Genomic DNA, 72089 nt, shown 5'->3' with positions numbered 1-72089 from the left:
GCAACAATTCTTTTGGCTTCCTAGTACATACTGCATATAAAACTATAGCAAGGTAAGTGATGTTAGATTGCACACAAGCAGTCATCTTCCGTTACTTCACATATGAATTTAATATGGCAGGGACTGGCTGTATGGGAAGAACCATCCGTGATGCGCTCTGTAGCTGCACTGTGTAACTGCTTACGGAGTAAGAGTGTTACAGATGGTATATTGGGAAATCATTCGTCAGAATTTTTTGGATTTACTTCGACTGCAGTAAGGGTCTTGAGTGCAGACAACAGGTCATCATTAGAGTTTTATGGCCGTGTAGCGACTAGCTGTTGGCCAGGCTGTGTAATAGCGTGGACGCTGCCAGCTCTACGGGACTCAGTTATGAGGCAGTTGTCGGCGCGGCAGTTCCGGTTTAGTACCAGCAATAGCCGTGAGCGGCGCTGTTACAGCCTCGGGACACTTACAGCGCCCTAAAGACGTCCAGAAAGGCCCGCTGGATCCCTCACGAAGTTGCCTCTCCTGCTTTCTCGGAGCTCCTTCTTCCCACGGACGCGCCAGCTGTTCTTGACAAGGAAAGCGTAAATGTACTCCCATTGCAATGAACTTCCCCACTGTCAGCTGACTGCTTTTTATCACTATTTATGGCCAGCTGAAGCGAACCAATATGTGATTATTGCAACTAAATACACACGCAAAGTTGATATTTGTGGTCCTGTTGAAATAGGCAACGAATATTATAACAACACACATATTTGACATACATTATCTGCCGTCAACTAAATCGATCAGTCATAACAAGTAACACTTTACATGGAGGTATAGTAAAAACAGCAGAAATAGTTACTCACGTAGCGCCGGGAACAATGTTCTGTTGTGATTTGCAGTCTTCACAGTCTTTCTAGCAACAGGCGAATAAGAATAGCATTAAATAACGCAGGTAACTGAAGATAACGGGAAGTAATGGCACTAAGAGTAATTATGTGTGTCTAAATTATACAGGCCATTAAGTCATAGAAAATTTTAATTGTTTCATTGCAGGCTGATTGGTTCACTATGTAACATTAGAAGCTAAGAAAACGCCTAAATCGCTTCAGGCAAATGCCGGGATGGTTCCTTTGAAAGGGCACGGCCGATTTCCTTCCCCATCCTTCCCTCACCCGAGCTTGCGTTCCGTCTCTAATGACCTCGTTGTCGACGGGACGTTAAACACGAATCTCCTCCTCCTCCTTCTAGGAATAATATTCTGTAGCCTTTGAAACATGAACAGAAATACAAGCAATATTAAGAACAGATGACATGCCGATTATGTGCAGACTATTTATGGCTTTCAACTCGCCAGTGTAAACATTGTCAGAGAAATTGTCACCAACGTTTGGAATGACTACACGACTCCATATGGAGTTGTTCAAATGTTCAAATGTGTGTGAAATCTTATGGGACTTAACTGCTAAGGTCATCAGTCCCTAAGCTTACACACTACTTAACCTAAATTATCGTAAGGACAAACACACACACCCATGCCCGAGGGAGGACTCGAACCTCCGCCGGGATCAGCCGCACACCCAAATGGAGAATCAAGACGTACGTAAAACTTGAAATATCACTCACGGTTTAGGCCTTAACTCTGTTCCGAGTGGGCGACTGCTGCCTGCAACGCAGTGCGGAAGTGATTCTGATAATGGGACTTTTGATCAGAATGTCGCCAATATCTCGAGCCGATATTGCCAGTAGATGAACCCCGATCATTCCGCTGTTTCTTTACTCAAGCAGGTCTTCATTTGGCCTCACAAGGGCTTAGTGGACCTCATAAAAGGCCTTCCTTCCTCAGACAAAACCCTGTGGAGGTACTGGGAATCGTAACAGAGTATTTCGCATCGTAGGTAGCGACGCTAACCTGTTTTTAAAGAAATCATTATACGATGTGCTTGTGAGACACGTAAGTGCGTGGATTATTTCGAGTGTACTTCAAATGAAACAGCGGGACCGATGACCTAACAGTTTGGTCCCTCCCCCCCTCTTTTAAACCAACCAACCAAATGAAACAGCACTTTCTCTACAGTTAATTTTTATCTATTGACTAGAAATTGTGGGATACAGGCAGCTAAGGAAACAATTTCGTGTGTGTTTCTTTTTTTCTTAAGCTATACAGTATAAAAAGAATAACGTAAATCTCCTTCTTTTAACATACGAGAAAGGAAAAAATAACTTCAAGGTGCTCCTGATGTGCCAAAAGAAATCGTCGACCTCTCGTTTTGAAGACGCCGGTTGGGGACACGCCTTCAGAAAAGTAACACCGAGCCTTCGATGAGCATGAGAATAGAGCTTGGATTTGATTATAAAACACGTACCCAACTCATAAAATTATAGTTGGTGATGACTTTAAATTACCGTCGGTATGTTGGCGAAAATACATATTTAATTCCGGTGGTAGGCATAAAACATAATCCAAAGTTGTCCTAAACGCATTTTCTGAAAGTTATTTCGAGCAGTTAGTTCATGAGCCCTCAAGAATAGTAAGACACTTGACCTCTTAGCAATAAATAATCCTGAGTTAATAACGAGCATCAAAACGGATACAGCGGTTAGTGAACTCAGGGTTGTCGTAGCGAGACTGAATACTGTAATTCCTAAACCCTCCAAAAATGAACGAAAAATATACCTATTTAAAAAAGCAGATAAAAATTCACTTGTCGCCTTCCTGAGAGACACTCTCCACTCCTTCCAAATTAACAATGTAAGTGTAAACCAGATGTGGCTTGGATTTATACCAAATAAATTAACAAATAACGAAGCTTGTCCTCCTCGGTACGCAAAACTGATTAGAACACTGTTTCAGAAACAACGAAAAAAAGATGCCAAATTTAAGCAGAGGCAAAAACTCCAAGATTGGCGGTCTTTTACAGAAGCTCGAAATTTAGCGCGGTCTTCAATGCGAGATGCTTAAAATAGTTTCCACAACAAAACTTTGCCTCGGAACCTGGCAGAAAATCCAAAGAGATTCTGGTCGTATGTGAAGTATGCCAGCGGCAAGACACAATCATGTGTCTGTCCGATGGCAATGGAGATACTATCGAAGACAGTGCTGCCAAAGCAGAGTTACTAAGCACAGCCTTCCGAAATGCTTTCACAAAAGAAGACAAACTAAATATCCCAGAATTCGAATCGAGAACAGCCGCCAACATGAGTAACGTAGAAGTAGATATCCTCGGATTAGTGAAGCAACTTAAATCACATAATAAAAGCAAGTCTTCTGTTCCATACTTTATACCAATTAGGTTGCTTTCAGATTATCCTGATGCAATAGCTCCATACTTAAAAATCATATACAACCGTTCGCTCCACAGAAGATCCGTACCCAAAGACTGGACACTTGCACAGGTCACACCAATATTCAAGAAAGATAGTGGGAGTAATCGACTAAATTACAGGCCCATATCATTAACGTCGAAATTCAGGATTTTGGAATATATATCGTGTTCGAACATTATGAATTACCTCGAAGAAAACGATCTATTGACACACAGGCAACATGGATTTAGGAAACATCATTCTTGTGAAACACAACTAGATGTTAACACGGGATTTCAAATTGATTCGGTATTTCAGGATTTCAGGAAGGCTTTTGACACCGTACCAAACAAGCGGCTTGTAGAGAGATTGCGTGCTTATGGATTATCATCTTAGCTATGTGACTGGATTCGTGGTTTCCTGTCACAGAGTTCACAGTTCGTAGTAACTGGCGGAAAGTCATCGAGTAAAATAGAAGTGATTTCTGGCGTTCCACAAAGTAATCTTACAGGCCCTTTGCTGAACCTTATCTATATAAATGATTTGGGAGACAATCTGAGCAGCCGTCTTAGGTTGTTTGCAAAAGACGCTGTCGTTTATCGACTAGGAAGAAGATCAGAAGATCAAAACAAATTGCAAAAGGATTTAGAAAAGATATCTGTATGGTGCGAAAATAGGAAATGGACCCTAAATAACTAAAAGTATGAGGTCATCCACATGAGTGCTAAAAAGAATCCGTTAAACTTCAGTTACTCGATAAATCAGTCAAATCTAGAGGCTGTAAATTCAACCAAATACCTAAGAGCTACAATTACGAACAACTTAAATTGGAAGGAACACATAGAAAATGTTACAGGGAAGGTGAACTAAAGACTGCATTTTATTGGCAGGAAAAATGTAGCAGATCTACTTAGGAGACTGCCTGCACTACGCTTGTCCGCACTCTTTTAGAATACTGCTACGCGTCGTGGGATCCTTACCAGATACGATTGACGTAGTACATCGAAAAAGTTCAGAAAAGGGCAGCACGTCTTGTATTATCGCGTAATAGAGGAGAGAGTGTCACTGAAGTGATACACGATTTGGGATGGACAATACTAAAACAAAGGCGTTTGTCGTTGCGGAAGACTCTTCTCGCGAAATTCCAAGCGCCAAATTTCTCCTCTGAATGCGAAAATATTTTGTTGACGCCGACCTACATAGGGAGAAACGATGACCATGATAAAATAAGGGAAGTCAGAGCTCGCATGTAAAGGTATAGGTGTTCGTTCCCTCCACGCGCTGTACAAGATTGGAATAATAAAGAATCGTGAAAGTGTTCCAATGAACCCTCTGCCAAACACTTAAATGTGATTTGAAGGGTATCCATGTAGATTTAGACGTAGATATAGATGCAGAGCTGCACCTGTCAATCCCGCTTACCGGGAAGATTCCAACTACGGGGTAGTTTGGAAAAAATGCTCCCTAAGTACTTAGCATAAGCGGACTGGTATTTGACTTTCGCCTCACCATGTGGTGACGTGTTATCAGAAACGCCCAAAAAATTGATCACATTCTTGGTTCCATTCCTGAAACAATGAAGAGCGGCCATACCGTTTATCCAGGTGACCGCATGCGTCTGTGATGGCGGATTATACGTCTCGTCCGGATAGACGAGTATGTTTGGGACCATCATGTGCATTGGTATCCGAAGATAAACGGCCAGTATCTCCTGGAGACAAAGTCATAAGTCCGCCTCCGCGAAGCAGATGAAACGGTGTTCGTCCATATCGTCCACATTACACCTTAGATAGATGGAGAGAGGGGTGGGGGAAGTGTCTGCCAGAGTGATGGCATGGAGTTTGTGTCGCATCGGGTATTTACCGGGAACCACTGTGTACCAGGTGGCGTTCGTTCTCGTGCTGTGTGTTGATATGTTGATGAACCGCGCGCAACACCGGCCGCCAACTAACCTCTGGGTGTCGTTCGTAGACAAAGTTCCAAGGGTGATTCCGAATTAACAAGTGATAGTTATTTCGCATAGTGGGTACCCTAGTGCGAGGAAAGTTTTCATGGACATAGCCGTATTCAAGAAGAAAAAAACTTGATGTGTAATAGCGCTGGTGCAATTTACGCTTGAGCAGTCAGCGGTTGTCATGAGTTGGTCGACCGAAAGTGCACAGATACTGTTAAGCTCGTGGTTCCATGACTTCAAAACTGTATGTAAGTGAAGAGTTGTAGAGCGCTCATGGACACTGACCAGCGCGCCCCTTCGGCTACAGAGCGGGTCGAATATCCTTGACGCTGGCACTGTCGGTGTGGAAACGTATACGGGAACAGAGCAGAAAATGCGAGACAGCCTGGCGGTGGGCGGGCAGAGCTACTCCCTTGAATCCTTCCTGGGAGGGGACGTGACTCGTCTGTCGACGCCTGCGGAGTTGGCGACGGAGCCGACGCCGCAGCGAGCGAGACTACCCCCGCCCACCGTGGCCGTGAAAGGCCGCCCTTCCGTCGCGGCACGGAATTGCGCAGCCTCGAAGCAGTTGAGCTAGACGCCGAGACGATCGCGTTTATTAAAGTTGGCCGTCCTCGCGCAACGCCGGCAATCCAGATGCGGGGGCCGATCACTTCGGGGAGATAAGAAGAGCACAGCAACTGACTGCAATCTGCGGCGCTCCAAGCTGAAGTAATTGCTGCCGCCCACCAGAATTAACTTGCTCCTCAGTAGGGAAAAGCTCGTCTTTATGATATAGAGAATGCTGACAATGTATCAGTCATTAAAAATTCAGGCTTTTAAGAATCATTAGTGAGAACCTGGTTCACTGAAACAAGAAAACGTTAATCATTATTTTGCTTAAAGTTTGTGTATGGCTGCTGGTCATTTTATCACAGTGCCGTGATGTAATAACACTGTGGGGTGGCATTGTTGACTGGAAGACCTCGAGAGATAGCTTGGCTACATAACAGTTTTCTTCTTCCAGTAAAAATTGTCCCTTTCCTCGCATTGCGTTAGAGTTGTGTCTCCCTCATCCTTATTTGATTTCCGGCATAGGCTTTACAACTGAGGGAATCCTTCCGAGAACCTTGGTCGGAACCGGGGAATGGAAACGATATTGATTTATTTCTGGGATATCATCCTAAGTGTACCTTATGAGTGTAAGCAGCTGTGATAGATGTGCGTACTTTGAGTAGTTATATTTGTGTTGTATGGTGAGAGAAGGCAGGCGGTGGAAACTGCTGACGACACGTAGTCTGCTCCTCTAGAATGATGCTGTCGGGCATAACTCTGCTGTTATCTTCTGGTCAATAAGGTCCTAAAGGGAGTTTTCTCTTCCATGACGTTTTTATGTTTAAACGCTAGAATTTATTATAGATTAATTTGTTACACTTGAGTCCCTCGAAATTCAAAACATGTACAAATACCGGCCGAAAAATTTTACATCTATGTATGAGATGAATACAATGCACTTTTTATGACTGAAACCCAGATAACAGATTCAGGATTGGAAATGATCCGAAATCAACGCATGGAAGGGAGACCTACCAGATCGTTTTCACCAAATTAACATTTATTTAAGAAAAACGTACTCACCAATTAAATTTCTGATTAATAACATGAGAAACATCAGAATTATAGTGACACATAAAGTGACAAACTACTGACATTTACCAATATAAACAAAAGAAAACAGTATTCAATAAACACAAAGCATCTGTGTTTATAACAGTAAGAACGAAGCTTAAATCTTAATTTACAAAAGTCAGCTCAGGTACAGCAACAAGGAACAAAAAACTACTCAACTTTTGCTAGGTATGACAGACGGCGCGCCGGCCGGGGTGGCCGAGCGGTTCTAGGCGCTACAGTCTGGAACCGCGCCACCGCTACGGTCGCAGGTTCGAATCCTGCCTTGGGCATGGATGTGTGTGATGTCCTTAGGTTAGTTAGGTTTAAGTAATCCTAAGTTCTAGGGGACTGATGACCTCAGATGTTAAGTCCCATAGTGCTCAGAGCCATTTGAACAATTTGCACAGACGACGCAGCAAAGCGATCCCGTGGCAGTAACTTAGACCTCGGACGTTGGGCAGGATGCCGCCAAGGTAGCGGCCCAGAATTCACGGCTGCAAACACCAAGGTAGACTCGCGTGTTTTACAATCAACTGTGAAAGTAAATCACACGTGAGGCAGCACCCTCAAACTATAACAAAATATACACTCACAAATGATGAGACACGCTTTAGCAAACATAAATACAACAACTTCGCAACATAAATACGACTCGTAACCATAGATAAAACAAATAGAGCCAAATATATATATATATATATATATATATATATATATATATATATATATATATATACCTAGACAGAGGCGTATATACACTCCTGGAAATGGAAAAAAGAACACATTGACACCGGTGTGTCAGACCCACCATACTTGCTCCTGACACTGCGAGAGGGCTGTACAAGCAATGATCACACGCACGGCACAGCGGACACACCAGGAACCGCGGTGTTGGCCGTCGAATGGCGCTAGCTGCGCAGCATTTGTGCACCACCGCCGTCAGTGTCAGCCAGCTTGCCGTGGCATACGGAGCTCCATCGCAGTCTTTAACACTGGTAGCATGCCGCGACAGCGTGGACGTGAACCGTATGTGCAGTTGACGGACTTTGAGCGAGGGCGTATAGTGGGCATGCGGGAGGCTGGGTGGACGTACCGCCGAATTGCTCAACACGTGGGGCTTGAGGTCTCCACAGTACATCGATGTTGTCGCCAGTGGTCGGCGGAAGGTGCACGTGCCTGTCGACCTGGGACCGGACCGCAGCGACGCACGGATGCACGCCAAGACCGTAGGATCCTACGCAGTGCCGTAGGGGACCGCACCGCCACTTCCCAGCAAATTAGGGACACTGTTGCTCCTGGGATATCGGCGAGGACCATTCGCAACCGTCTCCATGAAGCTGGGCTACGGTCCCGCACACCGTTAGGCCGTCTTCCGCTCACGCCCCAACATCGTGCAGCCCGCCTCCAGTGGTGTCGCGACAGGCGTGAATGGAGGGACGAATGGAGACGTGTCGTCTTCAGCGATGAGAGTCGCTTCTGCCTTGGTGCCAATGATGGTCGTATGCGTGTTTGGCGCCGTGCAGGTGAGCGCCACAATCAGGACTGCATACGACCGAGGCACACAGGGCCAACACCCGGCATCATGGTGTGGGGAGCGATCTCCTACACTGGCCGTACACCACTGGTGATCGTCGAGGGGACACTGAATAGTGCACGGTACATCCAAACCGTCATCTAACCCATCGTTCTCCCATTCCTAGACCGGCAAGGGAACTTGCTGTTCCAACAGGACAATGCACGTCCGCATGTATCCCGTGCCACCCAACGTGCTCTAGATGGTGTAAGTCAACTACCCTGGCCAGCAAGATCTCCGGATCTGTCCCCCATTGAGCATGTTTGGGACTGGATGAAGCGTCATCTCACGCGGTCTGCACGTCCAGCACGAACGCTGGTCCAACTGAGGCGCCAGGTGGAAATGGCATGGCAAGCCGTTCCACAGGACTACATCCAGCATGTCTACGATCGTCTCCATGGGAGAATAGCAGCCTGCATTGCTGCGAAAGGTGGATATACACTGTACTAGTGCCGACATTGTGCATGCTCTGTTGCCTGTGTCTATGTGCCTGTGGTTCTGTCAGTGTGATCATGTGATGTATCTGACCCCAGGAATGTGTCAATAAAGTTTCCCCTTCCTGGGACAATGAATTCACGGTGTTCTTATTTCAATTTCCAGGAGTGTATATATATATATATATATATATATATATATATATATATATATATACCTAGACAGAGGCGTATATATATATATATATATATATATATATATATATATATATATATATATATACGCCTCTGTCTAGGTAAGATGATAACCAGGTGCATATAACTGACAAGGTGCAGGTACAAACAGAGCAGCTGCAGTTAAACCCTTAAGCAAGGCAGAAAATTTCATTCAGCAGTAGCCCTACGTAACTCAATTACGACTAAAAAACATCAACGTACGTCAGAATAAATACACTTTAGTAAATCACAATTAGATTTCAAATTCATACCCAGTGCTTGATACAGTACCATGACATTGCCACTGGGTACAGAGCCACTCACCGGTGTTAGCACTTCACTTCATAACATCGCATCCCAAGAGGGTGCACACAGGCGGTTTACCACTTAGCAGAATCATGTGGCTTCAAAGAACACGCACTAACAATCATTGGACACTCTCAAGTCAGGGCAAACTGCAGAACAAACAAATACATATTATTCACTGAACGCGACACAATAATATTGCGCCAATTTTCCTTTAAACAATAAAACCACAGGACCAGCATGTCCATAGGCAGTATGGTACGGTGCAGTCTCCCCACCGCGAATTATTCAATTAACTCCTCTTCAAATAACAGAAGCAGGCCCCCGTCACCATAGCTCCAGAGCACGACCTTCGTCACCTTCTTTAGCGGCTGTCCAACATTCGACAAGTCGCTCGGCGATCTGGCTGTGTACATGCGTTGTCCATCCCAAATCCCGCCGCCAGGCACTGCTACTGCAGTCCTCCTTCCTTCCGTCACTTGGCGTTCACAGCTGACTCCGCCGCGCCGAACCTCCATGCTTCAACCAGGAAAACCAAAGATAACTCACAAGTGAGGTGACTATCGATACCGGTGCCAGATGTGGTTAGGCCAGCAAACCGAGCCCCCACGGCTCAATGACAATGCAGGTCTTTCCTTGCTTATTGTTGAAAAGTGTGGGGTCACACAACAAGACATCTGTATGGCACAAAAATTGGAAATTGACCCTAAATAATGAAAAGTGTGATGTCATCCACATGAGTGCTAAAAGGAATCCGTTAAACTTCTGTTACGCAACAAATCAGTCAAATCTATATTCAACTAAATATCTAGGAATTACAATTGCGAACAACCTAAATCGGAAAGAACACACAGAAAATGTTGTGGGGAAGGAAAACCAAGGACTGCGTTTTATTGGCAGGACACTTAGAGAATGGAACAAGTCCATTAGACTGTCTATACTACGGTTGTCCGTCCTCTTTTGGAGTACTGGTGCGCGGTCTGGGATCCTTTCCAGATAGAGTTAACGGAGTACAGCGAGAATCGAGAAAGTTCAAAGAGCAGCACGTTTTGTATTACCGCGAAATAGGGGAGAGAGTGTCAGGGACATGATACAGGATTTGGGGTGAACGCCACTAAAGCAAAGGCGTTTTCCGTTGCGACAGAATCTTCTCACGAAATTTCAGTCACAAACTTGTTCCTCCAAGACCGAAAATATTTTGTTGATGCCGACCTACATAGGGAGGAACGAACTTCATAATAAAATAAGAAAAATCAGAGCTCGCACGGAAAGATATAAGTGTTCGATTTTCCCTCGCGCTGTTAGAGAGTGGAATAACATATAATTAGAGTATCCATGTAGATGCAGATGTAGGTGAATGCAGGTCCTTATGAAATTCAAGTAATCAAAGCATTATTTTTCAGCAACTGTTTGGTGCGGACATAGTTCACGTATCTAAGGTAGTAATTCTTCAGTGGCTATCATGACGAAAAGATTTCCTTCTCACGACCACTTGGAAGCATTAGGAAATTCAACTGGCAGTGAAGGTATTTCCCTCGGAGGAAATCACACCAATGACTGCAGCATTCATCCTACCTCACGCCTTGTTATCTCACCTGGCAATGTGCAAGCGACGCAACTGAGTCATTCAAAAAGCAAAAATATCTTGTGGAAGTTAGTACCATCCACCACTAACTGGAAGAGCATCCAGTGCAAACGTTATAAAACCGATTCCTTGTAAAATAATATACTCGCATACTGTGTCCAGAGTAATTGATACAAAATCCTCTTTTCAGTCTCTTATGAATGATAATATTCAGAGTGTTGTGGTGGTCAAAAGTCGTTTGACGACCGCTATGAAAAACTGGATCAAATTACATTTGATTCATTTATTGGTTTGTTATTGTTGGCTAGAGTGCAGAAAATGTATGGTGACCCAAAAAAGGTTCTGGGATCCAGAAACAGGTACAACTGTCTTTCTTGCCGTAATGTCACAGAAACGATTGTTGTATCTCACGTATGTTATGCCTCGATGACAAGACTGATCCAAGAGCACAAAGAGAAAATGACAATTTGGCGTGTATCAGAGTTCGATTGAAAAGGTGGGTGGAAACACTTGAGGAACTATATGATCACAGCACAAAAGTAAACGTGGATGAGCAAATAGAATCTGAATTTAAAATTACAGCAACTTTTAATTATTTATGAATATTTTGTCCTTAACCGCAAACTGGGTCGTTGTTACCGGAAAGAGCACCTGAGTGTAGCTTTTTCTTAAGGAAAGGACGAGGGTTAAAGTACTCATCTCACGGACGTTTCATCAACACCATTATCACAACCCCCGGCTTAGTGATACACTGTGGAAAAGCATAGAATTTAATCCGGGATATCGAGTAAAAGTCACGAACTTCACGCCACCTCCTGTAGTCCACCTGTCGTCGCTTAATATTGGCTGTGCAGATGTTTGCCTTCAAAATGGTTCAAATGGCTCTGACCACTATGCGACTTAACTTCTGAGGTCATCAGTCGCCTAGAACTTAGAACTAATTAAACCTAACTATCCTAAGGACATCACACACATCCATGCCCGAGGCAGGATTCGAACCTGCGACCGTAGCGGTCACGCGGTTCCAGACTGAAGCGCCTTTAACTGTACGGCCACACCGGCCGGCTGTCTGCCTTCGCGTCGAGCGACCTTGGCTACGAAAGTGGGTAACATAATATGCAAAGTTTACCGTCGCCGGAGCCCGTCAAATTATCAACGTATGTGGACGAGCCTCTCGAGTCAGTAACACCAGGAGTTGGGAGAACAAGTAAAACTACCTCTCTGGAGTCAACAACACAAGAGGCAGTAATATATATTGAAGATAGGGAAGCTGTCAGAATCTTCCTTCTCACACTCAGTGACATAGTGACGAAGAAAACGTTTTTGCGAATTCGGAACTACATACGTTATACGTGAAGTGGTTGTGTCATAAAAAAAAACTGCTTGTGTGATTTTTACAGTTGGCAAATACTACACATCACTTTGAGAACTTTTAAAGATGTTTTTAGGAAACCAATTGTTATAAAACTTCGCAGAGACTTTTTTAATAGAATAGTTAACCACAGCATGAGTTTAAGTTTAATATCGAATGTAAATTTTGAAATACACAATATCCAACTTTTTTAACTTTATGTGATAAACAACTTCCCGATAGGCTAATTTGTTTTGTGTAAAAGTCACTGAAATACGTCAAATTAACGCTTTGTTAGTAAATAATTAATGAAACAAAAATTTGATTAAATACCTAAAATTTACGCAATATTTGCGTTTTCCACTCTTTCCGTCGTTGGACGCGCTATATTGATTTGTTATGTTCTCTTAGTGAATGAGTTGGGCGAATGTGGTATCTATGTGCATCATGATTCGTTGAAATAATTGACAATGAAATGACAGTAAGCCTGGGAATGAGATTGTGCAGTTTTGTTTTGGGTCACAACATGCAAGGGTGGTTTTTGTGGTTCAGTAACCTGATGTTTACTTCCGAACTTGAAATAGGTACTGATGGCATGATTTTTTAATTTTTTATTTGAAGGAATTATCATTGATTACCAGTTGTCGAGAATAAAATTTATTATTATTGACCTTGGTAAATAATGGTTCAAATGGCTCTGAGCACTATCGGACGTAACAGCTGAGGTCATCAGTCCCCTAGAACTTAGAACTCCTTAAACCTAACTAACCTAAGGACATCACACACATCTATGCCCGAGGCAGGATTCGAACCTGCGACCATAGCAGTCGCGCGGTTTCGGACTGAAACTCCTAGAACCGGTCGGCCACCGCGGCCGGTTTTGGCAAAGAAGTTTTCTCTAATGTATTATCACAGATGGCCCCTTGACGGTTCAACGGGTGTAAACTGAAGAAGAAAAAGTGCATACCTAGAAGATATCTTACGGTCGCCCAATATCTAGATTTACAGATGATAACAGAAAGGAATATCGAGGGTGAGAGAAGAAAAGGGCGAAGAAGCAAACCTTGGTTAGATAACATAAAACAGCGGACAGCATTTCACAGTGCAGATGTATACTGCAGTTAATAGAATAAAGATCGTGTAGTCGCCAACATCCGTTAATGAACAGATAGAAGAAGAACAAGAAGTACTTGCACACTGATTTTTAGCTGATAAAAATTGTGGTTCTTTGAATAAAAGTTCATACGTCAGCTACTGGAGAGAGAGCAACAGCCGTAATTGTGAAAGAATCAGGACAAACTGTGATAATTTTTGTATTTTCATTCCTGAAACTGTGTGCTAGGCCGGAACTGGTAGGAAAATTTCAATACTGGAAGTGATAATACAGCACAGATACAGCTTATGTATTTTATTTAAGAACTTCTTTAATTTCGATAGGAAGGAATTTCGGGAAGGTTGAAAAAAATGTGCCGAGCCGTGTTTCGAACTCGGTCTCCTACTTATACGCAGATGCTCTGACCACTTTTATTTTTTTTACTAGGACTGGACCGGTGGGGGCTCAGGGGGCAGAGGGGGAAGGGGTCGAAACTCGAGGCCTAGCCACAGTGTTCCCCTCCCGGCCACCAAACCTGCGGAGCACAGGACAGTGGGCAACACAGCAATTAACAGAAGTGGAAGGCTTTGATGTTGTTTGTTTATTTTCATTTTTTGGTGTCATTCACGCTATTATTATGAAATTATGTGTAACACACATCATCCACATAGAAAAAATAAAGACTGGGTAAAGGAAAAGAAAAAGAAAACGAAAAAGAAAATGAAAATCCACGCATTTACGGCGTGTTCTCCCATCTGGCGAGGTCGGAAGTAGAACTGATCATAGGCGGCTTACACTTAGACATCACCTGCGGAAGGTGATGTCAGCTCCGGGTTCCCTCAGCTTAGTGGAGGTGTAACAAAGACCCGTCGAAGATAATGGGCAAATAGTGTTCGTTAACGTGGCGTGTGTTCGAGCGCTGCATGGGCTGTTCGTAAATAGGTCCAGAAGTCGAAGCCGGATTTGGTCCCCCACTGAATGGTAACCGACTTCCCATCCCTTGACCCACGTAATGGCATGATATTTGGCGGCGGGAAATGTGGGTGCTACGGGTACAGGAACATTTGCGGTTCTATCGTGTGTGGTGGCACTCGGAGATAGAAGGCAATGGTTTGCTGCACGAGTCGCCAAACGTCGTGCCAAGAGGTGTAGGTCAGACGGTGGTCATCAGTGTCGAATTGCTAGTAAAGAAGACAAAGAGGGTAATCCGACAAACTAATGCTGTGCAGCCGCTGATTCGTGGCAAATTTTCTGTTGACTATATGATACCACATGGCCCAGACCTCTGTAGGCAGGAATGGCTGGTGGAAGGTATTACACACTATGGGCCACTGGATGGAGAAACATTTGATCTCCATCATATTACGAGGAAAACGGCGCAATAGTAGGCTGTAAAAATTCATGGTTCTGGGCGAACGCGTATGTGGGAGACTGGTATGTGTGTAACTGCAGTCAAAAAGGTCGAAATGTGAGAGAAATGAGGCACGATGTGCCTGTCTAGACAGCCTGCGGAATAACTGGTAAGAAGGATATTGTCAGAATGGTCGCCGTCTTGAACTTCCCTGGTATTATTCAGCAGGAGGTCCTGGATCACTGTACAGAGTTTCTGGCATGGAAGAAGAAGGCCTCTGCAATCGTGGCCGGAACGTTGGTTTTCTCCGGCAGTAGTGGTGTCATACCCAGAAAACTTTTGTGTCGACTGACTCTGGCCGCGGAAGCCTACGCAATTATATTACGGTTCATTCTGTTAGGTCTATGTTAGCTCTATCTGTAACTAGCCTTGCAGGGTATCTTACACTACATTAGTAGCGTCTGGATAAGTTGAGAACTCGGATCTGATGCAGCTGCAATGACCACTGTGTCCGGATGGCTCAGTGGTAGACTGCCTTTGGCAGGGCAACAGAGCGGACGCGCCAGTGTTTCCGTGTGCGGCGCGCGAGCTCGCTTGTTTACATTTTGACGGCCGTTGCTTATGTGCCGTTTTACCGTCTACGGTACGCGATGAACCGTTGCCTCAAATCCACACTCCGGTTTACTTTCTGCAACCATTATGCCCTACGCAAAAAACTCGAGGTGGTGCGTTTTTTGCGAGAGCCAATGAAGATGTAGGCAATCGATATTATCGGAATACATCGTGAGCAGCACGGTCTATGTTAAAATAATTAGCGACGCGACGTGCGAACGCATCCTACGCGAGACCATACAGGGGCTCCGCTTCCATCATGCTGATGGCAATGTTAGTGAGGTAACAGTCGACCACGCGGGCTTATGTATACGATACGCATTTTCGAACTGCCATTTGAACTTCCTGCAAAGGAAGGCACTCTGACCATATGGCACAGTCCACGGCATACTGCGGAGAAGTGGATACAGTTTCAGACATATCCTGTCCTAAACGGCGTCTGACAGGTCACCAACGCTCTCCGAAGCCATGTCCCGTCCTACTTGCTGATCGGCGGATGCCGTGCAATAGTTTTCTATGACGGTCAGCCTCGGATCTTTTCCTGGTACGGCCAAGAACGCCACCTTTGATCTGAATGCCTACAACGGCGTATTACGCAACTTCCGCCGCCGAAGGACCACCCGCGTAGCAATCTACAGTGACCTACTCCGCTGCTCTTACTTCTCCTACCGTCTCGCAACGCCGCCCAAACGCTACAAATGAACCCGACCACATCCTGATGGAGAGCGCCTCGGACGGCCTGGCCAACGATCCCACTCCGACAGTGCCGACGCGACACCGGTCGCTGATGACCCAACCCTAGGCAGCACGACCCATATCGACTCTCTCCTACGGCTGCCTTTTTGCCAGAGCCACGCGACTCCGTTCCGTCGTCAGACATGGAAGGACGAGTAAGGAAACAACGTTCTCCAAAATGTCGCAACAGAAGGCGCTGTACCGTTTTCGGACAAGGGGATACGTTCCAGGTCGAGGACGAGACCTCTGTCGACCCGAACGACGCCACCGAATCCGCAATTGCCGAAGGAGACGATGTGAGTCCGTCGACATCCACCAGTTTGCCTGTGTCCCCCACCCCCACCACCTCCCTAGGCACCATGAAGACGCTGAATTATTTAATGGGCATAGCACAGTCGAAACTATACCACGAATCACTACTCCACCTTCTGAAGACAAAATGGACGATACACTGATGGCTGCCTCCATGGCATGTTCGAGGTCGAGGAGCAGGACTCGTTACGGCATTCTGCGCCGTCGGCGTCGCTCCAGTAATCATACCCTCCCCAGAACTCCCTAGGTGCGAGCGGGATGACATTCCACTGCGTCACCTACGCTCCTCCCTGACCCTAGAATAGGCCACCCTCCAGCAGTCCTCCACAAGGCCTATCGCATAGCAACCATCAACACCAACAACATCTGTTCCAGGGTGAAAATCTGTATTATGCATGAGATGTTCTGGGCCTCTGACATTGATTTCGTCTTCCTGAGGGAAGTTCACACGGCCACTCTCCTGGATATCAATGGCAATACCGCCTCGGCGAGTGATCCCATGGACCATGGAGTGGCCATCTACGCCATGTCCGCGACGGGATTTCTGTCACCGATGTCGCCTTCCTTCCATCAGCTCAGGGCGTGGCACTCACTGCAGTGGGGACATGTTTCATTGCTATCTATGCCCCTTCAGGTACTGACCAACGACATCAACGGGCCCAGTTTTATTCTGAGGACATCTCCCCCCTGTATTTAGGGCGACAGTACCACTGCCTATTAGGAGGTGATTTTAACTGTATTCTTCACCCAAAAGATCTCGTTTCACACTACACTTCATGCTAGGAACTGCGTGCAGTGATCCAGGATCTCCTGCTCCATAGTACCTGGGAAGTTCAAGATGGTGACCGTTCTGACAATATCCTTCTTACCAGTCATTCCGAAAGCTGTCTAGACAGGATATATGCTCATAGAATCTTAGATCTGCGATACTGGGCGCCGAATGCTGGCCACTGGCCTTTTCCGACCATTGCGCTCACATCCGCTTGGTCCTCCTTCTGCCCAATCTGTATGGCGCAGCCATACACTATGGAAACTAAATACTTGTCAGCTGCATGACCTGACTTGTCGCCAGCTAGTCACCGAGACATGGACAGCCCGCGAACGACGCCTTCGCAGCTACCGCATGACACTAATGTGGTGGATGAACTGCGCCAAACCAGCGATCTGGAGGATGTGATATGGGAAGCACTTGGCCAACTGGCATCGCAACATCTTCGACTTCTACTATGCGATTCTCTGTGATTTTGATACTTAGTCACCAACCCCAGACAACCAGCTGAAATGACAAAGAACTAAGGCGAAGATAATTGCGCTGGCACGCCGCAGATTGCGGGGAGTGGTGGTACGGACGTCGCACCACGATCATGGGCTTTGGATATTCCATCAAAGCATCATATAGTGTCAGACGAACGACGGCGTCGTCGGCAGCTTATCGACACTATGGTCACACCTCATGGCCCGCAGATGACCAATCAAAGTGAAGAAGAAGGCCGCAACCGTGTACTTTTATACAATATGACGCGGTACCATATCCAGAATGAACCCTCTTAACAGTAATGGTGATGTGAACTCGATGGACCCTGTTGAGACGTATAGTGCAGCTAGCTTTTCCTCAGCTTTCCTTAGCCGAGGAACATTACACATCGTTTCAGGGCAAGCCGTCCTCCTGAAGAACTCATAATGGCGAGTAACTTTGATGACAGCAGAACGGCTGACGAGACCACACCACCACATATGGTGCATCGTGTGCCCAAAGAATAAAAGTAAACCAGATTAAGAACTGAAAAAAAAACTTTTGTAGCACAGAACCGCAATAGAATGAAGGTCACATTGATAGGAGACAATGCACCGTAGTGAGCACGCAAGAATAGGAGAAGATGTGATCTGTGTGGTGAAAATAGCTCGCTACCGCCTCCTGCTGCTGACAGGCATCGATCACGCGACGAGAGCTGCAGCTTAACGGTACTCTAACACAGGAGCTGACCAGCTAGTGGCATAACGGCTGGAATAGAGGCTTGGGATCACATTCTGATATAGCTGAGGGTGCTATATAGTCCCACGGGGAATACACATCACGTCTGCCACAAACTTCAAAAGACAAGTCATATGTGTTTCATTTAGTGCTCGCTGGTCTGAAAAATAATCAAAATGTAAGTGAGCGATATTCACTGGTAAGCAACGAAGGTGATATGCCACATTTCAGTAAGGATGTAAGACAAAATAGCACTTCAGAACAGAGACTGGAAGACGAAATCGAGTGCAATGGTGTTCCGCTGGAAATTTATAGCAATTATATTCTAATTTGGGGATAGAACTGGAATAGAATTCATCGGTTTCAATGCATCATCGATTCGATGACTTTCCTTATTCTGATATGGCTTTCGCTAATTAGCGTAAACCAAATGAATAGGAAAATATAGAAGCAGATGACAAAATATGTTTGTCGCCTGTTAAATACGTAAAGAGGAAACAGTGCGAGAGGAAATCAAGAGGCACGACAATGTTCACTATACATTGGCTGAACTAATTAATGATAATGGTAAGTCTACTAGTAACCTCAATCAAAAAATTTATTAACAGTTAGGTAACATAAGTGGTAATTTGGTACTTTCTCCTTTCTCTCTCTCTCTCTCTCTCTCTCTCTCTCTCTCTCTCTCTTTTCTCTCTCTCTCTCTCGCTCTCTCTTTCCTTTTTTTAATCATCAATATTGTAATTGGTCGTTGCTCACCACGAATTCTTCCACTGTGCAAACCTCTTCATCTCAGAGTACCATTTGTACCCCTATATCATGTAGGATGTTTTCCATTCGTTCCTTTCTTCGCAGAATAGGTGGAGGAATTCTTCATCCTTTTCTTATGATTCCACGTAATTTTCTACGTTCTTCTGTAGCACCACATCTCAAATGCTTCCATTCTGTTCTCCTTCGGTTTCCCACCCTCCATGATTCGTTGTCATACAATACCTGTACGCCACACCTACATTCGTAGATTAAGTCCAAAGTCTATTGCTAGCAGTTTTCTCTTGGTCAGGAATGCCCTCTTTGTCCGTGCTAACTTACTTTTCCCTCCTTCCTTCGCCATTCGAGTAAGCAGAGTCCCTTTTTGTCGTTTACTTCGTCGTCACCAATTTTGATGTTAAATCTACTGTTAATCTCAGTTTTTGGTACTCTTCGTTACTTCCATTTTGCTTCGGCTTATTCTCAGTCCACGTTCTGTAGTCATTAGAATTTTCAAACCATTGAACAGGTCTTAAGATTCTTCTTCCCTTTCACTGACGATAGCAAAGTCATCAACTAACCTTATCACTGATGTCCTTTCACCTTGAATTTCATTTCCACACTTCAAACTGAAACCTGGTAGTCAAGGAAGGCACGATTCGGTTACGATTCTGGACGGGGCCGTAATCAATTACTGTTAGTTCCCTTTTGCAACGACACACATTTATTTTTAAAACGGTAATTCCAGACACAGCAATAAATAAAGATATCACACTTTTTAATGAAGAAATAAACAACTATGTAATTAATAGTGCTTTCAGTACGTTACAATTTACCAAATGTAAAATACAAGCACAGCAAATATTTTTTTTTAAAATAAGCCAATGTGATCCCAATCGGAATTTTAAGGCAAGTAACCACAGTCATGGATGATGGCCTTTATGCCAAGAACGGCAATTATAAAAAATTTAACAAATATATTGTAAAACGGCAATGCACTATCAAGGTTAATTTAAAAACCAGGCAACTGATCACCAAGCCGGTGAGACAAAAGGATGGTAAACTTGTTAGCACAATCATTTAAACCTGCTGTAACGCCAAAAATGTAAATTATATAAAAAATAGGAACATACAATAAAACAGCAAATACAGTAATAAAACTCAATGGCCAGTCACAGATGGTGCACCAGGAATCGACCTCTGAAGAGGTGTGGCAACAAACACTTTCGCGAGCGATGAGATAGGCAGCCAAGAGTTGCACTCACTTCACAAGATGGTAACTCAGACTAGTGGTAGTCTAACAAATGACTAATGATAATCTTGCTGAGGCTACCTGACGTCCAATAAACCAAATGCAAAGATGTAAAAATACGCCAAAGCCGGAACCGGAGGTCTGGACTTCCCCCGCAGAATACTGTGCTTAGAGCGCCCAGAACGAGAAAGAAATCACTACCCCCAGAGTAGAAGAATCGCCAACCAACCTACAATCAAGAAAGCTGTCAAAACTACACGCCACGCCAGACAGCAGTGGCAAGGCGAGGAAACGTACACTGCCATTACATACACTAACCCCCAGGGCAAGTAACTGGGGTGTTAGCAGCCACGAGGCAGGAAAAATACCTCTGGTTCAACTTAACAAATATTAATAAACTGAATGCAATAAATAGTAATTGGAAGTCCAGGAAAGCTAGTCAGATCGGCCTTCCCCAAGCACTCCACTCGCTGCTCTTTGCCTCGGCAACACTACGAGCAGCAACACGAACCAAAGTCACTGGAGAATCGCAAGATTTCGCAATGGTGGAGGTTTCTCTACTTGAATCCAAATGCACTCAACTTAAAGTCTGCAGGATCCGGTTTACGACGAGGTCGTGCACCCTCGTGACTACAGGCCTTCTATCCGTCAGCCGATGTGCGCCGCCAGCAGTCCCAGCATGTTCACGCACTGCGCAGACCTGGCTGCTCCTCAGTCCCCCAAACCGAATTGCACACTCACACGACCCAGAAGAACAACAACGTTGCCCCAAAGATAGGGCCACAGTTACTACATATCGATAACCGCCGCTGCTGCCACTAGCGGACAGGCAACACTTGCGAAACCAAGTGGCGCCAGTCAACACTAGAATAAGACAAACGCACGCAACCATGTCAACTAAACGATACGGTCTGGCCTCCAACAGGGGCGGCAACCTACACACAGCACCAACGCGAGCTGCTGCATGGCTCACAAACTTTCTTTTATTTCCATTGCATCTGACTATGCCTGTGGGGAGGGACACCCAAACACATACTTTTGCACTGTGACACTTGGTAGCAGGACGAACGACGAGCGCACTCATATGATGGCATAACACCATCAGTTAGCGATCAGACCTTGTCTCAGAATATTCAGAGCGTTGCATAAAGAGTACCTCCAATGGCGAGAATAGAGGCACTGACGAGCGCAGGCAGCAAAGGACTCCAAATACGATACTAGCGAGACAGATGACAGTAACAGCGGTGGCGGACCAGACAACAGCGGCACAAGCGAAAACAGACATAGAATAAGGACTTTCTGTGTAGTCACCGAAATTCCACGGAAACAAATGTTCCTAACACATTATTATTAATTTGTAAGAGAAATGTAGAAATAGAGGAGAGCACTCTCTGCATCTGAAGTAACCTAACGTAGATGTACAAACACGCCACCTGAGGACGAGAGGTTCAATGTTTTGCAGACGCAGTCGCCTTCCGATGGCGAGTACCAGTAGAGTGGGTGGAATCTGGTGGGCATACGCGGTTCAACGTCTTTCTGAGGCACTCCCTCCTGGACAGCATCGGTGGCGGCGTTCTATAAACATAAATTTTTTCTACATTCCTAATTTTCTATCTCCTTAATACATGAATTATTAATTTAAAGTATTTCTGTTTCCTTCTTAGTTTCAAGTTTGCAAGAATTTAGAGCTGCAACGTTGTTGAATTTTATTAAAATAATAAGAAATCAAATACGCTTAATAACCCGTATATGTAAAATTTTATATTGCGCTAAAAAGACCTACCTTAATAACTAGAAGCCAGGTCACTTGTAAGATAAGATTTAAAACTTTCCCGTCGTACTGATTGTTCCTTAAAATTTTTGCCACCGGGGGGGGGGGAGGGCGAACGGTTCTAGGCGCTAAGACTGGAACTTCGCGACCGCTACGGTCGCAGGTTCGAATCCTGCCTCGGGCATGGTTGTGTGTGACGTCCTTCGTTTGGTCAGGTTGAAGTAGTTCTAAGTTCTAGAGGACTGATGACCTCAGAAGTTAAGTCCCGTAGTGCTCAGAGCCATTTGACCCATAAAATTTTTGGCGAACTGCCGGATGTCTGCAACTTTCTGCCACGATATTTCAGGCGCAGAGTCTTCTAGCCATCTTCAGATGAATACAGACAGGAAAGGCACTGCTCACGTATTTAAGATATGTATTATTTGCATTTAGAAGTGGCAGCAAGACTGTCAAAATAAGAAAAAAAAGTTTCAAATGGGCTCTGAGCACTATGGGACTTAACTTATGAGGTCATAAGTCCCCTAGAACTTAGAACTACTTAAATCTAACTAACCTAAGGACATCACACATATCCATGCCCGTGGCAGGATTCGAACCCGTGACCGTAGCGGCCGCGCGGTTCCAGACTGTAGTGCCTAGAACCACTCGACCACCCCGGCCGGCAGCAAGACTGTCGTCATTGTCTTGGGCATGGATGGATATCTTAATCGAAGAATTAGTGAACATCGTTGACTAGAAGTATCAAGTACCAAGGAAAGAAGATGAACGAAGGATTTAAAATTATGCATCTGGAATGCAAATGGAGTTCGAAACAACAAAGCAAAACTACAGGACTTTGTTTCCACCAAAAACACTGAGGGTCTGTTATTAATATAAGGATATCTTTGAGTGTCTGAAAATTTCCGACTACGGAATATGACGGGTTGAGGAACGAACAAAGTAGGGGAGGAGTTAGGACGGTAGTTTTCCTACGCAACAACATCGCTCGCCGGGAAGAAAGGGAGCGACCATTACAACAACTTGAGGCAAGGACAGAACCATCTGGACAACAACGGGACAAGTAAAAATGATAGCGACATACTTACGACCAATGACCAGCTAATACACTCCTGGAAATGGAAAAAAGAACACATTGACACCGGTGTGTCAGACCCACCATACTTGCTCCGGACACTGCGAGAGGGCTGTACAAGCAATGATCACACGCACGGCACAGCGGACACACCAGGAACCGCGGTGTTGGCCGTCGAATGGCGCTAGCTGCGCAGCATTTGTGCACCGCTGCCGTCAGTGTCAGCCAGTTTGCCGTGGCATACGGAGCTCCATCGCAGTCTTTAACACTGGTAGCATGCCGCGACAGCGTCGACGTGAACCGTATGTGCAGTTGACGGACTTTGAGCGAGGACGTATAGTGGGCATGCGGGAGGCCGGGTGGACGTACCGCCGAATTGCTCAACACGTGGGGTGTGAGGTCTCCACAGTACATCGATGTTGTCGCCAGTGGTCGGCGGAAGGTGCACGTGCCCGTCGACCTGGGACCGGACCGCAGCGACGCACGGATGCACGCCAAGACCGTAGGATCCTACGCAGTGCCGTAGGGGACCGCACCGCCACTTCCCAGCAAATTAGGGACACTGTTGCTCCTGGAGCATCGGCGAGGACCATTCGCAACCGTCTCCATGAAGCTGGGCTACGGTCCCGCACATCGTTAGGCCGTCTTCCGCTCACGCCCCAACATCGTGCAGCCCGCCTCCAGTGGTGTCGCGACAGGCGTGAATGGAGGGACGAATGGAGACGTGTCGTCTTCAGCGATGAGAGTCGCTTCTGCCTTGGTGCCAATGATGGTCGTATGCGTGTTTGGCGCCGTACAGGTGAGCGCCACAATCAGGACTGCATACGACCGAGGCACACAGGGCCAACACCCGGTACATCCAAACCGTCATCGAACCCATCGTTCTACCATTCCTAGACCGGCAAGGGAACTTGCTGTTCCAACAGGACAATGCACGTCCGCATGTATCCCGTGCCACCCAACGTGCTCTAGAAGGTGTAAGTCAACTACCCTGGCCAGCAAGATCTCCGGATCTGTCCCCCATTGAGCATGTTTGGGACTGGATGAAGCGTCGTCTCACGCGGTCTGCACGTCCAGCACGAACGCTGGTCCAACTGAGGCGCCAGGTGGAAATGGCATGGCAAGCCGTTCCACAGGACTACATCCAGCATCTCTACGATCGTCTCCATGGGAGAATAGCAGCCTGCATTGCTGCGAAAGGTGGATATACACTGTACTAGTGCCGACATTGTGCATGCTCTGTTGCCTGTGTCCATGTGCCTGTGGTTCTGTCAGTGTGATCATGTGATGTATGTGACCCCAGGAATGTGTCAATAAAGTTTCCCCTTCCTGGGACAATGAATTCACGGTGTTCTTATTTCAATTTCCAGGAGTGTAGCTCAAGACATTTAGAAGAAACTTCACGGTTTCAACATGAACCAAAGCGACATAGATCTACGACAAGGCTGCGACGAGGCAGAGTGCAAAGTTTGACCGACTTCCGACACGGGTGCCGCAGTAAGTTACTACTCGATGATCCGTTATTAACTTGACGGGGAAATCTGTAGATGAGGCGACTGTGTGCGTGTTTGGAAGAGGTCTTAATTTTTCCCTACATCTGTTTCACCGCCACTAGTGGTCTTTGTCAGTTTCATCGAAGAAGCTTTGCGCCGTCTTCCAGCACACGCAGGAGAGCAAATTCCTCGAGGGTCTTGGCGCGTGTTGACGAAAGCCGCACCACCGAAGACTAACATCTCGTTTATGGAGAGAGCAGCCACCCGTACAGTAATACTCAAGTCGGATAAAGGTAGTGTTACTGTTCTCATGCCACGGGAGAACTGTATCAATAAGATCAATATTTTGTTGAGTGACTGAGCATATTGCAAAATCGATAAGGATCCTACTAATCGAATGATGAGGAAAACAGTAGAAATTCTATCTAACAGTTCCCTACAAAAGGGAGGTCTTCAAGATCTCGGGTGCCGATAATCTGAAAACTGAACTGGACCACCTGCAGACTGTGTTCCAGAACATGGGATATTCGTCCCAGCAAGTACACAGACCGCTACAGACGTACAAATGACAAAACAAACAAGAGGAAGAGCCCTTCAAAACGATTGCTTATTTACCATATACGAGAAATATTTCAGCCAAAATAGGCAGAATATTTAGAAGAGATAAAGTTAAAGCAGTTTTTCGTCGTCCTTCTAAAATCTCGGCGCTATTGAAATCTGTTAAAGATAACATAGAGTTGCACAAGGCAGGTGTTTACAAAATTCCGTGCGAATACGGCAAATCTTACACAGGACAAGCGACGCGCACAATGCAGAAACGCGTCGTAGAACATCAGCGGCAAACTCACCGCCTCCAAGCCAGTAAGTCCGCTATCACCGTACATTGTATTTCCACTGGTCACTTGATGAAATACGACCAAACAAAAATTGTTGACTATACGTGAACGTTTTGGAGCTCTAACATCAGTGAACCTGAGGATATGCGACTGCCTGAGTCACTATTTCAGTTGAGATGGCGGTTTCCAGTTAAATTTCCCATGTAATCCAGTCATAGAAAAATTTCGTACTTTACCTAGCCAACGTCGTTTGCCATGCGAGGACAATCGATCTGATGTCGATGAAACCAGCTTTCACTACGGAGGGCGAGCGACGCAGCGGACAGATTTGCAGACAAACAGCGCATGCGAAATGCCAACTGGACACACCACGCATGTGCCGGTGGAGTCTTAAATACGTGAGCTCGGTGTCTTTTCTGTCAGTATTCACCTGAAGATGTGCAGAAGACTCTGTGCCGAAATAGCCTGACAGCATCTTGCAGACACCCGGCTTTCGCCTGAAATATGGCCATATGAAAAGGGCAGCAAATAAAATTATGAAATTAGTATCTTACTAAATCTAATATTTTTGCTACAGCGAAAACTTTTATGAAGTCTGTTTTCTGACTAAAAATTCGACGTGAGAAGTGAAGATAAGATCGCTGTCCTTATTACGTTGCATGTTTTATCTTTGTTTACTGCTTCCAGCACGCAGCCTATTGTCATTTAGGCCGGAACGTGCTAACGACCTTCCAAATGGCAGATTTTTACGGCCGGCGGCGAATCGAGTGACGTTGGCCGGCCGCACGTATCGCCAGTATTAAAATATTAATTACGTGGCCGCGGGTGGCGGTCGCACAGCAATTAATTTTTGCAGTGGGCGCGTCCTGATTGCCTTCATTACGAGGACGCAGGACGCAGGCTTTGCGCTGACCGCTGCCATTGCACCTGCCACACCTCTCCGCTCCTCTCCTCGTAAAATTTTCCGCTGGAAAAATTTCAGGTCACACTTACCAAAATGTACACACAGTCTTGGTATTTGTTACCCTACATCCGCATCCACCGCAGTGAAAGGTCCCGCCTTTCCTATTAAAGTAATTCCAAACATGCCGTAGGTGAAGCCTGAATCACCCTTCAAGAAAGATCGATATTTCGGAAGGTGACAGAAAGTGTCTTTTGAAGCAAGGAGGGTCTCTTAGAGAAATGACCCATAACGGTAGGGTTTCGTGACAGACGCTTGTAAATGATCATCACCATAGGAAAATGATTTTTTATTCTGGTACTGATGTGTGTGCGTATACAAGCAGTTGTGTCCTGGGATTTGTTTCTTAACACTGGCCATACTGTACCACGTGTAGATAAACTTAGACATCTGTATAATCCTCTTTATAATATCATCTATATTCCGATGACTGGTCTCCAGTTATAATGCCACTGAATTACCACGGACTTAGGTCCGTCTATTTTAATGCTGAAACGTGTATTCAGTTTCATGTGCCGCAATTGCGATTATTTTCATACGTATAATACTCGCGGCGGGTGCAGTTAATCTTATTCAATCCTATAAACAACTAGTGGCGAACTGTATGCTAATTCTCAAGTTTGGGATAGCTATAATAACAGAGCCATAGCGATTGATTGTAGCTGAATAATGTTATGATACTGAGTTTCAATTGCACTATATTTTCATCAGTAGATGCAGCTAAACTGATTACGGCACGTATGTACCTTCTCCTCGAAATCTACACTGTACAAAAACAAAATTGCCCTAGTTCGAAGAATGTACTTCACGTGCACAACTTATCTCTCTCTCACACGCACACACACACACACACACACACACACACACACACACACACACACACACACTTACACACACACGAATCCCCCCGGTTCCGACGGAGACCTACGTGAAGCCTCCGTCTGACACCATCGAATGTCAGGAATGGAACCCCCCTTCCGAACTGGGAACCCATCTGGCTCACTCCTAGCTGCTGTGTATTTGTTCTTTATCAATCCGCCCTACTCCCAGCAGTTGGGAATGAAGGATGATAAAGAAAATGGAGTGCCACAACGCTGACGACACATCTAGGTATGTAAGTATGTACGCGTTCCTTTATGCGTCTAAATATGTAACACTAGTTATCAAAATATTTTTAGGTACGTAAAACGTCCATTTGCTACTTTCGTGTTAAGAAATGTACCAGTAGGTCTTTTTTATGTGCACATCCATCAACGCGTAGATTTACTGGTGTTAGACGCATACTAACCTACTAACGTTCTCGACTTTTGGCGCTGTATAACGATTTGCTGGCCTGCAGAAAAACTACGACACCCCGAAAACGGTATAGCTGTGTGTATTAACTACAATTTAGTGCAAAGCTGTAGATACAGCGATAATGAAGACTACAGTGAGCATTTCAGAGGAAGAGAAATGGAAGTCTCTAAAAAGGACAATCATATTATCGGACGGGCAAATGTAAGTGCAGCACAAGGAAGATAGCTGCAAAGTAATCTTGGGCAACACAAGAAATACTTCAGTTGATCGAAAAAAGCCGGCAGGGGTGGCCGATCGGTTCTATGCGCTACAGTCTGGAACCGCGCGACCGCTACGGTTGCAGGTTCGAATCCTGCCTTGGGCATGGATGTGTGTGATGTCCTTAGGTTAGTTAGGTTTAAGTAGCTCTAAGTTCTAGGGGACTGATAACCTCAGCAGTTAAGTCCCATAGCGCTCAGAGCCATTTGAATCATTTTTTTTTTTTTGATCGAAAAAGAAGATAGTATGACAATCTTTAGGTAAGTGCAGAAATACAGCAAAACAAATCACATGAGAACCATACAAATATGAAATTTAGGAAACCCAAGGTGAAATGGCTGCAGCAGAAAGGGGAAGCCTGATATAGTGTACAAAAAATTCGAAACAACCTGCGGTAAAATTAATAGCGAATGTGTCAACGATGAGACCAAGGGAAATTTCACTGTTAAACATAGAGAGCAGATAGGCAGAAAGAGTAAATAGAAGTGTTCAGCCTGGGAAAAATATTGTTAGATGACGTGGTAGAAGGAGAAATGGGAGTCGACGAGCAAGACATAAGATATCCAGCATTAGAGTTTAACAGGGATTTGAAAGACTTGTGATCAGATAAGGCAAAAGGGATGGATAACGTATCTCCGGAATTTCTAAAAATAGATGGGGTAAGTGGCAATCGAACGACTGTTTGAGATGGTGCGTAATATCTATAAGCCTGGGGACCACCATCATACTTTCGGAGAAACATCATCTATGCAATTCTTAAGCCAGAAAGGGCAGGTAAGTGCAAGAATTATCGGGCAGTTAGCTTCATAGATCATTCAGTAAAGTTGTTTACAACTTTCATTCGTGAAAATAACAACAGAATTACCCCTGTTGGTACCAATCCACCAGTCAACAGACGGCAACTGGGTCTTAGGATTCTGGGGGACCTGGGCTACCACGATCGCAGAGAAAGTCGGAGTTCTCTGGAAAACTACCATCAAAGAGACCCACTGACATCGGGACTTTCAACATCAACACCTTACGAAAACCAGATAAACTACACATCTTAACATCAGAATCAGATCGACAAAAGGTAGAGATACTGGCTCTTCAGGAAACACGCTTTACAGATGAAAACTCACTACACTATGTTAATTACAGTATCTTCAAAAGTAAAACAGACAAACGAATAGGAAGAGGTGGCACCCCACTTCTTGGTATGGCATTTGTCGTTCACAAGAGCATAGTTGATTCGATTAAACAAGTCACCCCCATAAGTAATATACTAACGACAATGCGCGTACAATGTGCAAACAAAAAATACACACTAATTAATGTACATGCATCCACGAGCATTGAAAATAAGAGAGATCTGCAGGAGGTAGAGCAGTTATGATCTAAACTCGAGAAGATTATTGCATTAGTCCCCAAAGAAGACACAAAGATATTACTAGGCGACTTCAGCGCCAAGACTGGCAGACAAAAGGAATACCAAAAGAACGTAGGCAAATTCCCGGCCCATAAATTCACCAACAAGAATGGCATGAGATTCACTGAACTGTGCCAACAGAACACTCTGAAAATAATCTCCACCTCCCTGAGGAAACAACCCCGAAAACAGAAGACTTGGAGATCTCCTACACGGTGTCTCGGAGAATATGAGATCGACCATGTGGCCATCGCACACCCTTCACAGAAGGAAATTCGTGACGCGCAAGTCCGGAGAGGAGCCAACATTGATTCTGACCACTATCTAATGCGGATCAAAGTGAAATTTACTCCGCAAAGACCCTATCACATGAAAACTCATCTTCAAAAATTCGACATCAAAAAGATCAAAGAAAGCAACATAAAAGAAGAATGGGAAAACGAAAAGGCAGGCACCTTGCATCAATTCCGTAACAAGATAATCAAGAGAGCCAAAGAGGCAGTACCACTGAAGAAGAATACGAAACACCCATGGTGGGACTCCGTATGTGAAGAAGCACTGGAAGAACGAAAGAGTGCTTTCGAGAAATATAACTCTAAGAAGTCACTGGAAACGCAACAACATTATCTTCAGACCAGAAAGGAAGCCTCAAAAACTTATCAGACAAACAAAGAGGAGGCACATGAAGGAGCAGTTGGACTCGATAGAAAAAGACTTCCAAGATCACAATACTCGAGACTTATACAGGACGTTCGCAGGGAGGATTCGAGTATACAGCCCTCAGAACTAATGTTTCCGAAACCAGACGGAAACTCGATCTGACCAACCAAGACAACTGTAGAGAATTGGCTCGATATTTCTCAGAGATACTCAACTGCCAGGTACTCACATCAAGATGGCTCAAAGAGACTCCCGCACAAGTAAACCCAGAATCTCCACCACCTCCCAAAGAAGAAATCCCACAGACCCTTTCCAGACTCATGAATAACAGGGCATCTGGAGAAGATGGTACAGTTCAGGAACTATTGGAGAACATAGGCCAAATACACTTTAGGACCTCACACAAATCATCATAGACATCTGGAAAACGGAGAAGGTACCGGAAGAATGGAAGTGTGCACTCATAAATCCGTTACACAAGAAAGGTGACAGAACAGATGTCAATAACTACCGAGGGATTTTTCTCTCTGAAGTCACCTACAAAATTGTATCCGCGTGCCTTCTTCATAGAACACAAGAGCAGCTTGAAAACCAAATTTGTGACTATCAAGCCGGTTTCCGACCGGGGCGTTCTTGTGTTGAATAAATTTGCGATTTGAAGATGCTGTTGAAACATAGAGCAACCCGAAGCTCTCCAATTATCTGTATGTTCATCGACTTCAAGAAGGCATATGATTCGGTCGGTCGACAATCCCTCTTTAACATCTTAGAACAAGGACTTGATCGAAAGACATTAAGACTCATCAAGGTAACACTCACGGGCACGAAGACAAAATGGAAATTCAGGAGCGATTTGTCAGAGCCCTTTGAGATAAAGAACGGTGTGCGACAAAGTGATGGATTGTCACCACTGCTCATCAGCCTTGTTCTGCATAAAGTCATCCGAGAATGGGAGAAAGAATTGAAAACCCAGGACCACTGGAAACTCATTCTACTCGGACGAAAGAATGATGACATCACGGTCAGTTGTTTAGTTTTCGCAGACGACCTAGCGATACTAGCAGCCTACGAAAATACAGCGATCAAACTCATTGAAGTCCTCAAGAAATGCGCTGAAAAAACTGGACTAAAAATTTCATTCGTGAAGATCAAGTTCATCTGCACTAATTTCGATATTCAGGAACTGAACACATAATACGGGCAGATCAAACGATTTCCTCACTTCAAATATCTCGGTGAGATATAGAACCAACAGGGTTGTAAAAGGAAGCACAGAAAGTTCGGCTACAAAAGCTCAAACGAGCATATGGGAGAAAGCGTGAAATCTACAACAAGAGATTTACGTCCACTCATAAAAAGATCAAACATTATAATACAGTGATTAAACATGAATAGCTGTACGCGAGCGAAACAATGGTACTTAATAGAAAAAGCGATCTGGAGAACATCTTGAAGGAGGAAAGAAACATCATGAAAATGCTCAGACCAGACAAAACAGAAGAGGGTTATAGACTCAAATCGCGCAAAGCAACAGAAGAACTGTCCAACCTTGCCGCAGATATCATGAAACGAAGGCCGCAATTCTATGGGGACATTCATAGACTCCCATCTTAAAGGCTAACTCATAAGATTTTGACATACACTGCAAAACTGAAGATCATTCCATGGATAGAAGAAGTCAAATATGACATGGAAAAGTCACAGATAGGAACATCGGAATACTAGACAAGAAACTTTACCGTCAGAAGATAAATAGATGGGTAGTAAAGCCAGAGAATGAAGTCCCTAAAAGATCAGGGATCAAGTGGTCAGAAGAAGGGAAGAAAGCACACAGCGAAAGAATTAAAGCTGTATGGGGAATTAGAAAGGCGAATCATAAACGTAATGCGTGATCCAACATGGTCAATACGCACATAATAGTAATAATAATAATAATATTTAGTAGGACGGAAAGGAAAACTGAGAATATGTTGGAAGACCAGTTGGTTTCAAGACAGTAAAGTCACAAGAGAGCCAGTTGCGACGCGCTTGATAAAGGTACCAAGATTTAAGAAAAATCAACTCACTTTCATAGGATTTGTCGGTCCAGTGAAAAAGTTTGATACTGTAGAATGGTGCAATATTTTCGAACTTCTGAAAAAATATCATTAAATTATACGTAAAAGAACCAAGAAGGAACAATCAGAATGAAAGATCAAGAACGAAGAGTTCGTTTTAGAAAGGGAGTAAACTAGGCATGTAGTCTTTCAACCATTACTGTTCACTCTACACAGCGAAGAAGCAATGATGGAAATAAACAACAGTTGCACGAATGGGGTAAAAATGCAGGTCAAAAGGATATCAAGATCTTCTAATAGCACTGCCAGTGAGGACGTGTTGAATGGAATGAACAGTCTAGCTGCACACAAGCTACGGACGGAGAGCAAATAAAAAAAATGTGGAATAGTACAAATGTCATTAGCGATAAACTTAACATAAAAATTGCGACCACAAAAGTAGACGAACTGAAGGGCTTCTGCTACCTTTGAAACAAATTAACACATAGAGAACGAATGAAGAGTTACTTGAAAAGCAGAGTAGAACAGGTAAACAGGGCGTTCATGGCCAAAGGAAGTATACTAATATCAAACGTCAGCTTTAGCCTGAGGAAGAAATTTCTGAGAAAGTACGCTGCATTGTATGAAAGTGAATCACAGACTGTGGGAAACCTGGAAGAGAAGAGAATCGATGCGTTCTGGATGTCGTGCTCTCGAATAATGATGAAAAACCATCGGACTAGTAAGACAAGAAGGGGAAGAATTGAGGTTCTTCACAGATTCGACGAGGGTTGGATCATGACTGAAATATTGACGACGAAAAAGGACAAGATGATAGGACATGTGTTAAGGCGTCAAGGAAGAATTTTCAAGAAACTTGAGGGAGCTGTATAGGATAAAAACTGTAGTGGAAGACAAATAATTGAAGATCCTAGAGGTAAGTACTACTCTGAAATAAAGAAGCCGACACAGGAGAGGAACTCGTGGCCGGTCGCATTAAACCAGTCTGATGATCCATGACTCAATTATTCACTCTTAAACATCCCAGGATTATATTGAGGTCATAAGTGTATCATGGTCTTCACCAGTAAAGCCTTTCATTGTTATTCCTTTAGTGATCTGTCTCAGGCTGGTTCGATGCAGCTCGCCTCTCTTGTGCCAACCTCTTCATCTCGAGTTGCACTTGAACAGCAATTCCCGTTCAATGTTGCGTTCTCCTACATTTTTTACCTGTATTCTCCCTCGAGGACTTTTCAAGTTACGTATTCCCTTTGTGCGGAGTGTCTCCTCATTCCTTACCTCATCAATCCATCTATTTTACACCGCATGTCAAACACTCTGTTTCTCTTCTGTTTTGGCCTACAACAGCCCACGATGCAATACTGGCCACCCAACGTTCGTTCTCACAAATTTCTTTCTTCAATTACGGCCGATGTTTTATAATAGCAGCCGCTACGGTCGCAGGTTCGAATCCTGCCTCGGGCATGGATGTGTGTGATGTCCTTAGGTTAGTTAGGTTTAAGTAGTTCTAAGTTCTAGGGGACTGATGACCTCAGAAGTTCCATAGTGCTTAGATCCATTTAAACCACTTTTTTTTTTATAATAGCAGACTTCTCTTGCCCAGGAACGCCTCCTCTGAAAGGGCTAATCTGCTTTTTATGTCGTCATTGCTTTGCCCGACATGTGTGTCTTTTTTTTTTTTCCAATTTTGATGTTCAATTTATCGCTAATTCAATTTCTGGTACTCCCCGTTACCTTCATCATTCTATAGTTCAGTCTCAATCTATATTTTACACTCATTAGACCACTGATTTTAAAACTTTCTTCTTCACTTTCGCTGGGGATGGCAATGTCACCGGAGAATCTGATCACTGATATCATTTCACCTGATTTTTAATCCCACTTCTGTACTTTTTTTAAATTTTCATTGCTTCTTCGTATAGTATATTGAACAATGGGTGAAAAAGACTACATCCGTGCCGTATACTACTTTTAATCTTAGTACCGGTACTTCATTGATGTTTTCCGTTCTAATTGTTCTCTGTTGGTTCTTGTACGTATAGTATATTACCCGTCTTTCCCTTTATCCTACTCCAGTTTTTCTCAGACCCTTGAAATTCCTGCACCATTTTACATTGTCCGACACTTTTTCCAAATCGACAGATGCTATGAACGTGTCTTGATTTTTATCAAGTTACGCTTCGATTACCAATCACAACGGCAGAACTTGCTCTCTGGTGCTCCTACCTATGCGAAAGTCAAACTGATCGTCATCTAACATATCTTCAGTTTTCTTTCCCAGTCCTCTGGACTTCGTTCTTGCCAGTATCTTGGAGGTATGGGCCGTGAAGCTGACAGTGCAGTAGTTATCCCAGTTAACAGTCCTTGCTATCTTGAGATTCTGTGGTTGACATTGTAGCAAATTTTTGATGGTATGTCTCCAGCCAGGCTCAAAAATGCTACGCACCAACTTAAATAGTCGCTTGACTGCCACTTCCCCATTTATTTCAGAAATGCGATGCCTTATTTGATCGCAAGTCTTCCAATGATCTATTGAACGCGTGGCTCTGATACAAGACCCCCTGTGTCTTCCACATCGACTCCCATTTTTCTTTAGTCACGTCAGACAAGGCATCCCCATTGTCGAGGCCTTCAGTATATTGTTTTCACTTAACCGTTGTCTTCTCTGCGCTTATCAGTGGAATTCCCATTGCATCCTTAATGTTGTCTCTATTGCTTTTAATTGCACTGAAGATTGTTTTCAGTTTTCTATATGATTAATCTGTCCTTCCGACAATAATTCCTTTCTCGTCTTGTTCACATTTTTTCTGCTGTCATTTCACTTCGGCGTCCTTGTACTTCCTATTTACGTCGTTCCTAAGTGACTTATATTTCTGTATACCTGAATTTTCGTAAATATTTTTGCTATTTCCTTCTTTCGTAGATCATCTGAAGTATTTATTCTGTTGACCAAGGTTTCTTTGCATTCATCTTCCTCGTTTGTCCAACTCCTGTGATTGTTCTTCAACTTTATCTTCACTATCGTAGTATCCATAGCCTCAGAGAATTCGTACACAACTCATCATTCGTCATGTCTTCAGTACCCATTTCACTGCATTGATTCTCCCGGCCTAGTTTTTTAAACATCAATCTAATTTTCATCATTACTAAATGTTGATCACAGTCTGTATCTGCTCCTAGGTATGCCTTATAATCTAGTAGCTGGTTTCAAAAACTATGTCTGACCATAACGCAAACTAGCTGGAATCTTCAACGCCTTTTGCAAGTATGCTCTTAGTAACACGATTCTACTGTGACTACCATCGGACTTATGCCTTCTGTCTGATAATAATAGGCACGTGTACAGTGAGTCGTGTGCCAGCTGTCGTCTTATGTAGATGGACGGCGACTTCAGGATCAGTCCTGCATGCAGATGAGAGGGACAGGGGTATCAGTACGTCTACATCTACACGAATACGTTGAAATTCACAATTAAGTGCCCGGCTCAGGGTTCATCGAACCACCTTCAATCTATTATTTCTGTACTGTTCCAATCTCCAACAGCGCGCTGGAAAAAAGATCACTTAAAGTCTTTCCGTGCGAGCTCTGATTCCTTTTATTTTGTTATGAATGTCATTCCCCTCTATGTAGGTTGGTGCCAACAAAACATTTTCACTCTCCGAGGACAAAGGTGGTGATTGAAGTTCCTTGAGAAGATCCCGCCGCAGCGAAAATCACCTTTGCTTCAATGATTATCACCCCAATTTATGTATCATATCCGTGTCACTCTCACCCCTATTTTGATATACTACAAAATAAGATTCTTTGAACTTTCTCGGTGTCCTCTGTCAATCCTATCTGATGCGGGTCCCACACCGCACAACAGTACACCAGAAGAGGGCGGACAAGCGTAGCGTTAACGGTCTCCTTAATAGATCTGTCGCTTACTCTAAGTTTTCAGCTGATAAATCACAGGCTTTGAATTGCTTTCCCTACAACATGACCGTCCCAATTTAAGTTATTCGTTGAATTTATAGCCTTCAGGTTTGTGAGATTTATCCTGTAACCGAAATTTAGCGGATTCCTTTTAGTACTGATCTAAATGACTTCACACTTTTCATTATTTAGAATCGATTGCCAGTTATTGCACCACACAAATATCTTGTCTAAATCGTTCTCCAGTCTATTTTGATCATCTGAGACTTTATAAGACATTGAATGACATCGGTTTCCCGCGGTTACACCTCATATGGATGTGTCTTTATCAGTAAACACTACTAAGAAATCAAATCACATTTAATATTTATTGCAAAAAGAAGTCCAAGCAGTGCAACAGCGTGGGCCGGATACAAGGATTTTATATTTCATTTTCAATGCGCGAGTGTTGGTAGGTTAAGTAGAAGTGGAGAAAGTCATTGTTTGTCATAAGACTACACTGAACGATGTTATTAACGTGTCGCTCTTCTTGATTTCACTTTTTATTCTTCGTCCAGTTTAAACATGTGCACTGGGGAATTGAGGGCTATTACGCAAGTGAAAATAAAGTTAGCAAATAAGTGACTATTCGACATTCGACGTCTATGTAAGCATCGACAGCGTTCAATATCATTAGGGACACCAAAATAACAGAAACAGGTAATTTTGTGTCATGTCTGAAAACTTGTATTTCTACTGCCCATTGCGAGAACTTGTTTTCAGAACCTTCATTCTGACGGACGCTTCGCGACTGACCACAGAGAAGGGCAGACGTATGTTGTCTGCTTCTCCTATTTTACTCGTATTTGTAGAAAAACGTTAAATTTTGCTCAGTGTTGTTCCTTCGAGAGTCTGTCCGGGCTGTTGATTCCATTTTATGTACAATATTTTGCTGACTGACCCAGCAGTCTTCTTCAATTGCTGCGAACTGTGTCGTTATGCTATGCATACTCACTAGTTGGACTCTCAACACATTCGGTTTGGAGTCCATGCAGTCAGTACGCATAACAACGCAGTTCGGTTGGAGCCCAGAAGCTAGTATGCATAACGACATTGCTTGGTAGAGTCCACACAGCCAGGATGCGTTACAACACAGCTCCCAGCGCCTGTGAAAGACGACTGAATCAGTCATCGAAATATTGTGCATAGAATGGAATCAAAAACTCCGCTCAGCATCCGAATGCACGTCGTTAGTCAATAACGCTGAGAAAACCTGAGAGAGCACTTCAATTTCGCCGAAGCACGTAGTGATAATTTAGTAACAGATCAATGATTCGAGTACTGTCAATATTTCTGAAGACGTGGATGGACAGTAAACACAAAGCTGAGCTCGTGACTTATAATATCATTCAGCAGCTTCCGAGAGAAATTCTGTGGTTCAAAGAAAAAAGCCGAGAGAAAATTATCTGAATTCAATAAAAAAGTTGCAGAACAAAAGGATCATATTAAAGGTGTTACTGTGAAATTAGAAACCCAAGCAAAAGGGCCCAGTATCAATAACGCTCACGTCAATGCGATCTGAAAAAGACATTTTAATTAAAATGATCTGAATCGTGCCCAAAATATAAGTGAATCTGACTCAAAAGCAGCACAAGATAGATTTAAGATTCGGAAATTGATAAGATCAAATTACGTGAATACATTTGCTAAGGAACCGAATTTGTTGTCACCAAGTCGAGAGTCGCGGACGACAGTTATATAAGAGAACATCAATTTCAATCGTTTCAGACGTCTGATAACGTCCATCTAGTTTCCACTACCGATCAACTTAAAGACTTACTCCACAAAATTGGGACTAACGCAACAGAATGAACTTCTACTCGTACATACGTCAAGAAGAAGCACTTGCATTACGCAGTCGTGTAGCTGAACAACACACTAATTATGAACATTCTGAGTCAGTATGCTTAATCAAGAAATAAATAAAGGTTAACCAGCTCGTAATAACAACGCCGGTTAAATACTCACGCAAGCACGGAACGATGAAACAACATAAAGCAAAGGTATTTAGACGGTGTTGTTCACGAAGAAGAAATAACTCAGACTCTTATTAAGGGATTTCTCACACAGTATTTGAAACATTTTCGATACTACCTCATCCGGACGTTGAAGAACTTTTCCGCAGCTAGATCGTACTTCCACAGTCGCGAAAGAGTAAAGTGGAAGACAACGCTGAGAAGACGGCGAAACAAGAGCCTGAAACTTTGGATCACGGCGTCAAGAACAAAGAAATCACAGACACTGTGGGTCGAATCAAAATTATGAAAATTGGAACAATAGAACAATGTGCTCTTGTGGTCAGCGATCGCTACTTGCACCTCCTTACTGCGATGAATGAATTGCAAGGCATGTAAACGCCAAGAACTATAAGGAAGATGATCGGCTTCGAGATTACGAGCAGAACATTCGAAGTAATTACCAACACATCACTGGCACGAGAATATTTGGAAGAACACAATGCACGGACAGAGTCGGGAAACTAATTAGTTATCAATGAGACCCAACTGGAACCCTCCTTGAAGACGGATTAACAGCTATTTTCACAATTTGCTGTGATGATAAAAGAGAATTTCAGAGGAACTCATGAGCGAAAATGAAGTAATTGTCAAAGAAGCCTTAATGTTCAAAGTAGAAAATGGAATATGTGGTTTTATAAGAAATATGCTTGGAAGCCAACCCAGTGCTATAGTGGCCACGGTTTTCGAAAACAATTTCCGATACTAAAGCAATGCTAACACTTCCAGTTAAAGTACTAAAGTTTACGGAAGTCAGTCAATAAGAGGACAAAGTTTGATAAGATTTTTTATCGGAAAAGAATCAATAGAATCATTTTTGTTCATTGGAGGTTTATGTGTTGGATGATTGCTAGGAGTTAATCTTTCGCTGGAGGGAAGTGCTAACATACACTATGAAGAAGTAAAATTAATTGTTAAACATGGACAATAAGGAAGGGGCTGTACGTTGACAGGATTTGTTGATGCTGGTTTTGAGAATTTGAAGTCATTATTTCTGAGAAGAAATGTAATACTGAAATTTTAGGAAAGACAGAATGTATGAGACGGACATATGAGAGCAAACTCATGTTATAGTGAATAAGCGTGTGGAATTAACAGAGGCACAGAAGCAAAGATTCACTGATATTTTACGATGTAATCAGTGTTCTGAAGAAACTAGGTAGAATGCGAGATTGCTGAAATAAATTTTACGTGCCAGGTCGGATCCGCTTTTGGGTAAAATCGAAGCCAATAATTTCATCTAAACGTACGTGAATGTCAGGAGAAACAAAAATAATGTAAGATAACGATACAACAGACAGATCATAAAGTAGGATACATGAGATGTAAAGTCCTACTATGATCTGAAGCAGCCATCAACTAAGAAGTCTACATCTACATCTACATCCATACTCCGCAAGCCACCTGACGGTGTGTGGCGGAGGGTACCTTGAGTACCTCTATCGGTTCTCCTTTCTATTCCCGTCTCGTCTTGTTCGTGGGAAGAAGGATTGTCGGTGTGAGTCTGTGTGGGCTCTAATCTCTCTGATTATATCCTCATGGTCTCTTCGCGAGATATACGTAGGAGGGAGCAATATACTCCTTGACTCCTCGGTGAAGTATGTTCTCGAAACTTCAACAAAAGTCCGTACCGAGCTATTGAGCGTCTCTCCTGCAGAGTCTTCCACTGGAGTTTATCTATCATCTCCGTAACCCTTCGCGATTACTAAATGATCCTGTAACGAAGCGCGCTGCTCTCCGTTGGATCTTATCTATCTCTTCTATCAATCCTATCCGGTACGGATCCCACACTGCTGAGCAGTATTCAAGCAGTGGGTGAACAAGCGTGCTGTAACCTACTTCCTTTGTTTTCGGATTGCATTTCCTTAGGATTCTTCCGATGAATCTCAGTCTGGCATCTGCTTTACCGACAATCAACTTTATATGACCATTTCGTTTTAAATCACTCCTAATGCGTACTCCCAGATAATGTATGGAATTAACTGCTTCCAGTTGCTGACCTGCTATATTGTAGCTAAATGACATGGGATCTTTCTTTCTATGTATTCGCAGCACATTACACTTGTCTACATTGAGATTCAATTGCCATTCCCTGCACCATGCGTCAATTCGCTGCAGATCCTCCTGCATTTCAGTACAATATTCCATTGTTACAACCTCTCGATGTACCATAGCATCATCCGCAAAAAGCCCCAGTGAACTTCCGATGTCATCCACAAGATCATTTATGTATATTGTGAATAGCAACGGTCCTACGACACTCCCCTGCGGCACACCTGAAATCATGCTTACTTCGGAAGACTTCTCTCCATTGAGAATGACATGAGTAATACAAGCTATTGAGATTGAATCAGTTTAGCCAATAAATAGGTCAAAACTTTCTGATAAACGATGTAGTCCGATAAGAACACGGCGGGAAAAATATCGCAGCACCAAAAATAATGAATGTAGATTAAGAAAATTTCGGAAATACATTTCTCTATGTAATATATGTTGCTATTGTTGTGGTCTTCAGTCCAAAGACTTGTTTGATGCAGATCTCCACGCCACTGTACCCTCTACAAGCCTCTATATCTCCGAGTAACTACTGCAGTCTACAGCCATCTGAATCTGATTACTGTATTACTGGTCTCCGTCTACGATTTTTCGATTCTTACTCCCTTACTCCGTCCCCGTCCCCGTCCCCGACCCCCCCATCCCCCCCACCCATGACTAGACTGGTCATCCCTCGATGCCTCAGAACATGTCCTACCAACCGATTCCTTCTTTTAGTCAGGTTGTACCACAAATTTCTCTTATCCCCAATTCTATTCAGTATCTCCTCATTCGTTACGTGATCTGCCCATCTAATCTACAGCATTGTTTCGTAACACCACATTCAAAAAGCTTCTATTCTCTTCTTGTCTAAATTTTTTATCGTCCATGTTTCACTTCCAGACATGGCTACACTCCATACAAATACTTCCAGAAAGGACTTCCTGACGATTAATTCTATACTCGATAGTAATAAATATCTCTTCTTCAGAAACGCTTTTGTTGCCATTGCCAGTCTAAATTTTATACCCTTCCTACATCGTCCGTCATCCGTTATTTTGCTTCCCAAATTGCAAAAACTCATTTACTACTTTAAGTGTCTAATTTCCTAATGTAATTCCCTCAGCATCATTCGACACCTTTCTATTATCCCCGTTTTGCTTTTGTTGATGTTCATCTTATTTCCTCCATTCATGAAACTTTCGATTCCGTTCAATTGCTCTTCCAAGTCCTTTGCTGTCTCTGACAGACAATGTAATCGCAAACCTCAAAGTTTTAATTTCTTCTAGGTGGACTTCGATTTCAACTCCAAATTTTTCTTTTGCTTCCTATATTGCTTGCTCAGTATACAGATTCAGTAACATCGGGATTAGGCTACAACCCTGTCTCATTCCCTTCTCAATCACTGCTTCCCTTTCATGCCCCTCAAGTCTTATAACTGCCTTCTGGTTTCTGTACAAGTTGTGTATCAATTTGTACAGAAACCAGATGGCATTTTCGCTCCCTGTATTTTACCCTTGGCATCTTTAGAGTTTGAAAGAAAGTGTTCTAATCATCATAGTCGAAAGCTTTCTCTGAGTCTACAAATGCTAGAAACGAAGGTTTGCCTTTCCTTAACCTATCATCTATTAGAAGTCGTAGAGTCAGTAGCACATCGCATGTTCCTATTTTTCTCCGGAATCCAAAGTGATCTTCCTTAAGGTCGGCTTCTAACAGTTTTTCCATTCTTCCATAAGGGATTCGTGTTAGTATTTTGCAGCAGTGACTTATTAAACTGATACTTCGATAATTTTCACACCTGTCATCACCTTCCTTTGGAATCGGGAATTGCTCACTAAATGGAAGAGACTTGTCATGACTGGCTCTTCCAAGGCTATCAGTAGCTCTAACGGAATGTTATCTACTCCTGTGGTCTTGTTTCGACTTAAGTCTTTCAGAGCTTCGTCAAATTCGTGACGCCGTATCATATCTCCCTTCTCATTGTCCTCTACGTCCTCTTCCATTTCCATAATATTGCCCTCAAGTACATCTCCATTGCATTGACCCTCTGTGTACTCTGTACTCCTTCCACTTTCCTACTTTTCCTTCTTTACTTGGGACTCTCTTTCCACCTGAGCTCTTGAGATTCATACAGGTAGTACTCTTTTCTGCAAAGGTCTCTTTAATTTTCCGTTTGGCATTATCCAACTTACCCCTCGTGATATATATGCTTCTACATACTTACATTTCTCTTCTAGCCATTCCCGCTTAGCCATTTTGCACTTCATGTCGATCTAATTTTTTAGACTTTTATTCCCTTTCGTCCGTTTCATTCTTTGCGTTTTTGTATTTTTTCCTTTCAGCGATTAAATTCAGTATCTCTTGTGTTACCCAAGAATTTCTACTAGCCCTCGTCTTTCTACCTACTTGATCCTCTTCTGCCTTCACTATTTCGTCTCTCAAAGCAACCCATTCTTCTTTTACTGTATTCTTTTCCCCTGTTATTGTCAATAGTATCCCAATGCTCCCTCTGAAACCCTGTACAACCTCTGGTTCTTTCAGTTTAGAAGCACGGGGTACATCCGTGGTCTCGGTCGTCCTGTCACGGTTCGTGCGGCTCCCCCCCCCCCCCCCCCACCCCGTCGGGGGTTGGAGTTCTCCCTCGGGCATGGGGTGTGTGTTGTCCTTAGTGAAAGTTAGTTTAAGTTAGACTAAGCAGTTTTTAAGCTTAGAGACCGATGACCTCAGCAGTTTGGTCCCATAAGTTCTTACCACAAATTTACAATTTTTTTTTCAGTTTATCCAGGTCCCATCTCCTTAAATTCCTGCCTTTTTGCAGTTTCTTCAGTTTTAACCTGCAGTTCATACCCAATAAATTTGGTCAGAGTCCACATCTGCCCCTGGAAATATCTTACAATTTAAAATATGTTTCCTAAATCTCTGTCTAACGATTATATAATCAATCTGAAAGCTTATGTGTCTCCAGGTCCATTCCACGTATACAACCTTCTCTCAACACTCTTAAACCAAGTGTCATCTATGATTAAAATATTCTCGGCGCAAAATTCACCCAGGCGGCTTCGTCTTTCATTCCTTCCCCCCAGTCAATATTCACCTAAGCTTTTGCTTCTCTTTCTTTTACTACTATCAAATTCCAGTCCTACATGACTATTAAATTTTCGGCTCCCTTAACTATCTGAATAAATTCTTTTATCTAAATGTAACATATATATACTGAGCTGTTATCTTGAAGTGTGAGCCTCTTACATAACATACACTACTGGCCATTAAAATTGCTACACCAATAAGAAATGCAGATGATAAACGGGTATTCATTGGACAAATATATTATACTAGAACTGACATGTGATTACATTTTAACGCAATTTGGGTGCATAGATCCTGAGAAATCAGTACCCAGAACAACGACCTCAGGCCGTAATAACGGCCTTGATATGCCTGGGTATTGAGTCAAACAGAGCTTGTATGGCGTGTACAGGTACAGCTGCCCATTCAGCTTCAACACGATACCACAGTTCATCAAGAGTAGTGACTGGCGTATTGTGACGAGCCAGTTGCTCGGCCACCATTGACCAGACGTTTTGAATTGGAGAGAGATGTGGAGAATTTGCTGGCCAGAGCAGCAGTCGAACATTTTCTGTATCCAGAAAGGTCCGTACAGGACCTGCAACATGCGGTCGTGCATTATCCTGATGAAATGTAGGGTTTCGCATGGATCGAATCAAGGGTAGGCCACGGGTCGTAACACATCTGAAATGTAACGTCCACTGTTCAAAGTTCCGTCAATGCGAACAAAAAATGACCGAGACGTGTAACCAATGGCACCCCATACCATCACGCCGGGTGATACGCCAGTATGGCGATGACGAATACACGCTTCCAATGTCACCGCGATGTCGCCAATCACGGATGCGACCATCGTGATGCTGTAAACAGAACATTGATTCATCCGAAAAAATGACGTTTTGCAATTCGTGCACCCAGGTTCGTCGTTGAATAGGCCTACACCATCGCAGGCGCTCCTGTCTCTGATGCAGTGTCAAGGGTAACCGCAGCCATGGTCTCCGAGCTGATAGTCCATGCTGCTACAAACGTCGTCGAACTGTTCGTGCAGATGGTTGTTGTCTTGCAAATGTCCCCATCTGTTGACCCAGGAATCGAGACGTGGCTGCACGATCCGTTACAGCCATGCGGATAAGATGCCTATCATCTCGACTGTTAGTGATACGAGACCGTTGGGATCCAGCATTGCCTTCCGTATTACCGTCCTGAACCCACCGATTCCATATTCTGCTAACAGTCATTGGATCTCGATCAACGTGAGCAGCAATGTCGCGATGCGATAAACCGTAATCGCGATAGGCTACAATCCGACCTTTATCAAAGTCGGAAACGTAATGGTACGCATTTCTCCTCCTTACACGAGCCATCACAACAACGTTTCATCAGGAAACGCCGGTCAACTGCTGTTTGTGTATGAGAAATCGGTTGGAAACTTTCCTCGTGTCAGCACGTTGTAGGTGTCGTCACCGGCGCCAACCTTGTGTGAATGCTCTGAAAAGCCGATCATTTGCATATCACAGCATCTTCTTCCTGTCGGTTAAATTACGCGTCTGTAGCACGTCATCTTCGTGGTCTAGCAATTTTAATGGCCAATAATGTATATGATTAACATTGCAAGATCATAGGTCAGTATAAGTGCGATATAGGCCATTGTAAGTGTGAAATGCTGGTACGTTAACAATTGGTGGAACCGCCAACATCTTGAATGCAAGCAGGCAAACGTGTATCCATCGTCTTGTACTGATGCCGGATGTCAGTTTTTGGGATAGAGTTCCATGCCTATTGCACTGTCAATACAGGAATAGTTAATGCAGGTCGCGGTTGAGACTGGCATTGTCTTCCGGTTATGTCGCATACGTGCTCCGATGGAAACAGATGTGGTGATCGAGCAGGTCAAGGCAACATGTCGACATTCTGTAGAGCATACTGGAATAAAGCAGCGGTATGTGGGCGAGCGTTATGCTGTTGGAAAACACTCCCTGGATGCTTGCATGAATGGCAGCACAACAGGTTGGTTGGTTTGGGGGAGGAGATCAAACAGAGAGCTCATTGGTCACATCAGATTAGGGAAGGATGGAGAAGGAAGTCAGCCGTGCGCTTTCAGAGGAACCATCCAGGCATTTGCCTGAAGTGCTGAAGTGATTTAAGGGTATCACGGAAAACCCAAATCAGGATGACCGGACACGGGTCTGAACCATCATCTTCCCGAATACGAGTCCAGTATGATAACCACTGCGCCACATCGCTCGGTGGCACAACAGGTCGAATCGCCAGAGTGACGTACAAATTTGCAGCCAGAGTGCGTGAGATTGCTCCTGCTGTCATACGAAATCGCACACCAGACCATAGCCCCAGGTGTAAGCCCAGTGCAGACAGGTTGGTTGTATGTTCTCAGCTACCCTCATCCTAACCAACAAACGGCCATCACTGGCACCGAGACAGAACCAGCTTTTATCAGAAAGCATAACAGACCTATACTCAGCTGTAGCCTGACACCTCCAAAAATACAGATGGCGGTGGTTTGGGGTCAGTGGAATGCACGCTACAGTGGCTCTGGCTCGGAGCTGTCATTGAAGTAGCGGCTTTGTAACAGTTCATTGTGTTACTGCGGTGTCAACTGCAGCTTAAATTGTTCCTGCAGATGCAGTATGACGAGCCAGAACCATATACCGAATACAATAGTCTTCCCTCTCGGTAGTGCCATGTCGCCGTCCAGAGTCCGATCTTCTTGCTACCGTACACTCTAGTGACCACCGCTGCCAGCAATCATGTACAGTGGTTACGTTCCTACCGAGTTTTTCTGCAGTATCGCAGAAGGAACACCCTCTTTTTTGTAGCTCTATTACAAGACCTCATTGGAACACAGTGAAGTGTTGATAATGGCGTTTTGCCGCCTTAAACGAATTCTTCACTAACACCTGTTCATCACTTCCAGTGTCAAAGGTAACTAAACCTCACGACCGTTACTGCGTGTACTTAAAACAAACTTGATTTGCATCCTCATACTGGCACTACGAGCGACACTCTTGCAAATGGTGTGATATTTGAACAGACATGACCTTTCAGATGTAGAAACAGGCCTACAACTTTCGTTAATGTAGCACAACTACTTCTTGGTGTTGCTTATTTTTTTTAAGCGCGTTTACTCTAATCTGGCCTGCTGGAGTGGCCGAGCGGTTCAAGGCGCTACAGTCTGGAACCACCAGGCCGCTACGGTCGCAGGTTCGAATCCTGCCTCGGGCATGGATGTGTGTGATGTCCTTAGGTTAGTTAGGTTGAAGTAGTTCTAAGTTCCAGGGGACTGATGACCACGGAAGTTAAGTCCCATAGTGCTCAGAGCCATTTGAACCATTTGAACTCTAATCTGCTACATGTCGAGAGCAAAATGGATGTAGTTTGAGAGCTGTCAATTGTCATCGATGCAGATGCAACTAACAGAAATAGTATACTGTAGCTTGATAAACCAGAGAATCTAGAATAATTACTGCAAATATTCAGAGGTGTACATTATCTAATGAGTCTGAATTTTATTGTCAGTTAATAGCAGTTTGTATTAGAAGAAACTAGGGTCAAGTGTTCAGATCAGAATCCAAGTTGCAGCTTTCTTTCAAGTATTAGATTGGGTACTGGGTGATAAACTGTGGACAGGATCAAAATTTATATTGAACCCATTGTAATCGCTACTGCTACGGGGAAGAGACATCCTGAGATAATGAATGAGGTTCTTGCAGATTTTTAGAATTCGAAAATCACTACCAATTTCGATAAACCGAAATTTGCGAGGAAACTGTTTGTTGTCTTATATAATTTCACTGTATGATACAGAACCACATCCAGCTTCATTATAAACTGTGAGAGAATATTCATCTCCATCTTGTGATGCACTACTAATACTTTCGTGAGATGGTGGAGAAGAGTATGTTCCTAACACAGAAATACTGAGTCTACTGAAGAAAGATAGTAGGTGAATGTGGACTTAGCAAAGACAAGTTGCCTTTTACAAGGTGATAAGCACTTTATGCTCAGCACGAACACTGAATGAAACTAAAAGTTTTCTCTTTGGACACTCAGCAGGGTGTGGTACAGGAAGAAAACACTCAACTTGCTGAAGTGCAGATATGAAAAGAACATCTTATGACAGCATTTGCAAGACAAGCTTTAAGTGTATGGAAAAGAAACCATATAGTTCTGATCGGGGATCACATACCATTGTAAGATTATTTGAAAAATTCAGGTATTGTCTCCCTGATAGATATACAAGAGCTACAACCTGTCATTGCGTATTGTGTTACCAGATGCATCGTCAAAAAATGCATAATCAAATAACTTGGGTGAAACTACTTGAAAACCATTCATTGAAAAACGATATGTGTCAGTAAGAAAGCAGACAGCACGCGAAAGTGAAACTGATTATGCATAATATAAACAACTATGTATTAATAAAGAGACATTCATCTCTTCAAAGCTAAACTAACAGTCCAGGAATTGCCATCAGTATTACAAATGTCCTTTTAATATTAAGAGACTTGCAGTATCTCATGCTGCACAAGTCAAATGCGTAAACTTGCAAATATTATGGACTAAAACACATAGGGGATTTGAAATTACTACATACTATGAAAAGAACAAACAATTTGGAGCAGTGAGTACTTACAAAAGTGATCATAATATACTAATCACCTTTTGTAACCCATAGTTTACCCACCATGTAACTTCATTGATCTGGTACCTGATGAACTCTAACAATTATCAAGCACCACGCCATAGACCACCATGTTAAATCCAATTACAATACTGGAGTACGTACAACACACAGTAGGCAGTGTGACAAAGCACATAGGAACACTGAAGTGACATCTAACCTTCACTCATAAAAAAATTGACAAAGATCGTAGAATCTTAATAAAGAACAATCTTATAAACTATATTATATTGCGTTACCACCTTGACATGTGGTAATCATCTTATTATCAATGCAGTTACAAAATTAAAAGGCGGAAGTGGACAAAGAAGAATTTATAATACAACAGAATGATTGAACACACATTTTTGTCAGCCCACACAAAATTTTTACATGGATTATGGTCGTGTTACACTGTATCATTAGAGAAAATAAAATTTTCACACCACACAACTTTTGCAAACAGTTTCAACATGTTACTTTTTTATATTTTGTGATATACCAGGTACGTAGTTGTGAGAGAACCGAATAAAATGTTTATTCATGGATGTGATACTAGCTTAACAACATTAATAACCACTTTAAACTAGCTGAAGATTAGAAATTACAATTTAAGTAACATAACAATTATGACCATAAAATGTTAAAGGAGGTTGGAACACTTATTAATGAGATTAAATAATTCTAATACTGATGTCAGTCTGTGCACAAGATGTTATGACACTTTATTTCTGAAGTAGCTGGCAGTGTTAAAGTGCTTCCCTCACTGTAATAACCATTACTTCACAATTAGAATAAAGTGGATATACGATGTAGAGAATATAATAGAGGCTGTAGAGTATAAATCATGTAATCTCTGTAATGGTCTTGTTAATCTACAGACAGGGCTTTAAGTGCTTGATGTTCTTGATATGCCATGATGACAGAGTAGCAGGCAGTGTTACAGCACCCCCTTTCTGTGATAACAAATAATTTCCAGTCAAATGAAATAGTTGTGCAATATATTACTAGTGGATATACAACAAGGTGGAATTTTTGTAGGATTTTTGTTATGTAATATTTGCTGATGTAACATTGTACAAGTTTTTTGGAAGTTGTAATAATAATTCAACTTTTGCAATAATGACGGAACTCACATTACATACATATATATTTCAAACAGTAAGATTGTATCTGGCCATTTTAAATGTGTATGTAACAAATACATTTATATAAAGTTCACATTGACAGTGAAATCCATAGTTTTGTTTTGTAAAACTTAATGTATTTGTGATCGCAAATATATTTATAACATAAGAAATTGATGGTTGTGGTTGATGTACTTACAGCATCATTGTTGCATATACACTCTTTAAAATTTTTATATTATTAATATTTTATGTTACTTGTTTGCATTCTAAACTTCAGACAAGTTAAATCACCTATGAACATATGATACCCATGAAGAGACATTGTCTTCAATAGACAATGTCTTCATTTCAAATAATAAATGATAAATAAACAAATAAATAATAATGTACTATTTTTAAGTTGCTTACCAATATTTGTGACTTTTGACAGGATAAGTTCAGTTTTTCTGAAACTTTTGTATTATGTAATGATTTAATGTAAAGTGGCCATATATTGTATGCAGATATTTGTTTGGGTTGACGAACTTATGTGTCAATCATTTTGTTGGTATAATAATTTCTTCTTTGTTTCCCTTAGGCCTTGTAATTTCGTGACTGATGTAACTATAGGGAGATTACCACATGTCAATTTGGGAATACGGTATAACGGCATTTATAAGAGTGTTCATTGGCCCTTGGTAGTATTTTTGGTTACGACTCTACCAACTTCGACGATTTTTTTAGTGACTGAAGATCACATGCCGCTTCAGACTTGTTACGTGCTTCGCGCCTCTTACCTACCCTGTGCTGTATGTACTCCAGTATCGAAGTTGCATTTAACATGTTGACTTGTGGCATGATGCTTGATAACTGTTAGGATTCGTCAGGCATCTGATTAATGATAACACATTAAACGTATACAATAAGTCGAGAATGGTGATTAGTGTATTACGACCATTTTTGTAATTATTTACACTGCCTAATTTTTTGGCTTTTTCGTAGTAAGTAGATGCTTAAGGATGGTCCGTTTCTGATCGAAACTAGTTTAATAAAGTTTTGGTACATCTGTGTGTAAACCTTGAACCTCCTAAACCTCCTTGCCGCTGTAAATCAGCGTCTCCTCAAAATAATATTATTTTATGTCTGTGGATGTTACGAGCTCTTTTATGTGCAGTTGACGAGAAGCTGAAATGGCACTATACCTTTTAAATGTCGTGTGAGTGCATTATATTTTATGACAGATATCAAGGTGGAAATAATATTTCATATGCAGGTGCGTTTAGCGCAGACGTTGGAGTATGTTACATTGATGGTAGCTTTTTTCCATTACATGGTCAACGACCGCAACATGAGACTCCGCTGCGCGCGTAATAAGGAAACAGCCGGTGGTTACATAACTAACCTATCACACACTCCAGTAGAGAGATGGAAACGACCCAATAATTGTCGTGTTGAGCTAGACCGCACCCGCCGTGGTCACCTGTTAGTCGCAGAGCGACCACTCATCCCTTACAAACGAAGCCGACTTTATCCCCAGCTTCCCTGTCCTGCCTAGGAAGTCACTGTCACCGCCATAATGAGATAAGGTAATTGCGAGAAAATATTGAGAAATGGATAGCTTAAATGCAGATAACATTGCAGCCTTTATAGTATTATGTAAAACAAAAAATAGTTATGTCAGTGTTCAAATGACGCAAAAAATGACTGCAATTTGAATTCTATAGATGACACGCAAACGAAATAAAATTACGTATTCTCTTCGTTTATAATTTTCATGTAAACGTTTTAAATGAAATTATTAGTGTTAACATATTCCACGTAGTAGTAAGTATTTCTGACATATATGCGGAAAAAAAACCTTTGTTGCTTAGGATGTACCATGAACAGTCCCTAAGGATGTAACAGTGAATAATTGGCGTTTTCTTTATTTAGACATAAAGGCCTGTGGCTGATGATTTGGTCACATACAGCTATGACAGATTCTCGCTTGCAATACTGTATATGTTAAGAAATAAGTTTTTATTGTGTGAAATGAGAATGACGCAGTAAATATGTTTTTTATTCTTTTTACTCTGAATGGAATTAAAAATTCTATAAGTAAAAGAGAGTAAACATGTTAATACTTTTTGTACTACGAGTCGTTATTATGAATGTTTGTAGGTTGAGCTACTTATACACTATGTCTCACCGCATTCCGGTGAATACTACTTTATGCAGTCTGTGAATAGTAGATAGTATTTCGAAAATATTAAATGAATAAGAATTTCAGATGGTGTGTGGAGGAACAGACCTACAGCGTATGTTGCTGCTTTCATTGTACGAATAGGTACTGTCTTTACGTTGAAGTGTATCTGTGTAGGGTGGGCTAACTGCACTAATTACAGTAAAATACGTGTACATCTTTACAGCGGATGTTATAATTTATTATGACGAGGATTTCCCGATGTTTTTCATTTGTACAGAGTTGATGTTCCTTTCTGCTGGAGTATTGCATTACGGGATAAATATATGCCTAATGTTCTACTAGCCGACTGTTCAGTGATGAAACTGAAACCTGCACTGTCGTCGGAGCACCCATTTTACTTTTCAGGTCTCTCTCAGTTGTGATTTCTTAAAGATGAGTGTAAAATTCTGTACATCTGTTACAGTTCGAAGACACAATTCCTTGTCGATAAACAAAATTAAAGCTTCACGGTAGTATAAGGTTGGCATGGTTGTAAATTAGTAAGGTGACCATTTAAATTGAGTGGAACTATTTGTGGTCATTTCTGTTTAATTCCCACCCACACACACATAAACACACACACACACACACACACACACACACACACACACACAAACAAACAAACAAGCAAACAAACAAACAACAAATGAAAAATATTACCACACACACACACACACAGACACACACACACACAAGACAAACAAAGGACGGCAGATAAACACACAGCAACATTTGGCAACACTACACAGCGAAAACACACACATTTTGAACACAAAATTCAGAGCGCAAGTGTCGTATGCGATGTGTTGAATCAAACGTGGGTTGAAAGAACGCCGGAAATCGGCTCATTGGAGCGTGAATATTAATGAACACGTCTCCAGGACCACACGCATGAGCGCTGGAAATAGTAACACCGAAAGATAATTTCACATCACGGATTTTGTGCCACAAAAGTTGATTCTAATCCGAAAAACAAGACAAAAACACGACAAATATATATAATAACATAATATAACATATTGTAACTACCATATAATACTCTTATTATATGTATAAAAAGAAACATGTGTTACATATCACTGAAGATGCTTCACGATTAAAAGAAGCGAAATGTCTATGGCAATGAACAAACTGCCTTCATTTAGTTGCATAGACGGAACATACCTCCACGAATTTTAAAGCAACTAAGCAACGACGGAAAACAGAAAAAAGTGACGATATGTATTATTGGTTCGCGTAATAATAAATGCTGTACCACAACTCCGCCATTATTCACTAACACTCGAAAATTCATTATTACAAGACCTTCTTTCATCAGGATATTCGTGCCGTTGACACATCCTGATTCTAAGTTATGTAGTATTTTAGTTACAAATATTTTGACTGAAATTTCAGTTTTCACCTCCTGCAGTAAGACTATATCTACTTCTCACAGACAAATATTTATTCCAGTACCTGAGTCTATTTTCGGTTCGTATGATACACGCCCTTACTGTGGCTACGCAGTGCGTCTCAAAAGGTCAAAGAACGTTGCCTAGAGTCAGAACTAATATCGTTGATCTCAGTTACAGGTTGTGAAAGTGTTTATTTATTCCACTGCTACTGTTTTCATATGTTTTCTGTTTCTGCTTTTGTTCTTCGCGTCCTCGGACTATCGTCTCCCTGGGATATGAGGTTAGCACTTTCTGACCTTCTAGCGTCTGGAACACCGTCCCTTCATATCTGACACCTCTTGTTGCCAGCGCCTCTGCTTGGGCGGTCTTTCTACGCTAAACTTGGTGGTCGTTCGCCCTGGTTCCTGTGACTGCCTGCGGACTTGTTTCTTTGATCTCATTTACATGGAAACCATATCGTGTTGTTAACTGTTATCGTCTCTGCATGACTTGACCTGCATTTTCTAAGACGTACTTTCGTACGCGTCGTTTCTTTCCTACGACAGCAGCCCTATTTTTTATGGTGAATTTTCAGAACTTTTGCAGTGGGGCAACAAATAAACGTTGTTTCAGTAGAAGTCTACAGCTAAGCAGTAACGGAAATTCGTTCTAAGGAATGTGAAAGTACACATCGGTATCAATAAGGGGCGAGAGAATTCGACGTCGGTGTTGTCTTAGCACTTAACTAATGGTAGGAAGTGATGATGACAGGGTGCTCATATTAACGAGAACGAGTCCTTGGGATAATAAAACACATAAGTGTAGCCTTTGGACTGTTATATCTGGGACTGCTATTTTGAAGAAAAATAGTCTCAGCGGCGACTCACACATAAAATTTTCCTTATAAAATAATGGAAAGGATGGTAGTTAAATTCGGACGATCGCCACGGAGTACTCCTTTCTGAAAAATAGTAAGTGCTGTGGAACAAGTACGCATCATGTCTATTGAAAATGTTGATGAAGTTTACCGTGGAACAAAATGAACCCTTTCAAAACCGGGGCCGCAGGCTGCTAACATGAAATCGCCAAGAGCAACGGCCTTCGCTCACTCCGCAGTAGTCTTTTCATAGCTTTCCTGCGTGCTGACGAGAGCAATTCCACCATCGTTTTGCATCAAACTGTAACACGAAGGTATGGTTGAGACTGCTGAAGGATACCTACTGGGAATTATCGCGAGACCTAGCTTCAAGAATAATGGCAAAGACGTCGAAACTGCTCATATGGTCGTCGGTGAATGAAACTGTTATCAAGATCCTGTACCTCAGCCACCTAAACGGTTTACGCGTTATGGTCTGCCAAAGATACACAAGAAGGAGACACCCATATGGCCCAATATTAAAGCCACTGCATTCTACTAGTGGAAGCTTGTGGCCCATTGAGAGCATAACTTGAAGAATATGACCGACTCTATACTTCTGCATCTTTGAGAAAGGAGACATAATCGCCTGCTTTGATTTGTCTTCATTATACCCGTTTCTAAGGAGGACTAGAAAGATCTGCTCTCCTAGTTCCTAAACAGCAGGGTGGTACATCTTTTCACACGCAGCCTTGCGTTATTTTTTTGTGTGGCGGGAAATATTTCGTTCAGATGGACTTTATGTGTAGGGTGTCCCAGAAATGTTGCGACCAGCTTCTAGGGGACGTGGGGCACATCATAATGATTGAGAATTGCATGGCACCCACAGCCGCAAACGTCTTACACCGCTAGGTGATGGTACATGATAGTATTCGAGGGGAACGCCGCTTGCTTGAAGAAGTTACAGCAAATGAGAGGTGCAGCAAGTGGTTCCAATATTATTGGACGCCTGCTCTTTCTAAACTCACTGTTCGTACGCATGTGAACAAGTCATTCATGCATCGTTAGACTGGGTGTGGTGGACCAGTTCCCTCGCACCCATGCTCACGGGGGTTTATCGAGCCTTGATTTCTTTCTGTGGGGTGCCATGATATCTCTCATGTACCACGGACATATATACATATACAGGGTGAGTCACGTAACGTTACCGTTGGATATATTTCGTAAACCACATCAAATACTGACGAACCGATTCCACAGACCGAACATGAGGAGAGGGGCTAGTGTAATTGATTAATACAAACCATACAAAAATGCTCGGAAATATGTTTTTAACACAAACCTACGTTTTTTTAAATGGAACCACGTTATTTTTGTTAGCACATCTGAACATGTAAACAAATACGTAATCACTGCCGTTTGTTGCATTGTAACATGTTAATTACATCCGGAGATATTGTAACCTAAAGCTGACGCTTGAGTACCACTCCTCCGCTGTTCGATCGTTTCTACAGAATGATCTGTAAACGTTGCTCGAAACTGTCCCACTGGAAACGCGTCGACGTATGTGGTATCAGCATGATGGTGCACCTGCACATTCCGCAATTAACACTAGGCTGACCCTTGACAGGATGTTCGAGGGGCGTTTCATAGGACATGGAGGACGCATAAATTAGCCAGCCCGTTCTCCTGATCTTACACCTCTGGACTTCTTTCTGTGGGGTGTGTTAAAGGAGAATGTGTATCGTGATGTGCCTACAACCCCAGAGGATATGAAACAACGTATTGTGGCAGCCTGCGGCGACATTACACCAGATGTACTGCGGCGTGTACGACACTCATTACGCCAGAGATTGCAATTGTGTGCAGCAAATGATGGCCCCCACATTGAACATCTATTAGCCTGACATGTCGGGACACACTCTATTCCACTCCGTAATTGAAAACGGAAACCACGTGTGTACGTGTACCTCACCCCTCATGGTAATGTACATGTGCGTCAGTGAAAAAGACCAATAAAAAGGTGTTAGCATGTGGACGTAATGTGCTGTTCCAGTCTCTTCTGTATCTACGGTCCATCACCGTTCCCTTTGGATCCCTACGTAATTCGATACTCTCCGATACACACGATCGAACAGCGGAGGAGTGGTACTCAAGCGTCAACTTTAGGTTACAATATCTCCGGATGTAACTAACATTTTACAATGCAACAGATGTGCTAACAAAACTAACGGGGTTCCATTTTAAAAAACGTAGGTTTGTGTTAAAAAACACACTTCCGGGAATTTTTTATGGTTTGTATTAACCAATTACACTAGCCCCTCTCCCCACGTTCGGTCTGTGGAATCGATTCGTCAGTATTTGATGTGGTTTACGAAATATATACAGCGGTAATGTTAGGTGACTCACCCTGTATAAAAACAGTTTTGCATCGCCTCGGTTCCGAGAGTTCCGGAACCTGCACAGAAATTTGAAACTTAGATCAACATTAAAATAATTTCCGCCCTTTTTATTGCTCATGAAAACCACACATTGCGTGTTGTACCACCATACAGCGAGACCTTCAGAGGTGGTGGTCCAGATTGCTGTAGACACCGGTACCTACAACACCCAGTAGCACGTCCTCTTGCAATGATGCATGCCTGTATTCGTCGTGGCAAACCATCCGCAAGTTCATCAAGGCACTGTTGGTCTAGATTGTCCCACTCCTCAATGGCTATTCGGCTTAGATCCCTCAGAGTAGTTGGTGGGTCACGTCGTCCACAAACAGCCCTTTTCAATCTATCCCACGTATGTTCGACAGGGTTCATGTCTGGAGAACATGCTGGCCACTCTAGTCAAGCGATGTCGCTATTCTGAAGGAATTCATTCACAAGATGTGCACGGTGGGGCGCGAATTGTTGTCCATGAGGACGAATGCCAATTGCTGCCGATATGGTTACACTGTCGGTTGGAGGATGGCATTGACGTATCGTACAGCCTGGTTGAAGGCATATGCGACACTCATCGATGTAGAGAACGTGATGCCAATCCTGAGCGGTTCATTCGGCATGTTGTTGGGCCCATCTGTACCGCGATGCATGGCGGATGGACCTCGCCATGGACGTCGGGAGTGAAGTTGTTCATCATGCAGCCTCTTGCCTGCAGTTTGAGTCGTAACACGACTTTCTGTGGCTGCACGAAAAGCGTTATTCAACATGGTGACGTTGCTATCAGGGTTCCTTCGAGCCATAATCCATAGGTACCGGCCATCCACTGCAGTAGTAGCCCTTGGGCGGCCTGAGCGAGGCCTGTCATCGACAGTTCCTGTCTCTCTGTATCTCCTCCATGTACGAACAACACGCTTTGTTTCACTCCGAGACGCGTGGACACTTTCCTTGTTGACAGCCCTTCCTGGCAAAAATAAACAATGCGGACGCGATCGAACCGTTGTTTTGACCGTCTAGGCATGATTGAACTACAGACAACACGAGACGTGTACCTCCTTCCTGGTGAAATGACTGGAACTGATCGGCTGTCGGATACCCCCCGTCTAATAAGTGGTGCTCATGCATGGTTGTTTACATCTTTGGGAGGGTTTAGTGATATCTCTGAACAGTTAACGGGATTGTGCCTGTGATACAATACCCACAGTCAACGTCTATCTTCAGGAGTTCTGGGGACTAGGGTGATATAAAACTGTTCTTGATTATATATAAACCAGAGTATGGTTGCAAAAACCTGCAAATATCACTATGCGTAACAGCTTCAAAGAGAATAGCAGTAAGCTTATGTTTTTGCCTTTCTGTGTTTCAGAGACGGAATACTGCCAGTTCTTGCAGAGTTTTAACATTCATCACCAGGCCTCCAACTAAAACAAGTCAACGTAAAAAGCCTGTAAGCCTCAGAGCTTCTTAGCTGGCAAAATACCGTGTGAAGGCGGATATCCATTACATTCGACAGACCCTACGCACTGTAGAACAACGCCATATCGAACTTGAGGGATATCTGCAACCAAGCTGTCCACGAAAATTGGCGGTAGCTGAACTTTACTTGAAACTTTGACGTAAAATTGCATTCGTCTTTCGTCACGAGGGCAAACGGTACTGGTGTAACTTAATAAATAAAAGTGTTAGTGATCCAAACGACACACTAAGGTGAGTATAGCATGGTACTCGGCCATAGTGACGGGGGTGGAAAGCATTGCCTTATATGGCAAAGGACAGAGTACAAGTGACGTCATGCCCGATACCGTTGCTGTATAACGAGGTCAGCAACCCGATGCCAATCGTTTGCCATTTGACACTGGCCGAGATGCACTCAGTGGGAAGCACTTGGATGTACAAATTCTAGACGTTCGTGGAAGCCCTACGATATTCTGTCCAGTGTTGCCGATGTTAACCGTCAACAGGCGTTTAACGACTTATTTTCTTTACTGCTTAGTCCGTTGCTTAAATTATTTCATACGCCCCGAATTTCATTTTTTCGTGCCTCTCGCTGCGGATATTTTTCTGTTTTTCCCATATTTTGCTGCTTTCTCGTCCTGGACTTCCCGTGCTAGTGGATTCAGTTTCTCTCCGGTGTCTGTGAGAGTACAAACGGCTGTCGTCACCTCATTTCGTGCAAGTATTATGTGCACCGTTCCGTTAGCGAATGCTACCCAGCGATGTGGGATATTCTGTAACGAAGCTCGGATCAGAATGATTGGAACCGTTGTTTTCTTGGGGCTCCCTGCGCAGGGAATAAGCCAACGGAAATACGTGCTGTTACTCATGAATGCAGAAGTGTTGAGTATAACTGCGCGCATTACACGTGCGTGGTTACCTGGTGCTTTAAATTCTGCAACCATTTTGTATGATGCTATATAACTTGTGCTCTGCATTTCGATTAATCTTAACATGTAATTCCTTTTACAAATTCATTTTGTTCATTTACATTGCAGTACATAGTTATTTTGAAACTGCACCTTAAGAATTACTTAATTTGTTATACCTATGGCAGTGTTGGTCAGCACAACATCGTTGATGGAGCCATCAGAGTGCTCATATGTCAAACAATGTGGAGAGTTTTCCGCGTCATTTTGGCATAGCTGAAATTAAATAATTTTGACAAAAAATTCAGAAAGGAATCTGTGTTCCGTTAATTTCACCTTCAACTTCACTGTCCCGTATAGCTATTCTTGTAGTGCCATTTGTGTAGTTCAATAGTGGGAGAATTTTGAAAACGCTGTCGAAAGCAAACTTTGTACTATGTCTTTGTTTCCATGCTGGTTCCTACTGAACTCCGTAAAAGATTGTTGGTGAAGAATATAGCCAGCTACTGATACATTTAAAAAGCTTTATTTTAATTCATTTACCGGTTTTGGACCATTATGGTCAAGGATGATTCTTCTAATTACAATAATTTAGTATACAGTGCTTGATCTGCATCAGAATATTTGAGTAATAGGTGCCCCTTTATATGTAGCTTGAGCAGCAGACACAAACTAACGTGCCTAGTTTTGGTAAGTCACAAAGTGAAAGAGTTATATGCACATACACCTCTCCTAATGGACACTGTTTCGTCTTATTCACATCCTTACGCCTCTTCAGATACAAAGACGATGCGTGAAGGTGTATAGAGCTTACATGTACGAAACAAACCACTGCCGCTCAAAAACGCTTCACAATAATCCTCATATCATGTATTTCATATGTAACGATTTTGTTTACAATACGAAGACTATCCACCAACTAACAATATCACTCATTTCCCAACAAGCAAAGACTTATGTTAAGCTTCAGCATGTGTGAGAGTTGCAACACGTTAACTAACAGAAAAAGGCTTTCTCCGCAACAGCGAGATTATTTAAGGACTGACTGGCAGTGAAATTTTGACAAAACATTCGTTTACATTTTACAGTTTGCAGTTAGTTGAGGGCATTACAGCAGACATTAAAAAGTAGGGGGAAAGGGGGGAAGCGACATACACTGAATAGCCAATGAAACTGGTGCACCTGCCTAATATCGTGTAGGGCCCCCGCGAGCACGCAGAAGTGCCGCAACACGACGTGGCATGGACTCGACTAATGTCTGAAATAGTGCTGGAGAGAATAGACATCATGAATCCCTCAGGGCTGACCATAAATCCGTAAGAGTACGAAGGGGTGGAGATCTCTTTGGAACAGCACGTTGCAAGGCATCCCGGGTCTGCTCAGTAATGTTCATGTCTGGGGAGTTTGGTGGCCAACAGAAGTGTTTAAACTCAGAAGAGAGTATTAATTTTAATTTTAAAACCAACATCCTCAGTTGCAAAGTTTACCTAGATTTACCTAGGTTTCAGTCGGGATAACCCAACCTTCTTCAGAATAAAAGTAACTACCGTTTGTCCATAGTGGACATAGTCAAGCTAAAACTATAAATCCATAAATTATCGTCAGACTGTAAAAAATTATCTGAAACTGCCTCGGCCCCACTTCGCGACCGCGATATGGCAGCCACGAGTGCTGTACTGGAACTGAGGCTGTTGGTTTTTAAAATTAAAATTAATATTTGTACAACTGCTGACAGGGCCGCGAAATGCTGAAAATATTCAGAAGAGAGTTCCTCTGTAGCAATTCTGGACGTGTGGGATGTCGCAGTGTCCGTCGGAATGCACAATGGATATGAATGGATGCAGGTGATCAGACAAGTTGCTTACGTACGTATACCCGTCAGAGTCGTATCTAGACGTATCAAGATGTCCCACATCACTGCACTTGCACACGCCCATTGCAAAGCCTCCATCAGCTTCAACAGTCCCCTGCTGACATGCGAGGTCCGCGTATTCATGAGGATGTCTTCATACCTGTACGCGTCCATCCGTTCAATACAGTTTGAAACTAGATTCTTCCGACCAGGCAACATGTTTCCAGTCATGAAGAGTCCAATGTCGGTGTTGATAGGCCCAGGCGAGCCGTAAGGGTTTGTATCGAGCAGTTACCAAGGAGGATACACGAGAGGGCCTTCGGCTCCGAAAGCCCATATCGATGACGTTTCGTTGAATGGTTCGCACACTGGCACTTGTAGATGACTCCAGCTTGAAATCTGCAGCAATTTCTACACCTACATCGATACTCCGCACTCCACCTGACGGCGTGTGGCGGAGGGTACCTTGAGTACCTCTGTCGGTTCTCCCTTCTATTCCAGTCTCGTATTGTTCGTGGAAAGAAAGATTGTCGGTATGCCTCTGTGTGGGCTCTAATCTCTCTGATTTTATCCTCATGGCCTCTTCGCGAGATATACATAGGAGGGAGCAATACACTGCTTGACACCTCAATGGAGGTATGTTCTCGAAACTTCAACAAAAGCCTGTAACGACCTACTGACCGTCTCTCTTGCAGAGTCTTCCACTGGAGTTTATCTATCATCTCCGTAATGCTTTCGAGATTACTAAATGATCCTGTAACGAAGCGCTCTGCTCTCCGTTGGATCTTCTCTCTCTCTTCTATCAACTCTATCTGGTACGGATCCCACAGCGGTGAGCAGTATTCAGGCAGTGGGCGAACAAGTATACTGTAACCTACTTCCTTTGTTTTCGGACTGCATTTCCTTAGGATTCTTCCAATGAATCTCAGTCTGGCATCTGCTTTACCGACGATTAATTTTATATGGTCATTACATTTTAAATCACTCCTAACGCCTACTCCCAGATAATGTATGGAATTAACTGCTTCCAGTTGATGACCTGCTATATTGTAGCTAAATGATAAAGGATCCTTCTTTCTGTGTATTCACAGCACGTTGCACTTGTCTACATTGAGATTCAATTGCCATTCCCTGCACCATGCGTCAGTTCGTTGCAGATCCTCCTGCATTTCAGTACAATTTTCCGTTGATACAAGCTCTCGATATACTACAGCGTCATCCGCAAAAAGTCTCAGTGAACTTCCGATGTTATATAAATATATATATATTGTGAATAGCAACGGTCCTACGATGCTCCCCTGCGGCACACCTGAAATCACTCTTACTTCGGAAGACTTCTCTCCACTGAGAATGACATGCTGCGTTCTGTTATCTAGGAACTCTTCACTCATCTTTCTCCGGCCGCTTCAGTGTCGGAGATTTGATGTTTTACCGGATTCCTGATATTTATGGCACACTCGTGAAATGACCGGAAGGGAAAATCCGCACATCATTGCTACCTCGGAGATGCTGTGTCCCATCGCGCGTGCACCGACTATAACACCACGTTCAAACTCAGTTAAATCTTGATAACCTATCATTGTAGCAGCAATAACCGATTTAACCAGTGTATTTGCTCACTCTCAGAGTTTAACTTTCATTAAACGACTACCGACATCATAATCAGTTAGGTTATCCTCTAAGTAAGATATGGAATCCGGTTTTGTTCGGCATTAAACAACAATAGTCTTCTTTTCGATCACTGGATTCTTCCAACTAGTGCTGTTGCGATTTATTGTTTCTGCCGTCTTCTCCAACCGGCGCGCTGCGTGTCTACTTGCCGCCAGGAGGCGCTGCCCATCATCTCACGCATGCGCGGTGCACTGTTCATGGTGTATAAAGGTTTCCGTCGTTGTGGCTGGAATTCAGTTCCGGCGAGGCAGTGCACTAGCATTAACTCACCTGAAGATGGCAGCCAGCTGGTCCGCCGAAACATTGTGTCTGGACGATGACATGATCCGGCTGCAAACCCGTGAAGAATATAAGAAGTTATTACGCCGGGAAAGTCTACGAAATCACATCCAAAGCCTCTACGGGAAGGAGATGGTGGGTCTTGTTAGAAGGTTGGATAATTTCTGCAAGGAGAAAGGGAAGTTACTGAGTGCACTTGTGTTTTTATTGCGATGTCGGGATGAGCGTGTTATCCCTAAATATGCCAGAATTAATCATTATATTGACACAAAAGCGGCCAGCAAAATCAAGAAGCGGGCCAGTCAAGCATTGGTACGGGAACGTACTCGTTTTACGCGGCGACAATCGGACTTTGTATCCAATGATTTATATTATTTGCACTTGGAAATTTCTTCAAAACTGTCTGCCACATTGTGGGAATGGGTGGATAGGGCTTCATGGACTTTTTCTGACTCAGTGCAGAAAATTGCTACTAGTAAACAGTAAACTAAGTTCCAACATCTCTGTGTTTCTACTATTATGTCTGGTGACAACACCCGTCAACGGGTGGTTATTTTACGAGTCAGGAATTTGGTGATGCTACATTACCTGTTTTGGAAAAAGGTTTAAATTTTGCACCTACTCCCAAGAGGACTCCTATTACGGATTTTATTTGTGCTGTAGAACAAGCTGTGGCCCGCCTTCCTGAGAACAGGGCAGAAGAGATCAGGAAGGAGTTTGCCTATAAACATCGCCAAGCTCCCGCTCCACGGAATAATATACCATCTTGTGAAAGGGCTGCTATTCGGTCTCTGAGAGAAAATCGGGATCTAATAATTCTTCCGGCTGATGAAGGTAATGCCACGGTTATTCTCTCACGTGAGGATTATGTCGCCAAAATGGATCTTTTGTTAGAGGAATCGGCCTATCGGAAAATCAAAAATGATCCCACGGATTGTATAAAAGGGAAGACTCTTTCTTTTAAAGAAGAGCTCCTTACCTAGTGATGTCATCAAGAAACTTCATTCTGATGCGGCGGTTCCTCCAAGATTGCATCGTTTACCCAAAATTCATAAGAGTGGTATTCCTTTGCGTCCCATTGTCAGCAACTTGGGCGCCCCTACCTATAATTTGGCCGAATATTTAGCTTCAGTCCTCAGGTCATATGTGTGAAAATGTGAACACCACATGTCAAATTTGTCCGACTTTAAACGACGATTAAAAAGTTTGTACTGTGGTCCTTCTGACTTGCTCGTTAGCTTTGATGTTATTTTTCTCTTTACTCGGGTTCCTCATGAAGTGTCCGTGTTACTAATCGGTGAGAAATTAGATGAAGAAACTACCAAGTTATGTCGTCATGTGTTGACTTCAACGTATTTTCTTTTTAATGATGTATATTTTGAGCAAACTGACGGGGTGGCTATGGGGAGTCCACTCACCCCCATAGTCGCCAACCTTTGTATGGAAGACTTTGAGGACATGGCACTCAAAACTTCGTTTCTGAAACCAAACTGTTTTTTGAGATACGTTGATGACATTCTTATGGTTTGGCCACATGGAGTTGATGCTTTGAATCGCTCCATAGATCATTTTAATTGTATACATCCAAGTATTAAATTTACTATGGAAATTGAAAGTGAGGGTAAACTTCCATTTCTTGATATTTTGGTTCAAAGAAAGGATGATGGGACTTTTGTACATAGCGTGTATCGGAAACCTACTCATATTGACCGCTATCTTCATGCGACCAGCTGTAATCCACCACACCAACGTAGTGGAGTTTTGCGGACTCTGGTCAAAAGAGCTTAGGCCATTTCTGATGAGGAACATTTGAAAGAAGAACTTGATCATTTGAAGACTGTTTTTAAACAGAATGCATATACGGAACAACAAATATGCCGTGCTCTTAAGTTTGGTGCGTCATGCGAGCCACTAGAGGATACTTTTGAAGCTGTTGCTTATTTACCATTTGCGGGAACTATATCATTCAAAATTTCAAGAACTTTAAGAAAATATAATATTAAAAGTGTTTTTACGCCGGTGGGCAAGACTAGAGCCCTTCTTGGCTCAGTTAAAGATACTTTAGGCTTGAGGAGGCCCGGGGTTTGTGAAATTCCGTGTCACTGTGGCAAGAAGTATATTGGTCAAACTATTCGAACCATTCAGGACCGGTGCGGGAACATCATCGGCACACTCGGTTGTTCCAGCCTGAGAAGTCGGCAATGGCGGAAACTTGCCTCAACGAAGGACACAGGATGATGTGTGACAAGACACAATTGATCTCTCCTGCTTCTCACTGTTGGGAATGTGTCCTTAAATAATCCATTGAAATTAGATTATCCAGTAGTACTATTAACAAGGAAAAAGGTTTTCCTCTAAGTAAGATATGGAATCCGTCTTTGTCCGGCATTTAACAACAACGGTCTTCTTTTCGATCATTGGGTTCTTCCAACTAGTGCTGTTGCGATTTATCGTTCCTGCCGTCTTCTCCCACCGGTGCGCTGCGTGTCTAGTTGCCGCCAGGACGCACTGCCCATCATCTCACGCACGCGCGGTGCACTGTTCATGGTGTATAAAGGTTTCCGTCGTTGTGGCTGGAATTCAGTTCCGGCGAGGCAGTGCACTAGCATTAACTCACCGGAAGATGGCCGCCAGCTGGTCCGCCGAAACATTGTGTCTGGACGACGACATGATCCGGCTGCAAACCCGTGAAGAATATATGTAACGTCCACTGTTGAAAGTGCCGTCAATGCGAACAAAAGGTGACCGAGACGTGTAACCAATGGCACCACATACCATCACGACGGGTGATACGCCAGTATGGCAATGACGAATACACGCTTCCAATGTGCGTTCACCGTGATGTCGCCAAACACGGATGCGACCATCATGATGCTGTAAACAGAACCTGGATTCATCCGAAGAAAATTACGTTTTGCCATTCGTGCACCCATGTTCGGCGTTGAGTACACCTTCGCAGGCGCTCCTGTCTGTGATGCAGCGTCAAGGGTAACCGCAGCCATGGTCTTCAAGCTGACAATCCATGCTGCTGCAAACGTCGCCGAACTGTTGGTGCAGGTGATTGTTGTCTTGCAAACGTCCCCATCTGTTGACTCAGGGATCGAGACGTGTCTGCACAAGCCGTTACAGCCATGCGGATAAGATGCCTGTCATTTCGACTTCTAGTCATACGAGGCCGTTGGGATCCAACACGGCGTTCCGTATTACCCTCCTGAACCCATCGATTCCATATTTTGCTAACAGTCATTGGATCTCGACCAACGCCAGCAGCAATGTCGCGATGCGATAAACCGCAATCGCGATAGACTACAATCCGACCTTTATCAAAGTCGGAAACGTGATGGTACGCATTTCTCCTCCTTACACGAGGCATCACAACAACGTTTCACCAGGCAACGCCGGTCAACTGCTGTTTGTGTATGAGAAATCGTTTGGAAACTTTCCTCGTGTCAGCACATTGTAGGTGTCGCCACCAGCGCCAACCTTGTGTGAATGCTCTGAAAAGTTAATCATTTGCAAATCACAGCATTTTCTTCTAGTCGGTTAAATTTCGCGGCTGTAGCACGCCATCTTCGTGGTGTAGCAATTTTAATGGCCAGTAGTGTAAATACAATAGTAGCGTGACGTGGGCTAAATTAAAAATATACTGCCGGAAATAAATTGGTACACAGTTCAGAGGTTCCCAGTTGACTCAAGGTTTATGGATGGAACAGTGCATATAGAATACATGAAATGATTATATTTACAGATCAATAGCACAAGCGGTTCTGATGTAGCAGGTACCTATGTTGAAACATCCATATTAGCACGTGGTATAGCCTCCACGTGCAGCAATGCGGTTTCTGGCTCTGGCATCCAGTCTATCGTATAGCAGGGTTGCCAGAAGTTTCCCCAAGTGAGATTCCCTGATATTTCCCCGATTTACAGACAATTTTTAGTATTTTTACCTGACAATTTTGAGATCTCAAGTAAGTTAAGACGTAAGCGGACAGACTGTCTTTGCATCTATGTTACAAGAAAAACTAGTGCAAACGAGGAAATACCTAAAAAAACCTGAAAGCAAATGGCGGTTCCAGATGTGAGCCAAAACCCTTAAGTACTAATATCAGTATCTTTGTTATGAACTGTTTTTAGATGGAGAAAGCTAGCCAGTTGGTATATGAGTTTCATTAAGGCCACTGACGTTGTTTTAATTCAATAAATCGAAAAACGGTTGGTGACAAAACTACGCATTTGCTTGAAATCGCAATACTTTCACTGATTTCAGCAATAACCTCAGAAAACAGTAGGCTTCTTGAAAGAAGCGTATAAGGCGGGGAAGAATTTTGTAAATCAACACACTAGATGACCGCCACTAAAGTGTTGGTTCTACTATGTTGGTTATTGTTGGTGTGTTATATCTATTATTTTACAGGTATGCTGTGATTTTTCTTTCGAGAAATATATGAGTACATAACCTACAAACCGCCAGTGACTGACAGAATTTTCTTCTTCTAACTGCCCATACTTTCTAACATATAAACTACTTTTTAAGTGCCAAAATGTACTAGAACAAATAAAATGACTATAAAACTTAGAACTGTAAAACGTACTTGTGGTGAGACACTCGCAATTCCTGAAATCCATCGCCCATGGCCTCTGGCCTGCTGAGGAGCACTGCAGTCCTGGGTCTATGGATAAACTGTGGAATTCCACTACATTACGCCACACACAAACAGACTTGGCCTACGGGCAGATTGGTGACATTAGATCCGACGGCCGGGGCCTGCACATTAGAGGCTCGATCCTTTAGAGGTACCCGCAGAAACGGTTGCGATTTTGGCTGCCCAAGTCCACTCGTGTGGCCAGCTATTCATGAGCCACAGACAGCATGTTGCTGAAATCGGTCAACGATGATCAGTCCATGCAACAGACAACTTGTTAAAATACTCTGAGGATAGGTAGCAGCTCACTGTAAAGATGATTGCTGAGCCGCAGGCAGGCACTCTCTCATAAGTAAAATTTCAGCCATAGCATTTGTCAGGAAACGAGACCACACACACACACTCACACAATCACACAATCACTCATACGCAAGTCATGCTCACTTGACCATCATCTCCAGCCGCTGAGTCTACAGTCTATGAGAATCAGATCCAAACAAACCACCTCCCTACCTCTCGTGGGCAGCTGCTAGGCTAGCGGCAAGAATGGTGCCAGCACTGACTGTAAGTTGAGGGGAGTTGCGGGAAGGGGAGAAGCAGTAGGGATGAGGGGGTAGGGAAGTTGTACGCAGCCAGTGACGATGCATGACACCTCAGTAAATAAACCATTTCTTCTATTCAGAAAAAAACGAGAATTTTCCAGTGTTTTTCTCATATTTCCCTGATTTTCCTGACGTGTTTGAAATTCCCTGATATTCCCTGATTTCCAGAACCTGTGGCAACCCTGTACAGATGACAAATGCTGTCTTTGGATAGGTTATCCCATGCGTTCTCGACCTGTTCACGTAGTTCTGCAACAGTTGTTGGCTGACGATGCGCACGAGTCAGTTGTCCCGTCATATCCCAGACGTGCTGCATTAGAGACAAGTTCGGAGATCGCACTGGCCAGGGAAGCTGCTGCACATCTTGCAGATCACGTTGAGTTTCACGGGCATGTGTGGCCGAACATTATCCTGTTTGAACAGAATATCGCCTTCCTGCTGCATGAACGCCAAAAGAACGGGTCTAATAACATTCCATACGTACCGAGCGCGGGATAGCGTCCCATCGAGAAACGCCAAAGGTGAGCAACAGCTGTAGCTCATGGCCAAGTGGAGCCACTGTGTGTTGAAGGAATGCACTCTGCGAGACAGCGATGTCTGCGTCGTACTCGCAGACGAACATTACTTTCGTGCAGTCATAATTTGCATTCACAGCTGAAGACTAGAGTACGCTGTTCCAAGTGATCCTCTGACAGCATCAGTCAAGCTGTGCATATCGATGTTACGGCGTGAGTGGAAGAATGCCTAGAGGTGTGTTTGCCCGTAGTCGCACTGCACATATCCCGTTCGCTGCAGTTCGTCTTGATATGTCTGGGCCCAAAAGCCTTCTTATCTAAGATTTGGTAGCTGTGCGATCTGCCACTGCTGCCCTTAAAATACGATGAACCTGTCGTGCCTCTGTACGGTGTGGACGTCCAGAACCTCGTCTATTGGTGTGAGAATGTTCACGTGACCACCAACACCAGCATCATTGCGCAACTGGCACAGCATGTCCAGCTTGTGTGGAAATTCTGCGAAAGGATCATTCTGCCACTCGGAAGGACCCTTACAAACTCGCTCAGTTGGCTGTTGGAAACAACTTCGTTTGTGTGCCATGGTTGCCTGTTTGCCACACGTTTACACCACATAGAGCCTTCTGGCTCTGAGCATTCCCTATTAGATGGCAGACACAGATTGCTCTCTAGTAGCTATGCCAGTGAGCTATCTGTTGATTGACGACGTTGAAGCCATTATCAGTACATGTACTATCCTCCAGGCTGCATATTCCGTCATCGGATCAAAATCGACGTCGTCTTTCCAGGTGCACTATTTTTCCGGCAGTGCATTTGTAAACAACATACTGCTTTCTCCAGCATCAACAATATTTGAATGTCTTTCAGCAGCACCCTGATTCTCAAAGCGTGCCCTCGCTGTATCGACTTCAGCTAACAATTCGAAGCAACGAGGAGCAAAGAGGATACGAGCTACTTCTCACGTATTCATAATGGCTGAACATTTAAGTGTTAATCATAGCTGTCTGGTTTACGCCATACATTGTACTCTGTGAAATGCTAGTCTTTAACATACAATATAGAAATATTAATTATTTTACTTTACAAATATTGTCTTATGCTTTTGGTTACAATTTATACAATAATTGCACTTTGGATAATACAATTAAATAAACGTACATATTATTATGAAGAATATTATAACGCTAGTGTACTCCTTTTCGCCGTAAATTCATCTAATGTACTTAAATAACGATGAAGTTGCTCTTACCTTGTGAGCTATAGTAGTACTGTGTTAATACACCCAAATTTTTGTTTTCAAAGTGCATGAACCATGCTGTTGTCTATAATGATTTTGGAAAACGTTTATCCATGGACCATAAACCAACTGTTGAAGCCCAACAACAGAAGAAAAGATTGTAGACTATCGCAGCGACAACAAAAAATGTTCAAATGTGTGTGAATTCTGAAGTGACCAAACTGCTTAGGTCATAGGTCCCGAGACTTACACACGCTTAAATTAACTTAAACTAACTTATGCTAAGAACAACACACACACCTATGCCTTAGGGGGGACTCGAACCTCCGGCGGGAGGAGCCCGCAGTCTGTGACATGAACGCCTCAAACCGCGCTGCCACTGCGCTCGACACATCATTCCCCCCCCTTGCCACCACCGAATATGAGTGACATCAAAGATGCAAATACCAGCTCCTCTTATCTCCCCTGAATATCGCGTAGTATGACGTTAGTTTTTGCTGTGGTCTTCAATCCAAAGACTAGTTTGATATAACATCCCCACTTATTCTGCGCAACTCGTTTTGTCTCTGCATAACTATTGCAACGTTTATCCATTTGAACCTGATTGCTATAGTCAATCCTTGGGCTCCCTCTACAATTTTTACCCCCAACACACCTCTCCATTACCAAACAAACAATTCCTTGATGCCTTAGAATGTGTCCTACAAACCTATCCCTTCTGTTAGTCTTGTTATCCCATATATTTGTTCTCTGCTCGCTTAGTTTCAGCACAACTTCATTAGTTACATCATATGCCTTTTAAATCTTCAGTACCTTTAGTAGCATAATTTTGAGATCTGTCCCTGGCCTCTAAACAATGCCGCCGGTCAACGTTCCCGTCGGTCTGGTGGGAATCTGATGCTTGATGTCGGAATGAAATTTCATTGCTAACAAGAAAACAATTTCTGTGCACCGTTCTCCCATTCCAGGAGCTTTGCCACCACCAGAACTGATTAAGAAGTTTCATATTACTACTGTTTTTTTTAAATATCAGTGATATTATAGGTCGACGCATGAGCAGGACTAAACAATAGTGTGTTCACTAATGTTAACAGTAAAAGGTATACATATCCTATAAACTGACCGTCTCACATCAATTCGATAAAAGAATCTTTCAAATGCTCTGTGCAACATGGAGCCAACTAACCACACGACTGGCACGGAATTTGAACAAACGTCATATTTCAGATGAAGGAATACGCCCACCTACTTTCGTTTATCTCGCACAATTCCTTCTGGTGCTGGAACCTTTTTCCGTCAATGTATGTACTTTCCACGCAAAACTACACTCCAAACAAATACGTCCAGAGTAATTCCTAAGATTTAAAGTCGCATATTTCCTTTTGAGAAAAGACTCTCATGCTCCTCTCAGTCTGTATTCTATTTCCTCCTTACTTCCATCATCGACAGTTGTTTTGAAAAGTGTCGAAGCAATAGTCCTCGTCAGTTCTAACACCACAGTACGTCATTATGCAAACCATTCACATTTTTCATGCAAATGAGTCAGCCTGACCTGCAGTTCAATTACGTTCCAAAATACACTACTGGCCATTAAAATTGCTACACCAAGAAGAAATGCAGATGATAAGCGGGTATTCATTGGACAAATATATTGTACTAAAACTGACATGTGATTACAATTTCACGCAGTTTGGGTGCATAGATTCTGAGAAATCAGTACCCAGAACAACCTCCTCTGGCCTTAATAACGGCCTTTATACGCCTGGGCATTGAGCCAAACAGAGCTTGGATGGCGTGTACAGGTACAGCTGCCTACGCAGCTTAACACGATACCACAGTTCATCAAGAGTAGTGACTGGCGTATTGTGACGAGCCAGTTGCTCGGCCACCATTTACCAGACGTTTTCAATTGGTGAGAGGTCTGGAGAATGTGCTGGCCAGGGCAGCAGTCGAACATTTTCTGTATCCAGAAAGGCCCGTACAGGACCTGCAACATGCGGTCGTGCATTATCCTGCTGAAATGTAGGGTTCCGCAGGGATCGAATGAAGGGTAGAGTCACGGGTCGTAACATATCTGAAATGTAACGTCCACTGTTCAAAGTGCCGTCAATGCGAACAAGACGTGACCGAGACGTGTAACCAATGGCACCCCATACCATCATAACGGGTGAGACGCCAGTATGGCGATGACGAATAAACGCTTTCAATGTGCGTTCACCGCGATGTCGCCAAACACGGATGCGAACATCATGATGCTGCAAACAGAACATGGATTCAGCCGAAAAAATGACGTTTTGCCATTCATCCACCCAGGTTCGTCGTTGAGTACACCATCGCAGGCGCTCCTATCTGTGATACAGCGTCAAGGGTAACCACAAGCCATGGTCTCCGAGCTGATAGTCCATGCTGCTGCAAACGTCGTCGAACTGTTCGAGCAGATGGATGTTGTCTTGCAAACGTCCCCATCTGTTGACTCAGGGATCGAGACGTGGCTGCACGATCCCTTACAGCCATGCGGATAAGATGCCTGTCATGTCGACTGCTAGTGATACGAGGCCGTTGGTATCCAGCACTGTGTTCCGTATTACCCTCCTGAACCCACCAATTCCATATTCTGCTAACAGTCATTGGATCTCGACCAGCGCGAGTAGCAATGTCGCGATACGATAAACCGTAATCGCGATAGGCTACAATACGAACTTCATGAAAGTCAGAAACGTGATGGTACGCATTTCTCCTCCTTACACGAGGCATCACAACAACGTTTCACCAGGCAACGCCGATCAACTGCTGTTTGTGTATGAGAAATCGGTTGGAAACTTTCCTCATCTCAGCACGTTGTAGGTGTCGCCACCGGCGCCAACCTTGTGTGAATGGTCTGAAAAGCTAATCATTTGCATATCATAGCATCTTCTTCCTGTTGATTAAATTTCGCGTCTGTAGCACGTCATCTTCGTGGTG

The sequence above is a fragment of the Schistocerca piceifrons genome, chromosome 1, assembly GCF_021461385.2.
Source record: "Schistocerca piceifrons isolate TAMUIC-IGC-003096 chromosome 1, iqSchPice1.1, whole genome shotgun sequence".
NCBI lineage: Eukaryota > Metazoa > Arthropoda > Insecta > Orthoptera > Acrididae > Schistocerca > Schistocerca piceifrons.
Note: the sequence above shows the minus strand (reverse complement) of the source record.